Genomic DNA, 60,948 nt, shown 5'->3' with positions numbered 1-60,948 from the left:
TATGAAATGTGAGCTCCAACAATAATTAAATTGAGTGAATGAACTATATTTATAATTTGAGCATTGATACATGAGAAATAGTCCCACGATGGTACAAAATTAGTATACATTAAAACATTTGGTATCAGTAACGATTATTTCCCCTGATCATGCATCACTCAATGCCCCCACACTGGCATTTATCCGTCAACAATAAAGGAATCCTTTGATGACAAAGTTAATGCACGGTTACCCCCACACCAAAGGGATATAACAACTCTCTCTTTTCACTTTCACCTCTGGCCATTCGAGTCATAACGCACTTTGATCAGTTTTATTCGTACACCCATTATGCAATATACATCCGAACTATTCGAAACATAAATTTTTTAAGAATAAAGTACAGAAAGTTTCGAGAGAGAACAAATGAGAACTATGCCCCTCGTGGGGAAAAGACGCAGTATTGACTCGGTCACATCCATAATCGCTCTATTGTTATCCTTGCACATGGTAGGGTATGTTGTACACTCATGTTATGTCATCCGACAAATATCGCTCATTTCTTTCTTGTTTTGTTCTCAAAACAATTGTTTGAGTTTTTTTCCTCAAACGGTGAGCGTTACACAACTTTTGTTATGAAACACACATGTACTTGATTCTTTACGACAAACTGAAATGTATGTACCAATAAGATTTTGTAAACTACAAATTTGATATTGCATTGAAGCTCATAAACAAAATTGTTCTTCAGAATAATATTATTTAACTTTACGAGACTGGACGAGCAGCAAGACATACTGCAAGCCACCGTAATATGCACAGCTCCTTCTGGAGCCTGTACATGTATGTGTTGTGCGGAGTTGCGCCAACGGCCAAACTTATTAAAAAGTTGCTCGAGCGAATATTTTTACATGCACATGGCTGCTGTTAGGATCTGGACTCGCTATCCAAGCATTCCAAGAATTTTTGGTACTTAGGCTCGGTTCTGTTGCAGTTGGTTTTTTGCTGTCGTTAAAGTTTTCGAGACATGAGAGATCAGAGGAAGAGAAGGAAAGACAAAGTTGGAATACTTGCTTTTATGGAGTGTGGACATGGCAGCAGTAAGTACAAGAATATCTGACAAAATTCTCTTGAACTTATCGAGCATGGCAATTAAATTGTTTAATTTTTAGTTTGGTAACGGTCATTGAATGATTTCTAAAACAAAACAATAATCAACTGTTGATTTGAAAGTGCTAACAGTGCTTGGAGACAAGGTGACGGATTCTTAAAAATTATTTTTAAACGTCATAACCTTACAGCAGACAACGTTTTAAATATGTTGAAAAACTATTTTTTTTACAATCTGACAACATTGCTGTTTGAAATATTGTGATAATTTTTGAAAAACGCAGTTCTTATATAGCATCTACATGATAGTGTTGAAAGTGGGATACTTTATTGTACTTTCGCTATTGTTTTATTATAAATTATTACTGTAAGAAATAATCGTACAATAGCTTAGTGAATAACTCCAGATGTTATTATGCAGATGATAACGTGTCGTGTACCGCTAATCATAAACAAATGAATTAATGCAAAAAGAATATACATTGTGATTATTAGTTACAAAAAACCGCGTGAATTTTCAGTGCTTTTGTGATGTCATAAAAATTTTTTTTAACAATGCTATGAAGTTCGAGATAAAGTTGCAAAAACAACGTTTTTCAAAATTTGTTTAACATCAGGTTTTATTAAGGTAATCAGGAAACGTCTTATGTATGTTACTTACTTTTACGTACCTACTTCAAGACATTCACTTATTAAAATAAAACCTCGTTTCTTGTTAAAAACATTGAGAAAAAAAAAAAAAAAAAAAAAAAAAAAAAAAAAAAAAACTGTCCAATCATAAATTACAACACAGTAAATACATTATTGCTAACCAAATCTACGCTTGTATTATAATATCATCTATCGAGCCATATTAGTCACGTAACTATGGGCATTGCTGGTTGTAGGTGACACAACACTGCAAGATCCTAGGTGCGAACATAATATATGTTGGGGTAGGGTTTGGTATAGACCGACACTCGACCAGCTGAGCTACATCAGACACCATTGGAGGTGTTGGCTTTTCTCATAGATGTAGGAACAATTAATTCAAGTGAACGACATTACTCAGTGATTATGCAAATCTGATAAATTATTAAATTAAATACATGTTGTCATTTTCATGTACGCTGAAAAGCTCTAATCAATTCCCTTAAAAGTCCAAATCAGTAGAGTAAGAGCAAAAAAACCCTCCAATTTCATTCTCCAAACAGCAGGAGCAAGTCCAGTCACGCGTAAAAGTAAATCACTCCGACATCGACAACTATTCCCGTAACTGTCCCCTAATGCGATTGGCGTGCTTGTAACGAGAGCAGAGAAGCCATCAGAACGGAGTAAGAGCTGCAGGAGCAGAGCCCTCCACCATCGATCGCCCGGCTTCAATTAACGAAACCGAAATAAAACAAAAGCACTGGCCGAAATCGGAAAAGCCCGCACTTTGACGGGACGGACCGACGGGGAAATCATTAGGCAACGGATTATTCGCATAATGCCGGCAGTGGTGCGAATTAACGTCCAGGGGGGAGAGGGAAGCTTTCACGAACCTCGACGCCAGGAGCGCCGGACCATCAAGTGATTCACGATGCACGACTGCCTATATACCCGTGAGCATCGACCAATTGTGTACCACACTGACCTGTACTCTGCACCCCCTCTACTACACTTCACTGCAGTGTTCATCCATTCCATGCTAGTCTTATCATCACTTGCGTGGTCTCTTATACTCTTTTTGACCTCAGTATTTATAATGCTACCTATGTGAACAGATGGCATTCTTTGCCTACCCCAACTCCTTGCTGAGGTGTGAGGGAGCTTAGCAGCGAGCTTGCGCCAACAATTGGAGGGATAACTAATCGAGGAGGCAAATACCAGCTGCCAAATGCATACATTCGAGCGCGCAATTGTTGCGAAACGGTGTACACGGGGGTCCGGGTGAAATGTGCGGGGCATTCATACACGCTTAGGGGGTGCTGGGCACGTATTTGGAGGTGCGAAAGTGCCGAGTCTGGTGAACAATATCCCCCAAATTCCTCGCGAGGAGAGAGACTCTTCCTCGAATTGCGGGGGAAGACGATCTTTGGCCGAACGCGGGTGAGTCATTATCTTGGCTCTCCCTAACGGGTGGGAGGCTGGTTGCTGCGTCGACGGCTTCTTTTTGGCTGTGAATGGCCCCGGCGAACGAGCCATTCGCTAACTTGGTGAATTGCTGGGTAAGGAGCTGCGCCGTACGTAGTTTTGCATCATGGAATGTTTTGCTCTCTGTAATCAAGGCTGTAACTGCATCTGATTTAATTCCAGGTTACTCCGGACTTGCCGCGAGTCTGAGCATTGTCTCTTGCGACAGCTGGATAATAGCACGTCACATTGGTTTTTGATTTTGAATTTGAATGGGTGCAAAACCATTGCTCTTTCAAACATTCATACGAGAGTTATTTATACGTTGTATCAAAGGTACATAGTACTCTCCTTCTCTCGAACAAAGTGACATTCTCCGGTATATCATGATAGTTTTACCCGTCACTGTAAATCCGGTCTCCTCGATACCTCGTTGTTGAAGTACTCAAAAATTCATACCGTACGTATGCAACGCAAGCTCGCGAAATCCATGTTTTATCGTGGAGTCCAAAAGCAGACAATGTGGAACTGTAGCTCAACCACTGGATATTTCTTTCTTCGGAATAATGTCAATTATTGCACGTCAGAGTGTGAATTGAATTAAAAAACTTTATAAATAAATTCCCTCGCGAAGCAGCTTCGTGGCACAAATAGGTGATGCCCCAATCGCAATAAATCACGTGGAATGGAATATTTAATCGGCGAGATCAATAGTCATTACTGTATATTTTTCTCCATGAATAAAGCAAACACGTAGCCGGCATACAAATAGCCGGGACGACGGGTGCAACGCTCCGGCGAACCGACCGCGTTCGTATCGATCTCTCGGCGCCCCGAAAATTGCTACGTTTGAAAATAGCGCGCGATATACACACCAACGGCAAATAAATGATGAGGCCGCAAAATTCACGAGAGTCCGTCGGCTTTTTCGCTCTTTTCCCCCCTTTCTCTTTTACACCGTATACGCGTCCCACGCTGCGTTGGTTGTATTGTACGACGGGCAGCTTTAAAAAATTACGCACCGAACTTTTCCGAGTCAATTATGCCGGTCCTCGTGAAATATTGAAAGAGCGAACGGGCTCGTGCTCGAGAGAGGAAGAGCTAGACAGTTATATTTTTCATCGGGTCGCCTGAAAATTTTATTTGCCTTTGTAAAATCTACCGTCCAAATCACACGCGACTTTGTCCGTGAATTATCGCGCGATGATGACGAAAAAATATCCTTGCAAAAAAAGCTCATTACAAAAATTGTCGATCAAATCTCTCGTACACCGGCAGCACTGTAATTTCCAATCGCTCTAAAAAGTAGCGCAAATTGCTGTGCCCTATCGAGGCTGCAATTATTCCATAAATAGCTGATAAAAGCTCCGCGCTGGAGGAAAAAAAAAGACTACCACAGCAAAGCTCGAGCCCCGGTTTATTCACGTTACCTCGCGTTATTACTCGCTGTCCATCTTCCGTGCGCTTGTAACGCATAGGTACACATACACCCATGAAGGGCGCGATAAGAGACACGCCCCGATACTTACCCCCACTCCCTCCACGTATTTTTTGATGGAACGGCGTAGATAAATATTCACGCGAGCGCACGCATAAACGAAGCTCTGGTGTGCTGTCGTTGTTGCACGGAAGAAGGAAATAACCTGTATTTCCAGGGTGTATACGTGGCGGTTCCAAAGTGTCCTGGCCCAGCGCCAGTTTGTCCGTGCAAGGGATACACGTGCCCCTGCAGCTTTTAAGTTTTTCGTATGTATATTCGTCTTGGGTGCGGCGTATCGAAGAGGCATTGTCCACGAGTGAGGCAGTTAGCAGTTGGGCTGGCCAGTGGTGCTGCTGGGTTTTACCGTTAAATTCGAAGCTGTGGAAATAATGGCTTCCTCTTTGCGGTGCGCCGAGCCGCGAATCCCTGGCTGAGCCGTATAAGGATCTGGCTGGATGCGGACAAAGAAGCCTTCGGAGGGTAGGTTTTGGTTCTTGTTTTTTTTTTCTTTTTCATTTTTTTTTCACGGTGGTATTTGTGCTCATATTGGGGCTGGGGTACTTTGGTTTTTACTGTTACGGGGCTGTTGTGATGTAGGGAAAGTTTGCATTTGTAAAAGCTCAGTGAATCGGGTGTCTGACCTATTCGGGACTTGTTCTACTTGTTTTTTTTTCTTCGTCATTCGTTCGGTTGGTGAAATGCAGGTGCGTTGGAATCAATTTAGTAAATTGTGCAGGATTAAATTTTCAATTGAAACCTTACAACAGCTTACTTTAGGCTCAATGAAAGAGGAAGTCAGTTTAGAAATTGGGAAAAAAAATTTTTTTTTTCGAACCACAGCTTATGTGATAAAAAAAAAGCTTACATGATGCTTGCTGAAAGAAACTTTTTTTTACGGCTACAGAGCTTTTCTCCTATGAAATAAAAGTACGAAAAATAAAAACTGTAGTATAAAAAGATACAACGAGAATACAAATTTCTCAACTGCAACTTGGCTCTTTCACTAGCCATGTCCGACTCGTTTTGCTTTTTCTACTTCTTACGCTTCTTTGTCTTCTTTCTTTTCTTTGGGGACTTTCACCACTCATTTTTTTTACCTTGTAGTTACGATATATAGTTGAATACTTTAGATGAAAGTTGTGAAGTTACGAAACATGAAACGGTGACTACATTGTCAAGCCCATTTTTTTTAATACTCATGAGTTTTCTATCAAGAAATATTTTTGTAAATATAGTTCCTTAAAAAAACACCTTCATTTTCTCTCTCCTAGGCGTTGATTATCTTGATTACGGGTTTTCTTTGTAAAAACGAAGAGAAAAAACGATTGAAAAATAATAACAAAATTTATTCAAGACACACTGTACCACACTAGGCTTTCGATCAAAATTCTCGACACACCGAGTCAACATCACACCGAGCCATCAAAAAGACTGGAGGAACGAAAAAGACGGAAGCAAAGGTGCAAAGTGATCACACGAAATTGAGCAGTCGCTTCTTGACACTTTTATCTGTCCCATTTTCTCCTCTTCCCAGCCACGCAAGGAAAAAAAGTTTTATTTGCCACGGAAGCGTTAACCCACATATTGACTACTGTCCCACACATTAGGAACATCAATCCATCACTCACTTCCTTCATTCTCTTCTTTATCCACCAGCAGCGAACACATCAGGGACCAAAATAGACTAGATGGCTTAGAACACTATTGCGATCCTTCTAACTGGATTTTCTTTATCGTTCAGCATACGACACCTTTGTTATATCGTTCCTTCCATATGTTTCCATTGGCTCAGTGATTTTTCCAGATTAGACAGAACTCCGAGAACAGGTTTAATGAAACTCCTGTCCAAAACAACGAATACAGGTAAGTTCTTCAACGAACTTGGCTCCTCTTTATTTCAACCTCCTAAGAATCATCAACAATTCCTACACCTCAGACTTTCCAAAAACTCATTTTCAAGTTCAACCATATCCCAACAACACATATCACATTTCCCCCGATCCCGTGACCAAGAATACGTTTCAAAAACGCGTATTGTAAAAAGCCCCACACGTCCAGCTACCTGTCCACCCTTGCCGCAACCGCTAAACCCTACCCTAGTCTGTCACCAAGCCTCGTTCTCGACTCTCATCTTTCCCGTCCCAGCGCGTCCTCTATAAGCCCATACCTTTTCCCGGGCTTCCACCAGCCGCAGATATAGGGTAGTAAAAGGAGGACGAGGAAGCGAGCGACCCACGGGAACTGCCACCGCGGCTTTGGCAAGCATAATCCAATTTGTGTGTCCCCGGCACCGAGGAGGGGCGTCACTTTCGCGCGACGTGCCGGGACTCGGCGATGAAACAACAATATTGTTTTTCTATCTCAAGGCAGGGACGCGAGCGCGCAGAGACCGATGTGGTTCCCCAGCCTCCTTCGCCACGTTCTCGCTCCATTTTTTGCCCCCACCCCCCTCTTTCATCCTTGTCTTGGGGTTTTGTCTGCTCGTGTATATATACGGCACGTCTCGGGGCAGACAAATAAAAGCTCACGTATCACGATGTGTTTTCGCGACGGCCCTTATTAAATTGTATCAGTCGTGTGTGGCGGATGTAATGAGCGAGAAAACTTTGCTACTCCGGTGGTCTCATGAACAGCTTACCCTTCGATGTCACAATTTTTTACTCTACTATTGAAATATTAGGCAAGAATTGATTTGGCATTTGGGCATATAGTTGGGCCGCATAAATTAGCACGGGTAACATAATGTTTATGCAGTCGATCCGATATTAATGACAACGAGGGTCGAATCAAATATCAATTAACAATAGAAGTCGCAAAATCAGCATGCGACAAACGCGATTGATTGGTATTTGAATTAATGGCGCCCTGTTAACCGAGTTCCTCGTAATATTGCCATCGCATCGAGACAAAGCGGTGGGGTTGTTACGTATTCATAGCCATATGCGCCCGTGTTGAGCTTTATTTATTCATGAAAGCTACCCTATGATTCGCTAAGCTGTTTTTGCTACGGTTACGGCTGCGGACTGAAATTAATTCATATGGATTATTATGGCTCACGTCAATGTGAAAATTAATTCCCGCTTCACTAGCCAACGTATACGTATTCTCTTCCGTACGTTTGCATACATTTGTTTTTTTTTTTTTTTTTTCAACCGTCAACCCTGAAAACATCTTTGAATCATCATAAGAAATAGTATCTTTCTCTGCTAATAACTTTGTGATAATATTTTAAGATCAAAGTTGAGCATGTAAAACTTTTCGCGTTTTATTCGAGCCATAAAACCAAGGAAGTAGGCCGAGAGAATCTTACTAATTTAGCTGTGCTTCACTCGCCCCGAAATGACGGGGCAGGAGATACACCGCGTCCAGCAAAATGACCCAGTAAAGCTTATCACGGAACAGAAACGACGATTCTACGAAGCTCGACGCACGAGACGCGCCGTCGTCGTTGTTCGTGGCAATAAATGAAATCGTAAGGGATATGTTCCGTGTCGTACGGAGCCGACGTCGAGTCCCTGTATACCCTCCCTTTCCATACACCAACCGGGACGTCTCTCACTTTCTCCCCCAACTTCTCAATCCGACGTCTTCCTTTGTTCTCCCTCTTCTTTTTCCTCCCCTCCCCTTTGAAAGGCTTGTTTCTCTTCTTTGATTTCTCTTTAATATCACTGCCAAGCTTATGCCGACTTTTTTTCTTTTATTTCTTGCGCATTGGACCTGCCATGTCGGACTTCTTATTTGTTTCCTCTCTTACGCGCTGTGTATATGAAAATGTGTATTATCCAGATGGGTAGAACAATAATAACAACCATTCTTTCAATGAAGTATTGACACTTTTTTTTATTTATTTGAGATTACAAAACGAAGTATTATCCATGAAGCAACTAGAGTGGTAAGACTTCTCCACCTTATCCATACTCAGGTGAAAACACTATAAAAGTGATAACTTCTTTTGAGGTGATATATAATGAAGCATTTCACCCTCCAAGTACAAATAATTCAAGTAAATATACCAGTTGGTGGATATTGTATTCAAGAAAATCTTATAAACAATATAACAGAGCTATCATGCGCATTTACGGCGCAAAAATCCACAATTCAAGGCGGGGAGCCAACCCTCCCAGGAAACCCAGAGAATTAGCCGGTCGTTGGCCCTTAATTGAAGATTTATTCGGAGCCTCGTAAAAGCATGGTACATCCCCATCGATCGATCTCCTTGCGAGAGAGAGAGAGAGATAATTTGTACCTCGCCGCAGTTGAGAGGACTCGGCCTGCCACTAAGACTGCATGTCGCCCTGTCCTCCCCTTTTCCCCCCTTAGAAAAGACATTCTCGTTACGTGCCAGTGGCTAACCCTCTTGTACGGTGTCTCGTGTGTATCTAGTACACGCGTCTACTCGAGATTCCGATACGAGATTGGGGGTAAGAAAACGCAGGCTACGGGGGTTGGAAAAAACGGAAGGAGATCGGAAGAGAAAGAAGAATATTCCGTGGGACGTGCGTATTGCTGGGGATTATCCGGCGTATCGAGCAAGACACGCTGTTAAAATAAAGCCCGACCGAGGGTAGGTATACGAGCACGTGTAACAAAGGCTTCCACTGTAACGCCTCCACCATCTTCGATGTACGTCTATACATCTACTGGTAATAGCCCATCCGGGGGGGGGGTGGCACGTGGAGTAGGCTTACGCCGGGGCTGGAGCTGAAGTTTTTGGTAAACTGCTGCGCCGAGCTCCTCGTGAAGGAGGAAGAATCATGGATCCGGAGTGGCCCGGGGATTTTTGCTGAATCGAGGGCTTCCCTTGAGTGGAATTAGAAAATTTATCGAGTGGTTGGAACTGGTATGATAATTCAGCCTCACGGACGGAGGAGTGGCTCGTTTATCACAAACAGCAGTGTGAGCGCTCTCCTTTAAATTTTTGTTGAAAAATAAGGTTTTCAATCGAGTCAAAAGGAAGAAAAAAAAACATCAATCGAGTTCCATACTGAAAGGTCCTCGATGCCAATGGGGGAGCGGTAGAGGGAACATGGTCATTCAAACGCTGCAAAGAGGGTACACGTCGAGGGTGGGGCGAGAGGGTAGTGGAAACAAAATACTTTTCTTTTGCATTAACCCTCGTGCAGACGTACTTTTAGCGTTGGAACGCGCGAAAAGAAAAAAAAAAAAAAAAAAAAAAAAAAAATTCTTGGCTAAAAAGAAACGAGCGAGCAAGAAACGACCGGTCTATTAGCAGTTTCTTACGGAAGCGAGCGAGCCTTCAAACGGCATTCCTATTGATACCCGAGAGAGAGAGAGGAGGGTGCAAGTAACTCCCGCGTCTTCTTGACTAGTGTGGGGGAGACGCAGAGCGAAGGAAGGAGCGTTGCTAAAAGAAAAAGTGATTCGAACGGCTAGCGCTGGAGTGGCTGCGGAAGGGCGAGAACGAGAGTGAACTTTATGGACCAGGAGAGCGCAACGGCGACTCTCTTAAGGGTGTATATGGACCAACCCTTCGTCGAGGGGCCCTTGAAGTTCTCGGGGGCAAATGTAAAGCTCCACGGGAGAAAGAAAGAAGTGAAGGCTACAAAATCGCGTGAAATGCTTGTTTTTTCTACTTTACCCTCGTGAATTTTGGGTGAAAACGAAATTTTGAAGCTCAGACACAACCTCAGTGGATTTGGTTACAGAAAAAGTTAAAGAAAACGATTCGCTGAGCTATTTTTTCGTAGGTACGGGAGCTCCGAGTTGAAAGCTCGCAAGGGGTAAGGACACCACCCTGTAAGCTTGGTGGCGCCATCTATTCGAGCTTGCACCAACGATCCCACCCCATTCGTGTACCTGTTATCGGCTACACGGAAGCTCTCGCGCTTCCACCCTTCAGTTTCCTTTCGCGAATACTTTGACCAAAAATAAAAAGATGTACGTCATTTCAGCTCAAATCGCACATGGATGATGGGGTTGCAATTACGCGTGTACGGGGCTCTTGTGTGAGTGAGAAGTCTTTTGCGTTGTGCAGGGGTGACAACGACGATTCACGGGGGACTCGTGTCTTTGATGGGAACTGAAGTGCCCGAGTGGCTCATCGATCCGTCGGGGGGCTACTGCTGTAGGGGCTTTAATGTTTCAAAACGCTGTGGCTGATGGTCTGGGCTTTTTGCATTTTATCAACGTCATAAGCTTGCTTGTATCTCGTATTTTCAAGTTTTATTAAAATAACAAATCAGTATACAAAATAGTCTTATGTTTAGTGAAATGATCTAGTTCTTGGATGCTTACGGTTTATTTTTTTTTCTCTATTTGTATGAACTTTACGTAAACAGGCTCAGCCGGCCGAAGTATCAAGTCGGCTGTCAGTTGCATGTCTGCCAATTTGGTGACTGGTTCCAAGCGAAAATTGTACAAGATTCTTCCTATCAAGGATTTCAGCTCGTTCATGGCGAATCGTTGGCCTGCAATATTTTCATAATTTACTTGGATGTTTAATCTGAGAAAATGGCCAAGAATGGTACCTATGCAGTTGCGAGGTCCCGCGCTGAATGGTACGTAGCTGAAAGCGTGGCGGTTCTGCATGTTTTCGACAAGAAATCTGTCGGGATCGAATTTGTTTGGATCTTTCCAGAAATTTGAATCCATGTGGGCACCGTATATGAGAATCATAGCGTGCGAGTCTTCGGGCACGAGAGCGTGTTCTAGAATTTTTTTGTAGGAATTCAAAAGTAAATTTATTAAAATTTTTTATTTATTTAGTTTTTGTTAATATTATAAGACGTCGTATTACATAAAATAAAATTAAAATTTCTGGACGAAATTCAGTCAAAGTGAGACAACTTACTCAGTTGCAAGTCTTCAGAAAAATAACGAAATATTATCGCTACTGGCGGGTACAATCGCAAGGATTCCTTGATGCAGCGTTCAAGGTAGTGTAGGTCTTGAATTTGATTGAAACCTAGTCGTCCACCGTTTCTATCCGCGACTTCGAATACCTCCATTCTAGCTTTATCCTGTAAATAAATGATCTTTTTATTAACATGTACTTGTATAACAATATGTATCATCACCATATTTTTTACCTGACATTCTTGATTTTCAGCCATCAACATTAAAATAAACATCATTGCCATTGCTGTGGTGTCATGACCCTAATTTTTTAATTTGACGTTTCCAGTTGGTCGATTGTTGATGTATATGAAAAAAAGGTTGAATCATTATCATGTGATTCATAATGTACAATCTGCATGTATGATTCAAATGTTACTTCAAATGTAAAAGTGTCAACTTCTTCTTTGATTCCTGCATCATCAATTAAACCATTTCGCTCTGATAGTAATAAAAGATCAAGCATTGCTAACCTTTTTTTGCCACCTGCAATAAAGTTTCGATGATGGTTGTAAAAATGAAGCTAATTACTCAATCTTAGAAATTTGAAAATTAATTACGCATGTATATGTCACTAACTGCTTCGTCATCTTCGTCATTGAGTTCTTCTAAATATTTGCCACCAGTACGGTTGTGGTACTCTCGTCGCTCTTGAACAATCTATCAATTTTCATGAATTACATTTTATGAAATCATTAATTTCACAGACTTTAAATGCAAATGCCTTTGATGTGCTTTAAGATAAGAGGTAATCTCTAAGTAAACATTCTAGCATGAGTAATTTTAGTTCTATGAAAAAAAAAAATAATAATAATTTAGAAAAACACACAGCAGCATCTTTTGCAGTTGAAAGCTGTCTGCAAAATTTATCTTCGTAGAAAAAAAAATCAAAAGTGAAGTTCGTAGCTATAGTATTATAGAAAATGGAAAAATATCAGAGAAACAACTCTTTTACAATCCAACCTTATCTGTAAAATTGTGAAGAACACCAAGTGCTTGTTTTTGTTCACGGCTGATTTTCAAAAAAGGAAATAATTTTAACATCCAGTCATGTATGTAGGGTCGTGGTATTCTTTGAGTAGAAATACATTTTGTTAAAACGGTATTACGAATAAAGCCAACAGATACTTTTTAAATTTTTTATTTACCTGTACACTGCTATGCTGCCCAGCTTATAAATAGCCTTTTTATAATCTTCCATAATTTTAGGATCCAACTTATCTAAAGCAACACCCAGTGCGGCCTCTATAGATATTCAGAAATTATTTAAGTGACAAGGTTTTGAATGAATTTATTTTTTTGATAAATATCAATGACTCACCGCAAATAATATTCAATGTAAATCTTGAACAAAATGGCACAAGAGATTGCACTGATTCTTTTCCGTCTGTTTGTAGATACTTAATGAGACTTTCACCTTGTTCTTCGGTGATATCCATGTACTTTTTCAAAATATGAAAATGAAATGCCGGTGTTAAAATTTTCCGTCGTTGTCGCCATTTTTCACCTAAGCTTCCAATTTTAAAAAATGCAGTAATTATGAATCATACGTTCGTTACACTTAGTAGTTTTACCTCCACTTGTTAACAGCCCTGTTTTTAACCAAGGATGAAGATATTTGTATATCCAACCTTTCTCGATAACCTTGTGACTCGGAAATAAAATCTAAAATAAAATAATACTGTATGCAGTGGTATTTTAGTACAATAATACAGCTTCTTGATTAAGTCAAACCTCTAAATCATCGGGATGTCGAATACTAATAACAGCCTGAGTGGTTGTCCATATTCTAGTAATAGGGTAGTAAGTATCGGACACTTTTTGTACTATATACCACAGCTTTTCTAAAACAATTTTAATCGAAAATACTAAGTTCTGTAAAATAAGGTTATTAAAATGCTTGCACCTACAAATGCTTTTTGAATAATTTGTAATAAATTTTAAGCCCCTTGATTTTTATAATCGTACAATTTTTGGACACAGTCAATAATATGTAGTCATTTTTTATAATTATCTATTTGATTAGAGTATAAATTTTGCTTTCACATAAAAAGAATTCACCGATAACGATAAGAAACGTAAAATCAGTCGTCTTGACCATTTGGAAAGAATAATTATTTTACTGATATAAGTTTTATCTTAAGCCGTTCGCGTATGCAAAATAAATAACACATAGATTTAGATTTAACTTTATCAAAACAGTTTTAAATTCTGAATTGTAAAAAAAAAATCTTCAAATTGAGGTCAAAGCACTGATTACCGGCAACTTACAAATACTATTGTTATGAAAAAAAATGATTTTTAATCGTAAGTTAATGTATGGCTTATTAAATAACAACTCGTTAATGTACAATACATTCAACTAAAACAAATATAAAAAATTTTAAATGACCAAGTATGACTATCATAAGTACTTATGACTTATTGAGTAACAAATAAACTACTTCAGTTAACAATACTTTATTTTTTTTATAAACTTACAGCCCTAAACAAGCAATTTTTAAGTATAGTAAAAGTTAGATTAGGTGAATATATAAAAAGACTAAATACTAAACTTCACACAGTTTAGTCGTTATGTCATAGTTTTTTCGCCATATTGCGCCAAAAGAAGGATTTTTTCTCTCGCATCACGGGATGAAAATTCCGTCTCTCAGCTTAGGATTAGTAAAAAATGCTATTAAAACCACAGGAGGAAACAAAGAAGACCTCAGTTCATAATTTAATTTTTTTCTCCTTAGGTGAGTAATTGACGATTATTTCTTGAATGTTCGAATGTTTTTAGTGTTGTCAAAGGATGTGTGATAATCACAAAATTATAAACTTAATGTTTTAGTTTGAAAACTCACTTGGTGAGGAAATATCAAAGGATAGCATATTTCCAATTATTGGAAAAGAAAAAGGTCCATGAATTTTCTTGGCTATCCTTCCTCTTCTACCAAATCGAACAAAGCAATGGAATAGAAGCACTCCAAACAGGATCAGTAACAAGATATTAGTCATCTTTGTAACTTTACACTTTGATACGCTTAAACTTCTGTCTAAAAATTGACGAAGATCAAACTCTAGAATTTTCGATTCACATTGAATACACACGCCTGCGAAGTTTGGAACATGACTGGTGTTTCTCAACTCCCAGCACAATCTTCGTCATTTTCATCTACTGTTTTTGGAGTAAAAATATCTTTAAAAGCTATCTCATAACCAGTGACTTATACTCGCTCAACGATTTTTTTAGCAAAAAACTAAAAACTTGATACTCCTGGTCCATAAACATTCTTTCGAATAAGGAGATCTGAAAGTTACTAGTTATGCAAATAAAGATCCGACTTTTTTATTACAAAGCCGTACAAGTAAAATAAAATAATAATAAAGCTGCAGGAGACAGGTTTCTAATGATTGTATGCTTATTGTTATATAACAGTTATTTATATTTCAATTAAATCTCAGCTTCTACGCAAACTTATATGATTAATAAGGATTTATTTTTACAAATTTCAAATTGACTGGATGTGCTGGTCTTAATATAAGGTCGGCAGTAAATCGAACGTCACGTAATCTATCAATCGGTTCCAAATAGTAATGATACAAAACGCGTGCAACTACAGATTTCAGCAATAGCATGGCAAATTTTTGACCTGAAAATCAAAGAAAATAAAAAATTTATTATCTTTTTTCATATGAAAGATTTGTTGAATAAAAAAAAAATATCTATGCAACAACAATATAATGCGTGTAAATAATAACATAAGGGTAAAATGAATAGAAATTATCTGACGACTTGAGTATTCTTTAGAAGTAAAAAAATTTAATTACCAATGCAGTTTCGAGGTCCAGCACTGAAAGGCAGATATGCGAATGGATGACGTTTTACGCTACGTTCCGGCAGGAATCTATCAGGGTCAAATTTTTCCGGTTCTGGCCATAATTTTGGATCTCTGTGTAAATCGTAAAAAAAGCATATAACATCAGCACCCGCGGGAACAATATAGTTTTCTACAAGCAAAAAGTTTATAATATTTTAGTATATTAAAATGATATTTTTATTGATAATCATATGTAAAATACATACTTAGCTGAATATCTTCTGCCAGATACCTTATTATATTTGGACCTGACGGATACAGGCGAAGTGACTCTTTTATGCAACGCTCCACGTACGAGAGTTCTTGGTTGTCGAAAACGTTAAAATCTCCGCTATTTTTGTTTACTGACTCAAGCACTTCAGCTCTAGCCTTATCCTAAAAATAAAAATATTGTGTTCACTTCATTGTGTACCTATTGTCAAATTTAAGACAACTTGGCGATTACTTTAAAAAAAATTACCTGCGCATCTTTGTTCTCAGCAAGTAACATCAGAGTAAAAAGCAAACCCATACTTGTTGTATCGTGACCCTACAAAATGTTTAAATAATTTATACACATATAAGTTTTATTACAATTTTTATGTCCCAAGATGGTAAACTTAAATTTGCCAACTTCAAAAGTTAATGTATCAACTTCCTCTCTGATGCCTTTTTCATCTATTAAACCTTTTTTTTCTGATAGCAGTAAATGGTCAAGCATCGCTAACCTTTTCTTAGCTCCTGAAATGGCCATATATTTTAGGACTGTAGATCGAAATCTTTATTTTGAATAAAAAGTAAAAGTTTATTTTCACTAAATTTTATATCTAGGTTTTTTTTTTTAATACCTATGCTAGTATTGTCTGTATCTTTGGCATTGTTGTCATCATCATGATCAACTTCTTGTAAATACTTATTTTTTGTTATCATGTGATATTCTCTTCGTTCTTTTAATACCTGGAAGAACAAAAGTTGGTGATGAATGAAACACGCTATTATCCTGACATAATTCATATTCCGTACCTTATCTGTAAATTTATGGAGAATTTTCAGAGCATTGATTTGTAACCGTCCAACCTTTATCAAGGAACACATCATGAAATCGAGTACGTAAGGCATCACCGCTCTTGAAAAAAAATTTTTTTAATTATAACACGGAAACTGAACTATTTTCATCTATCTACAACGGTTTTACATATTTTTGAGTACCTTTGGACGACTACCCCTCCAAAGTCGTGAATAGCTCTGGTATACTCTTGTACTTTTTCAGTTTCTAATTCATCTAGAGAAACTCCCATAGCTGACTCTACAAAACACATTTAAATAATTATTTTGATAATACATTTCCACCATTTAATGATAGTTTTTTTTACCACAAATAATATTCAAGGTAAGAGTGGACGTCATGTGTGAGAGTTCCTGTACGGTTTCAGCACCTTCGTTTTGAAGTTTTTTAATATATTTATTAGTTTGTTCACCGGCAATGTCTAAATATTTTCTAAGAATTTGGAAATGAAATGCAGGTGTCAAAATTTTCCGTCGTGTTCGCCATTTGTCACCTATACATCGCAGTATGATTTTTGGTAAAATATTGTATCTGTATAATTTTGATGAGGTAAACTTAAGCTCTAACCTGTACTCGTTAAAAGACCAGTCTTTAGCCAAGGCTCGATGTAACCATAAATATGGCTTTTTTGAATTGCCTTTTGACTCGTAAGTAATATTTCCAAATCATCTGGGTCTCTGATGCCCACCATAGCATTTGAAAAAAACCATATTTTCACAATTGGCTGTTTTGCCAAATCTCTCAATACGTAAAATAAATCTCCTGAAAAATAATAGTAAGTTTCATCTAGATTGAGTTTACTGATCAAAACATTACACACTCACTTACCCGGTGACACGTTCATGTACATCAAATTCCCAAGGACTGGAAGTGGCCTGGGACCCGGAATTTTATTAATTAACCTCCCAGCCCTACTGTATCTTATTGAAATATGAAAAGTTAACAAACACAAGAATAATATCATCAGTATCGTTAGATACATGGTGGACGTATTTTTGCACTGAACAACAAACGTACAATTCGAATTCAACTACACAGTAACAACTGACTTGACTCGACAGATACTACTTTTAATTTCGAAGTTTAAGAAGTACTTTTTATCGCCCGATATTTGCGATGTAAAACCAATTATCTTCTGTGAAGGCTCTGACCTTTGTTGAGAATGAGTGTGATTAAATGTGCATGTGAGTGAACGTTTTCTGTCAGCCACAGAGTACAAAAGTGAGGCAGAACGATTTCTACGGCTTATAACATGCAAGAGAAAAGAAAGTGTCTGTGTCCTTTCGAAGCATTACTTGGATCAAATGTCAAGTTGTAAATCTAACACAGTAATTTTACTCTAACAGATCATGGATTGCAGAAGCAATAACACGTGACACATTTACGTATTTTTCAAAAGTGATCTTAATACTTCTACTTATCGACTACATATAAAAAGAACTAAAAAAGAAATAATAAGTGATTTTCATTTTCATGACATTGATTTTTGCAAATTATCAGTGGACTGAGATTGGTTCTACAGATCATGGTATTTTACAGATTACTAAAATTCTTATTAGGAAAAGAACAGTTTTTTTAGTTAAAAGTTTTTCACACTAAACACTAACATTTTTTTCTCAGTTTGCTTTGAAAATTTTTACCTTTTAATATAGCTTATGATTGTGTTAGATACACGATTAAACATATGATATTTTCAAAGTTTTGAGGGACTTATTAAAATTACTAATAGTTCATTACAACGTGTTTCTAATTTTTTTTACAGATTTGGGCATTTTTCTTCGAGATGCCAATAATTTTTTTTGTTTCTAAAGACAGATATTTTTTGACAAAAGTTTTTTTTGTCAATTACCCTATATGTTTGGTTCAAATGAGTTATTATAATTTCGCTATTTTTAAAAATAAACAATATTGAACTACAGTATTAAATTAAACCTTATACGTATGTATATATATATATATATAATATAAAATCGTATAAAATGACAATATATATATATATATTGTCATTTTATTGTAATCCAAAAAGTAGAATGAAAACAATTACTTTGAATAGGCTGTATAAGTTTTCAAAGACAAAGAAACATCAGTTAAACTTTAGTTTTATCGTATCTCAAGTAAACAGTAAGGCAAACATTTCGATGAGTGACAATTATTCGACTTACTGCGTGACCCAGCTATCTGTCGTACAAAAATGAAACTGCTATCTTACTAACAAATAAATAAAGAAGCTATCTCTCGAATGAAAGAAACAAACAGCCATTGTAATATTGAAACTAAGAATTCAAGGAAAACATCTACTGTCATGGTTTGAGGCAACAAACGATTGTTGTAATAATAAGCAAGGGTGGTTCATCTTATTTTTGGAGGCTATAACCAACTAACTTATTTATGGAAGACCAGCTATTACATTTTTTGATGCAGCAACAGACTATCTCGCAGTGAATAAGTGTCTGATAAAATAAGCCTGATAAAATTTTTTTTTCTGTCTTGGTGTCTCATGAATTTCGTCATATTCTAAAGTCACATTATTTCACACAATAAGGAGAAAAAAGCATCACTAAAGTGAGAGATGAAAAGATACGATATCTTCTTTGAACCAATCAGCCTTGTAGTGTGTCATACAAAGTTTTATCAATTTTGTCATTTCAACATTTACCATGGAGGTCTTGGAAACAGATGAAGAAGCTTATTTGGAGCAACTGCTATATCTACTCGCTTACGACTTGGTGTACCTATGACTTCATCTTGACCAAGGTGAATAATGCAAAAAGGTTACTGTTTAAATTTTTTAAAGATAAAACTCCTATTCTCTTTATTGTGAAAGACCAGCTCTCTCAAAAGGAATAGAGTGATTGTTCTTATAATGTTGGAGCACCAATTTAGTGAATTTGTTTACCAACATTACTGCATAAGAGCTTGAATATTCTACGACTTTGTTTTTTTTCTTGGTTCAACAATCTGTTGTCATATTGTTTTTTATCTAGAAACAATGTTTGAAATTTTTACGAACAATGAATACTCAATTTTTTTCTACAACAGTGACAACATTTAAAGTATAAAAATACTTAATGTTTGATCAAAGTTTGTGTTGACGGTCTGGCTTTATTGTTGTCTAGCTAATAAGAATTACTTCACCACGAAATTCTCTAGTTGTTCACCATCCACTAGGTTGACAAGCAGTAAAGACATAAGAAAACGCGATACCTGGACCAGACTAAACTAGACAATTCTTAAATTTAGTATGCAATAATAAATTTTAAATCGATTAATAGTCAGATTTTTATGTATTCTAGTTAATGCGAAGCTAGAAATACATTGTTATATTAGGTGTATGTAGACTTGATAAGGCTTTCAAAAAAAGAAAAGAAAAAATGTTAATTTTACAAAAATATTAATTATTTAGTGCCATTGAATGACGTCTTTCATTAATCGCATGCTATTGAACTTTTATGAGAGAGAACTGTTATTTCTAGTCAATACAAGGTCAAAAGTGCATCGTAAAGTCGTATGTGAACATGACGAGGCTTTATACAAAATGAAGTAAAACGGTGGGTTTAAAAAAAATGACATAATTAACAAGTGATCTTAAATTATGAATTAAATTATGTATTTATCTTGCTGCCATCGTTTTTTTTTTCAGTTGCACCAAGAATCTTTACAAGACTTTCTTTCATGTTTATTGGTTAATAGAACTTGGAATGTTGGTGTTTTCACTATCCCATTTATAAGAATTTATTTATCGTCACGTAATATAAGTTATTTTACAAATCTTGGACAAAATATTTGTTTATAGACGATATATTTTGTTTGCTACAGTATCTTTGCTAAAAATAAGAGCAAGGAAAATAAGAACCCATTTAATGATGTTGGCTAGTGATTTATTTTTACAAATTTCAAATTGACTGGATGTGCCGGCCTTAATATAAGATCCGTGGTAAATCGAACGTCACTCAATCTATCAATCGGTTCTAAATAGTAATTATACAAAATTCGGGCAACTATGGATTTCAACAGTAGCATAGCAAATTTTTGACCTGAAAATTATAAGATTCATAATTTATTCTCAACATGCATCTATGTATTGGAAGAATTTTTCAAAACTGCAAACTGCTTACATGACAATTTTATGATACATGTGACTAAGTGTGTCATGACACGATTAACTAAAATTTTTATCAACATTGACGTACTTAAATATTTTTTTTTAGTAACAAATTGAATTACCAATGCAGTTTCGAGGTCCCGCACTAAAAGGCAGATATGCGAATGGATGACGTTTTACACTACGTTCCGGCAGGAATCTATCAGGGTCAAATTTTTCCGGTTCTGGCCATAATTTTGGATCTCTGTGTAAATCGTAGAAAAAGCACATAACATCAGCACCCGCAGGAATAATATAGTTTTCTGTAAAATAAACAGATTAGAATTTACTTGCTTGATTTTAAATGTTTGAAATAAATACTATTATAGAGCAGAGTAGTGGTTTCAGGGTTTTAGTCTGTTTTAACCGATTTTGACTGAAATATTGTACATAAAATAATTGAAGAATCAGTTGCAAAGAAATACTAGTTAGAAAAAAGTATAATTTTCTCTTAAGCTTTATTTATACAAAATTTTTTGAAATTATGATTTCAAATTTACAAAAGAGCTTTTTAAGTAAAATTGTTTTTTAATTGTTTTTTTTAACCACTAAAATTCGAAACAAAAAAGTCAGTGATATCAAAATTTTCTCTTTTTAGCAGTGATATGAAATGAAAAACAAAATAACAAATCTAGAATTCGGAATCAACAATTATTTTCGTATTAAAAACGAAAAATTTCAGTCTTAAACAGTGTACAGAGTAGCTGATGTAGTGGGATATTTTGTTAACTTAAGTTTAAATTCAGGTATATCATACCAATGCTAGTTTTGTTGCTTACGATTGAAAACACAGTTAATTATGTAAGTGTTAATATACTTGGTACGAAGTAATGGTGTACTCGATCGACAATAATCAAGTTGATGATGACACTATTTTTAGAGTACACTCCAAACTAAATCGATATTTGATCGATTAAGTTATAAAGTCTAGAGTGTTTTCACACCTAGATAAAATTTCTGACAAAGACTCTAGAAACAGCGTGATTATCAACATTGTGCACCTCGCCGTCTAATTAAGTGGATTCAACATCGGATAACAACATCTGATGACATGATCTCCTATCAAGAATCTTTCAACATTTAGATAAGGAACTTTGTAGAACAGTCATAAGGAACATGGCTATTGTTGAGCTTATGCAACTGTAAATGTATTCAAGTTTACACAACTTAAATCATTTTTATGCAGTTTTATCACAGCTGATAGGAGTGACACAGCCTTCGATTTTCTGCTTTTATTAAGTACGAGGCTATTAAGAGGTTTATTGGTAATAATCTGTGCCCTATATTCTTTATCTCTCCAAACTCTAGATAAAATAAATTTTCAAGTTTACACGTCTTACAATCCAAATTATCACACGTAACGAGTCACTTATCAAATTCTCGAGGTAAACATTATTTATTTGATCAAACATTTAAATAACGCAATTTTTTTTTCACCAAAAATAAGGTCTCTTTTTACGACTCAATTGTTTTTCGTATACTTTAAACTTGGCTACCTTTTACTCGTAGATTATCGAAGTGTTCCAAATTAATGAACTCACTGTGTATACTTATGTAATTTAAATATTATTTTAGCCTGCAACCATTACTTTGCTCTCTTTTCATGTAAAAAAAAATTACTTAGATGGATATCTTCTGTCAGATGTCGTATCACACTGGGAACTGACGGATACAGGCGAAGTGACTCTTTTATGCAACGCTCCACGTACGAGAAATCTTGTTTATCAAAAACATTAAAATCTCCACTATTTTTATTTACTGACTCGTACACTTCAGCTCTAGCCTTATCCTATATGATAAAAAAATATTTTATTAACATGGTTTGTTACTGTAAAAACTACAAAATCAGTTATTACTCCAAGATACGTTTACCTGTGCATCTTTGTTTTCGGCGAGCAACATCAGTGTAAAGAACAAACCCATACCTGTTGTATCATGACCCTAAAAAATATTGGTTCAAAGTAAATATTCTCTTGAAATCAAAGAATACTTAAAAATCAAACTGTAATTTACTAACTTCAAATGTGAACGTATCAACTTCTTCTTTTATGCCTTTCTCATCTATCAAACCTTTTTTCTCTGACAGAAGTAAGTGGTCGAGCATCGCTAACCTTTTTTTAGTTCCTAAAATATTGCGAAGGATTGTTAAGGACCATACATTTAAGGAAAACTCTTCATATAAAATTTTAATGATTAACTAAACTAAATAATTATACATTAAATCAATAATTTTTTTTTATTACCTACGCTGATATTGTCAAAATCATTAGCATTATCACCATAATCATGATCAACTTCCTTTAAGTACTTGTTTTCTGTTATTTTGTGATATTCTCTTCGCTCCTTTACTACCTAAGAAATTTGATAGTTAGTTAATGATAACACAAACTAAATAGTACTACTACAATTAATGTTATATACCTTATCTGTAAATGTATGAAGAATTTTGAGAGCACTAATTTGTAACCTTCCAATCTTTAACAAGGAACACATCATGAAATTGAATAAGTAAGGCATTACCGATCTTCACATGAAATTGTATTTATACTATTTAAAATGCTTGGTTTTGTAACATTTATACATGTTTTTTAATACCTTTGAACAACGACCGATCCAAAGTCGTGAATAGCAGTGGTATACTCGTTTACTTTTTCAGTTTCTAGATTATCTAGAGCAACACCCATTGCTGACTCTATAAAAAAAATTAAAAGTACCTGCATCATGAGTCACTTTTGCCCAAAAAATAATTATCTTTACCGCAAATAATATTCAAGGTGACGGTGGAGGTCATGTATGAAAGTTCTTGTACCGTTTCATCACCTTCGCTGTTAAGTTTGTTGATATATTTATTAGTTTGTTCACCGGCAATGTCCAAATATTTTCTAAGAATTTGGAAATGAAATGCGGGTGTCAAAATTTTTCGTCGCATTCGCCATTTGTCACCTAAGATCCGATATATACAATTTATTTTAAAAAGTATTCTCTCCACCTCATTTGAGAGTAGTAGAAGTAAAAACTCACCTGTGCTCGTTAACAGGCCGGTCTTCAGCCAAGGCTCAATGTAAGCGTAAACATAACTTTTTTGAATTGCCTTTTGACTCGTAAGTAATATTTCCAAATCATCTGGGTCTCTAATGCCCACCATAGCATACGAAAACATCCACGCTTTTACGATTGGCAGTTTTGCCAAATCTCTCAATACGTAAAATAAATCTCCTGATAAATAAATAATGATTTTATCAAAATCGAATTCACCGATTAAAAAGTAACACCCACTCACCCGGTGACACGTTCATGTCCAGCAAATTCCCAAGTACTGGAAGTGGCGTGGGTCCCGGAATTTTGTCAATTAATCTGCCAGCCCTGCTATACCTCATCTTAACGTGAAAAGTAAACAAACCCAGAAATAATATCGTTAGTATGATGAGATACATGGTGGACGAATTTCCGCACTAAACAACAATTGCAAACGTCCAACTCAACTATGCAGCCACGACTGACTTGACTCAACAGCTACTGCCCTCAATTTCGGAGCTTACGAAATAGTTTTTATCGTCCGACACTCGTGTCGCACTACCAATTATCTTCTGCAATAAATATGACTCCTACTACCTACTCGTAAGCGTGATTATAATTGTGCGTAGAAGTGGACGCTTTTTTTTGCGTGCCTAGTGGTAAAAAAAAAGTAGCTGAGTGATTCGTTTAGTAGGCGAGCGAGAAAAATGCTGTTCCGACTCCTCGAAACGTCTCTCTTGGTGTGAATATCAAGTTTCGATCTCCGACGCTGTATGTAAACAGTGCGTGCAATCAGAAATAATAGCACGCGTGCGGTTATTCATTTTCCGTAAGCGGTGCTTGGACCAATAATCATTTGTCATGATTGCACGTAAAAAAGACACGCGCGATATCCCTTCCGCAAAACGCATGAGCTGGAAGGAAAAAAAAAAACGCGGCAAGTTGACGTCTCATACTTTTTAAAACCCAGTGATTCCGCGAGTTGGAGAGGGTTTCCGGAAGGCGAAACACGCAACTCTTGAGTGTAAAAATTTGTGCCCAGCAGCCGGAAGAGGGAGCATCCGCTCAGTCAACACCGTCATCCCTCCGTTCATCATCATCTTTACGTGCGAATTAACCCTCTTCCCAGCTAAACGTCTGGCTCCGGCAAAAGTTTCCAAGTTTCGAGATCGAGTGGGTAGGCTGAGCCTCTCGAGGGACAGGCATCCCTCCTAAATACCAATTAGTGACAGAACTTCCCTCTCCTGGGCCCCGACGCCGTACACTTGGCATTGTTCGCATCCATCTAGCGTTTGAAGGCCAACTGACAAGTTGGCGCGAGGGCCAACGTGATTCCGAGCCGGGACTTTGCAAATATTGTGCCAAAGGAGGCTCCTCCCCTACACCGCCTACACTCGCAGTTTAGCTCTGGGGTGGTGACTGATGCGGGGATGACGGGAGGGAGGAAGGAAGAATGGAGGAGCAGGCTTATTTAACCCGGATTCCTCGAGGGGGATTAAAAATTATACTCTGCGGCCAATTATTTCGTGCTCCTGCTTGTACGCGTATACCCAGTTGTCGTGGGGCGCATCGGTATGCTAGAGAGGGGTGGCTTGTTAAGGGTTTGGCGGGGACGACGTGGTATGGGCCAAAGGGATTTTACGCGCAAGCTTGCCCGGACGAATCTTGGGATTCTATTGACGAAAATTTTCTTTCTTTTGTTTGGTGTGGCTTGGCTTCTTGGCTTCTTTTGTTCCTCTCGAGTGACATCTGTAGTTTTTGTCTTCGCTTTTGTCGATTGATTTGATGAATAATTCGGCCCCATATCTCATTCATAATTCATGGATTTTTTTTTCATCGCCTTTGTCACGTACATCAAGGAGCTTCGCGTTGTGACTTTTGTTTACAAACAGATACCGCAAAATTGTTTGAATAATTTTTAGAAATGAGATATTGGTAAACTCTTCTTGAGTTAGGAAAAATTGTCCTGCCCTTACTTACTAACCAGAGACGAAGTGAGAAAATTTTCACGGAATGGGTCCTTTCTTTTATTTCTTTTAAAATATACTTTTGGCTCATCATTCATGCGTCCATTACCAGCATAGGAAGATTCTATGTGCATATACTTATGCCCAAAGAGAGGACTACTGTCTAAGAGTATACTAATAATGATAGTGCTGTGTCGAATTGCCATTTTTTTGTTTCGACTTCTCACAGCCAGTAGAATGAAAAAAAAAGTTAAAATATTTAACGAGCTACGAATCCGTTGATATTGAATCTTTTGAATCCACCTTGTTGTGTACTTACGTAAAATAAGGTAAAACGATTGCGTGACAATATACGCGTGGAACAAAACAAATGAATACTAATTTAAATAAAGTATTTGATTTTTTTTGCAAAGTAATTAATCGTTTATTCAGATGATTCAAAAAATTACCATTCGATCATCATGGTTTTTTAAAACACAAATAAAGGACATGAGACGAGTTCCTCGTACCGACTGCCGTGTACAATTCGTTTAATTACCAGCGCACGCATGATCATGACATTGCTGCGCGTTCAAAGTCACAGGCTTATTAGCCACATGCGTGACAAGAAAACGTATAAATTAGTTTTTTTTTACGATTACAGAAAATCGTTGGTACATGGTTGTGTACTGGAAACGTATTGCGTAAACAAAATGCAATCGGTTTTTTTCCACTCTAGTGCGTAATGGTAAAAAATGTGCAAGTCAGCTGTGATCATCGTCACCACCGATCCGATATCTTTTCACTTTTATGATATACGCGCCAAGCTGGTAATAAAATTCAAGGGAAAATCAATAGTAGCGTACATTTTGTAGTGGCTCCGCGTTTCATGTATACCATGTCACCCGAGGAGTGATAGGTTTCTTTTATGGCTGTAATCATTTTTGCGGGATCATCGATGAAAAAAAAAAAAAAAAAAAAAAAAACGTTGTCACCATGAAAATGGCACCGAAGACCAGAGATACGGCATTTTTCGGAAATGGATTTTACTTTTACTTCCCACAAAAATACGTCATAGACGTTGCGCGTATTACGCACTTACATAATGGAGATTGTGTGAATAACGAGATTGTGTGTGCGAGCTACGCGTTTATTTTTTTTTTGTTTCTCTTTTTATGAGTCTCGCAATCGTAAATACAAACAGGTTTTTTGGCGCATAAAAATCTAAGCCAAGCCCTGTTTTGCTTCGTTGAATATTATTTTTGTTTGTTATTTTATTCATTACAAAGCGCCTTATTTTTGTTTGACTTTAAATATAAACTTATTTTTCTTTATATTGACATTTTTGCCCAATCACAGTCTTACATTCATCAAGAAAAACTTTTGGTTTACCAGCTCATAAATTATAAACATTTAAAAAAATAATTTTAATTATACTTCAACGCTAAATCCAAGAAATTGTCACCACTTCTGCCCCAGAAGAGCCACCACGCTCCCGCTCAGTTGAAAAAAAAAAAAAAAAAAAAAAAAAAAACGAGAGATAAAGAGCTTCCTTCGAGCGTTAATTTACGCGCTCAGCTTCCTTTTTTTCGCTTCACGTATCCTCCCTACGCGTTAAATTCACTCTCCGCCTGCTCCCACGTGTCTATCTCTCTTTCCTTTTTTTTTTCCCTTCGGTAGCTCTTCTGGGGATCCTGCGTGTAGGTATCTACCACATGATTTCGAATCTCCCCCTCGTTATGATATTCCTTTTTCTCTGCGTGGGTGGCTTCTATGTAATCTTTGCGGAAGAGTTCCCGATGCCATCAAGGAGCATGCTTTCGCATGAATGTCTTTTCCGTCGACTGAGTTTCAACGTTATCAAAATCACTGCGTGTACACCAAACGACACTGTATCAAACATCACACGCGCTGTTTGTAGTCTTTGAAATAACATTTTCAACCGCATACTACAAGGGGTGTAAGAACCCTATCTCATCTTGAAAGGCTGATGATTGTGACATTGTAGTATTTTTATTTATTGTGTTATTAGTTGAGATAAATTATGTGGTTTTTTGCAATGATTATCAAAAAAAACAAGTTCAAGACGTTAAATAATGTAGGGTAATGAAATGAGTCTTTTCTCTGGAGAAAAACAACAAAACAAAAATCTGTATTAATTATTAAAAACTAATTTTTTAATGTCAAGCCTACGTTTTATTAAAGCTGTTTCATTTGTTGTGATTTACTAGCTTTTTTCATTAAATCATAGCGCTTTGGTTGAGATTTGTAGAGAAAAAATATTGAAAGACGTTTAAAATGCAATATGCACTTTCTCCTTCCTCGGCAACAAAATGAACAAATACTGTCGAGGTCACACGTTACCCCGATTCATGACTATTTAACTTCATAAAGCGACGAAGCTTCGCAACCGTCCTTCAACTCGAAATTGTTTCTCCCGAGCGATTTTACCTATAGTCTTTCCCCCGTATGTATTACACCGAGCCGTTGCTTCATGGGCTTCAGGAAAAACGTATCCACCCCAAACCACATGTCTTATTCAGCGTGCAATTATACATCAATCTCGCTTACGTGCGTCATGCGGGGCGTTATTGAATTTCCCTGTGACAGGGCCCGAAAATATGCATTTTTCGGTCCGAGGAATAAAGGGCCGCGTCTCTTTTCGAGGTGAAAAAGGGTACGGGCGCACGTATGTTTCTTCCGTCGTCACTTTTTTTTTCCCACTCCATCGATCGGTGGCTGGAATCTGGCTGTGTTGCGGCCTTTTTTACCGCACGCTCATCGTGACGTTTGCTGTTTTTCTCGCTGATGGGTTTTTACCAGTGCTGACGGGGCGGTATTGGATGTATTTTTTTTTTTTTTTTTTTTTTTTTTCTTTCTACACCCACCTCCAGCTGCCTGTGGGGCTGAGGTGAGGCTGGGGAAATTAATAAAGAGTAGCTGGGGTTCCCTGTCTGCCTCGAAATTCATGCGAAAGATGGGGGCTGTTTGTAAGACAGAAATCTGTTATATTTATTAGGGTATTTATTTTATTTTCTCTCGAGCAGACAATAAATAAGTTTGCTGATTAAATGAGCTTACTAATACTTAAAAAGAGACCCCAACACCTCTGATTCACGGAAAATCGAGATGAGAACAAATATTGTAGATTCATGGGCTTCTTTTTTAAAATTTTTTTATTTTTCGGTACTAGCAAGCGATACGGACGTGTAATTTTAGCAAAACTACATTCACTCGGGCAAACTAGTAGTTTTTTTGTTACTTTAACCTGTAGAGCGATACTATAATAAAAAGAATCATAAATTCACGGTAGGTGAAATGAAAAGCCGAGCGTGAAAATCAACATCCCCTCAGCACCTCACGCTATACATCAACCGAAAGCTCCACGGAAAAAACTCACGTGCTAGAGGGGTACTTTTTTCCTAAATAGTCCTGGGGGTGAGATGAAAAGAGCACCGTGCACGTATCGCGTAGCCGAACAAAGGGAACAGCGAGTCTCGTCGAGAATGAATTACGAAGATTAGGGACCATTAAACATACGAGGGATGTATTGATTTCTCCCTTATGTAAGCTTGCTCCAACGATTCGTACAGACGTTTTTTCTCGGCTCCTTTGTTTAGAGCGTATCGCATGGTACGCCTAGTAGGGTATGTAAGATGCGATTTATGGGATGCGATTAGTCGAGTATATTGCGCATATCTGGCTCAAGAGAACGTGGCAAATATTTAATTCGTGTTGCGGTGAGATAGCGAGGGAAAATATTAACGATTGAAAAATTGCTTTTCTCGAGTATCGTGTCGAGGATGCGAAAGAAAGGCAAACTGTATTGCTTGGTGATAAGTCGAGTTTGTCGCCGATCGTTTGTAATGTGGTAGAAAAGACGGATATTACTTAGTGTAGATTTTTTTTTTTTTTCGGTTTAAACTATACTTTTTTCACAATCCCATTTGAGTTTTCATCTTTTTGGAAGAGTTTGGTTACAGTCTCTTTTTCTATGAACCCTCAAATACATTTCTCATGCAAGAATTAGATCAAAATATGAACAAGTGAATTTATTATCTTAGTATCGGAAGTGAATGTTTTATTTTTTTTAATCTTACGAAAATCAGAAGACTGACACCGAATAACTTGAAAAAAAAAAAAAAATAAATAAATAAATAAATAAATGGATGAGAAAAAATTTACATAAAAATGAAATTTAAAAGCACAAAAGTTAAATGGACGAGCCGAAGAAAAGTCTCAAGTCATTAACAGCGTCACTGCTCTAAATTTCCAAATGCAACGAGAATGAGATACCAACGAAACAATAACTTCTACCCTCGTGGAGCTTGGGATAATCCGATGAAAACACTTTATGTTAGCAGGGCTGTGGATTTGAGGATCAAACTTTTCGACATCACCCTCGCGGAACAAAAAGACACCGCGTGCGCAGCCAATAAGCCTACACCCTCGCATTGCCATTCCAAACGCTCGAATATTAAATTACTGCGTCCCCCCCCTCCCACTCTTGCAACTCATATTCCTCGAGTATGGGGAGGCGGAGGAGTTTATTCTAGGCTGGGAGTAAATTCTTCTGCCGAGAAATTTATGCCACTGTCTGTGGCGCACGTAAGGGATGCTCGTGGAAAAAGTCACCGCAAAACGAAGATCGGAGCGAGTGCGTGAATGGAGGATGGCAAAACAACGGCAAATTGGACGCTGGCCAGACCGACTGTTCTCGGAGTCTCTCTGGACAGTTTAGACGTTGGTAATAGACGCAAAGCTCGCGCGTCCGAAATGGAGCAATTTGATATCCGGGGGTGTACGCAAAACAACTGTGTTACGGCTTGTGATCTTGAACTTTCTCCGGGACCGCGGTCGTAAATCATTCTTTTGAGTCAGCGTCCGCTCGTTATTCGTGTTTACGTTTCAGCTGAGAATAATTACCCGCGCGCGGGGGTTTTACGGCGATTGATGTGTTTATTATCGCGAAAAATGACGTGATAATCATGCACACGCAGTATACACACCAACAGATTTATTCGCTGATTACTCTCGTTTGCGCGGATGATTCGAAGGTTGGTGTATACATATGCCAAAGAGTTGTCAGGTAGGCTGCGTTGTGTAATATGTCCATCAGAGTCGAATACATCAGCTGCGTTGCTACAAAAATACCAGACGATGACTCAGGTTGTATTTCTTGTAATCTTTCAACTGGTCAATCGACAGTTGATTGCAGCCTATCAAAAAAGTTAAGAATCTCTGACTAAATTTTTAATGCATCTCTGTTAATAGATGTGGAATCGTTGACAGGTTGTAAAAAATCATCAAGTAGGTTCACTTTATTTCGAGGAAAAAGTAGTATGATCATATTTTTACACTTTACGCTATGTGATCCTACAAACGCATAAAGGAAAATGCTTGAAAATCATGCAAATAAAACTTGTTGACCTCACTCATTCGGTCTATTGCTGTTACTGTTTTTCATTACTATAAATTTGGTTGTAGAGAAAAAAATGGTCACATAAAATTTCATACTTTTTTTCAAAGGCACTTGGCGCTGGAAGAGATTGACCATGTATCGAATACAAATCCTGATGGATTTTGTTTATAGTAAGTCTTCGATATAAAACGTAATGGGGCGATGAGTTTGGTAAATTTTTCTCTCAAGTGCTTATAAGATTAGAAAAATATCGTTGAGCTGTGGAGCTGGTACTTAGAAAAAAATAGGCGATAAAAATAATGCTGTATTTCAAGTTATGTATGAATCAGCTTTAAATTGCGATAGCACTATCAACCCGATAGCCGGGCATTTTTAGAAACAACATCAAGTTGAATCATAAAAATAACGTAACTGTTCGACTAACATAGTTTGTACCATTTTTTTCTTTTAATTTTATTTCTCTGTCACGAAAAAATGATAGCAACGTAAGCAACTCTCATTCTCTGGAATGCTATTTTTAAAGTTCATGATACAACTATTTGGTTACCCGTTGCCACTGTTCCCTACTGCAATACTATTTGTTAACTTCTAAAACACTTTCAAAATACAATGATACTAATATCACATTTTTTTTTGTTATTTGTGTTTATTATTATCATCATTTTTAAGAAATAAATTTAAAAAAAATATTTGATTACAATTTTAACACAATGACATATCAGCACTTCTACTGTTGAATAAATACTTTTAGCTAACGAAAACAATTAGCTAGTACCTGGCAATTATATAATGTACTGTTTGAGCATAAAATTTCGCGTTGTCTGTGAGTCAAGTGGGATCCCGGAGTAGGAGCTCGCGCTACTGGAGTTAAATATAGATTGAGATCTCGTCGCTACAAAAACAGCTGGAGAATTCCGTGATGGTGAATTTCTCGAAGTGACTTCAATTGATTGGGTTTGTGATAGAGACTTTAAATTTCAGTTTTTGGACGAAAAATCGCCAAAATTTCAGCCAAATAGTATTAATTGAGTAAAACGAATAATTTTACGTACTTGTATTGGGTAAAGCTGCTGAATATTTGTAGCATAAATTTCAAAGACTTCCTACAATCACTGGTGCACTTTGACAAAAAAAGTTAATACCACCGGTATTAACCGACATTACGTTTTTTCATGCTTATTAACTCATCTAATATTACCTGACCTATGTAATAGTGAAAAAATCTATTTTAGGACTATAAAAAATAACTTACTGAATTGAACAATATAAATAATTGAACAATTGAACGAACTTGTAAAGTGTATGAGTGTCTTCTCCAAAGAGATCAAGATGGCACTGGTACTAAAAGGAAGAACTACTTACACCTTGATCTCGAAGGAGGTGGCCCTGAAATATATAACTTGACGCGAAGGAAGAAAAATATTGTTTATTTAAAACTTAGAAACCTAAACTAAACACGAAAATTTTGGTGGTTATTTTTATGATTCCTTGGTTTTTTCTATATGCCGCAAACTGTCAAATTACTAGAAATATTAAGGATGTTGCACAAAACATCTGGTTTGAGATGTCAAACCACAGTTTTGTGGGTTGTCTTCTTGGCATTTAATCGTAGCATTTTACCTAACAAGGAAATAGTTAAAATATAGCACCTGTTCCTCATTTCTTACAATAATCATGAAAATTGCCTTGTATTTAGAAACACAAACAATGATGTTTGAGAAATATTGTTATCTCGCATTCACATAAAAGTAGTGAGGTACTTTGTTTATTAAGCTTATTTATAAGCAGAAACTTCAACCCTCGATTCATCTCGAAGCCATAACCAGCATAGCACAACTAAGCTACAGACACGACTACACGAGATAGAAGAGGGAGAGAGAATCTCGCTCATCCCTTCCTGCACGGATTTCCCTTTGTTGTTGATTATCTTTCGCGAGATTCGATACAGTACCTACCTGCCTCTCCTTAACCCCCCATCTCTATCCCCATCCTTACAAGCAGCCTGTATAAAGTCTCTCTCTCTCTCTCTCTCTGTGCTTTCTAACTCTCTTTCCGCCCAAACTGCTGATGTCGGTGGATTGTGCGTGCATAATATTCTCCTGCTGGCTCAGCTTTATCAGTTTAGCAAACTTCAGCAGCCCATATGCATTGTCCGATATTTCCTGGGTATACCTACGATCGTACAATACGTAGTCCGAGTCGCTTCATAGTAGCAATACTTACAAGTCATCAGTCCAGAAAAACTGTTCCATCATTTTTGTTTCATTGGATGACAGTTTTCGTTGCTGTTATTTTGATAGTGGTATTATATTGGAAGAATGTACTCGATAATACAACACATTGGCTCAATTTAAAATAATCTGACTGGAAAATTAGCATGATAATTCTTTAATCTATGACACGTATTGTTACGATATTTAGTGGCGATAATTTTCGAGCACATGTGTTTCAGTCGTCACAAACTTTATTAATAAACGTCAACTCATAAAATACAAAGCTTAAGAGATTTTCTTTATGCTCATTTAATTACTCCATGACAACGTGTAACGGTGGAATCATCGTATAATTTTGTTCGCATAATTAAACATCAAAAAATGAGAAATTTAATCGAATGATAATATGCGTTTGAGCATCGATTTATCACCATGCAACAGGACTTATTATTTTTCATGCGAAATTTTAACCAACCATTGAATAATTTTTCAATTTGCATGCGCATATTTATGCCCTACAAATATTTTTCCAAAATTCACAAAGACATTTTTTTTTATCGTTCGCTGCGAGTTTTAATTAAAATTACCACTATCATTGGCTGTGGACAAATTTTATCAAACCAACTTATATGCACCCGATCTTGTGCTAAAAAGCATCATCAATTATATCAGAAAAGAATATTGAAATAGAACGAAAAGACACAGCGAAGAGTCTATTTCTGTATGTTCATGAATCGTATTTGCCAACTAAGACACTCGACCTTTGACAATTTTATTAACATCACATACAACCGAATAGGTTTATAATATGAGAGAAATAGAGGGGTCCTCACGGAATTTACGGCATATGAAGGCTGCATGAAATTAACATGCTAATTCGAACAATAAATTGCCGTCAGGGGCCTCATGTACATAGTAAACGCAAACAGGGGGGGGGGTCAATGGGACATCTTGGCTATGTTAATGTCACGTGTCCACGTTAAAGCAACGTGGCGACTTAACGGGGGTTATTAAGATCCCAGTCAAGATAAGGTAAATGGGAAGATATCTCGCTGTTTTCTCGCGCTCGTTCTTATTTTGCAAGGAGTATGAGGGAGAAATGAAGAGACGCCTTAAAAAAACTGAGAACTACACACTTTACTCGGAACTAAAGAGAGAGAGAGAGAGAGAGAAAGAGAGTTGATAGAGGGTGAGGAATGCAGTAGAGGGGGAGTAGTGGAACTTGGAGTAAGAAAAGGCCAGAATAAAAAAAATGTTTGTTGTTTTGTTGACAGTGAAAGTGACACGCAAGATCCAAACTGATTAAAGTAGTTTTGAAAAAAATCGATTAAGCGTTTACACAAAACTCTCGTCTCTTCAAAGAAGTATAGTACTTTTTGTTATCTAGGCAAGAAATATAAGTAGGATAATTTGGCATTCCAAAGAAATCACTACACAAACAATTTGATGTTTCGGTACATATTTCTGGTGACGTTTTTTTTTTTTTTTCTTTTAATTTTAGCACTTCTTCATAAAGCAGATTCCTGTATAGCAGCAACAATGCACTTAAGCTAAATTCACCTCTCCAAATAGCTCCTCCATTTCTGTCCTTAGTTTACGGAGCCAGAGCATTTGTACGAGAATTGGGTCAACTGGAGACGTCACTATCGATCGGAAGCCGTGGCTAAGACCACAAGTGACCTTCCTTAAGGTCAATAGCTCGGCACTCGCGAGGGAATTGGCACCAACTGGATACATTGGATATCGACACCGTCAATATTTTAAAGTCTCATGGGTAAGAAATATTGGATGATAGCTATTACGATACCCGACAGCTCTGCTCAACTGCATATACCATTTTTGACAAGAGCAGCAGACAGGTACCGACAGGTAACAATCCAAAACTACGGGCCCCAGATGGATTGTTGACTGGTTCAGAAATTTCTACGGAATCCACAAACATGTATTTATGACTGGAACTGTTGACGTAGAAAACACATTATTTTTCATTATTTTTCAAACCAAGCACCAAGATTATACGCTTTCTAAAATCTTTGCTGAAACAACAACCCTGTCGAAGAAATATTTGAGAAACTCGATGCAAACTTGTTAAGCACAGAAATACTTGTCTCTTGCATATGCACACCTGTACAAATGAAAAGCACGATTGATCTGCGGGCTTGCGAACGTGTATCAGTGCTGCCGCTAGTCGATAGCCAACGTGTGTATAAAGTATGAAGAGATAACGCACCACCGTTGCGTCTGGCCCTAAATATTTCTCTATCTGGTGGAATACGAGTAGTACACGCGTAAATCATTGTGAAAAAAAGAAGGAAAAACGAGTGAGCTTTTTTACATAACATTGTAAGGTAATAGGATCGTTGAAAGACGCGACTCTAGTTAAAGTTTATCAAGTACACTAGTATCTCATCTTCATTGTTGTAAAATAAAATTACATGCAAAATTCCTTGTTAAAACTCACCAAGCAGATTGTACGGTAAAAAATTTAGCAATGGGTGCAGCTTGCAAAACGCAACCGGTACGATGGTTTTACCTTGCAATGTCGGTAATGCAATGGTAATTCCTCCCTCTGGCGCTCAAAGGTGTGCAAGCGCGGGGGTGACTGCAGCAGCAGTGCAGGGGTTTCCCGAGTCGCACGCCTGGTGGCAGCACGCGGTGAATTCCGCACGACCATCTCGCGGTAAGAGCTTGCCGTCGATAAGGCCAAACGGCTGTTGTTACGAGCCAATAACATTGTTTTAACTAAGCAGAGGAACAATGTAGCTCTGGGAAATGAATTTTTATACATTTTCCAAGTGATTTCACTTGAATATAGAAATCATTGTAATTGCGTAATGTTCGGTTGGATCTAAGAATATTGATTCGGTCAAAAATTATTTAAAAGACAGAATCATAGTTTTAATAAATGGACAAACAATCCTATTGGAAATATTTACTTCAATTTAATGTTACTGAGAAAAAAAATGTATTATTTAAATAATTTCATAATCATAATCAATAGCACAAAGGAAATAATTACGATGTCACTGTTACTGTATCATTTTATTTAGGAGAAAGAAAGATTGCCATAAATATTCGTTTTTACTTTTGTATTTACATGTACATGCATTTGGATTTGTGTAAATTTTTGTCTCGACTAGTGGTCATGGCTTCATTTTTTTGGGAAATGTGCCATGTGCGAAGAAAATGGAGGTGTCACCCGTTACTTTATAGATTTCGGTAGCGAGCCGTCGGTACTAATTATTTTCCAGTTACTGCAAAACTTTAAACCAAGCAAACACCAAGTACTTGCAGCATTCTGTAAAGAGCTCGAAAATATTTGGACGATTGCTGAAAAAAGAAGGCTTGCAGACAAACTCATGAACGCTCATACACGAAATACCTAGTCCTTTTCTTTAGCTGATTAATGTTGAATGCACATAAAAACTAATATCAAGTCTCGCATTCACAAACAAGTTTTAAGACTATTCGGCAGAGACGAACGGAACGGGGTACGTGAGAAAGGTCTGTACGTGGAAGTACTTAAAATTTTATAAAAGGCTGCAGATAAAAATCTCGAGAAAGGCTTTGTAGCGTATGTAATGGCAAATTCGCGATATTAAAAATATTGAACATAATCATTGAAATATTTTTAGTACAAAATCGGAGGGACATACTCATTGCGGCACATCCAGTAATCGTGATGTTCGTAGTGGTCATAACTTACTCAAGTTAGGTGCAACTCACTGTGGTCTGCACTTTACTAACTTTATTCCGAAATATTCCAAGTTTCACCGGAATTAACAAATAATTGATAACTCGTAGATCACAATGCGTAATATAATAACTCGTAGATTGTAATACGTCTTGCTGTGGGTATACGGGCTGCAAGGCTTAGATTTGTACTTGAATTATTTTACAATAGGAAGTTAAGCGAACTTTCTGTCATAAAATAATTTAACATTTCATTTCGTAGAGGACATTAACACCTTGTCAGCGTCCTCTTTTGTCCTGCTGGTAAAATACGATAAAACATCGTGTATTACAAGGATAATAAAGAAGCTGTTCCTCGAGCATACTCTTTTTTATGGAGCAAGAGGGGTAGGTTGTTGGAGCTCGAGTTGCGTAAGCGCAAAGCTCCCGGGGATTGCGATATCCACTTGATCGATCTCTCCAAAGAAGCTTCTCTTTGTATACATGGTCTTTTCGATTGTTTATTTCATTGGTATGCCATATTTTACAAATACAATACGGCTTTCCGTTGTCGAAGTGAAAAGTTGTCCCGTGTTTGTAAAATAGAGTACTGAACTTCGTCTCTTGGAGTGTTTTTCATAGTGTGAATATCCACAAATTAGAGTAATAGAGTCACCCTCGACGATGAAACATGAGATGATCAAGGCACACCCGCTTATACGTGAACACGTCCTTTCATCAAGCTCCAGCCTTTTTGCAATTTAAAACAGAGCGAGCAGCGAGCGGAAATCACGATTCGACAGTGAGCAAGAGACAGAGGAAAAGGGGGAGGTGGACATACCGCTGAGTGCAATTAAGTTAATAAAATAAAGACCAGAGAGAGGGTGCACGGGACGCCGAGCCACTACCAGTAGCAAAAGCCGCAGGTTGACGACGACGATGCGAGGGGTTATTGGTACTGGTGTACCTCTGAAAGGAGTGGCTGTATTAGGAAGTCGAGGGACGCATCAAAGTCCTCTCCAAAGACTATTTTTTCCCTGTTTTTTTTTTTTTTTTTCACCGGGATCATGGTAGGATTTCTCTTCTGAAAATGCACTCTGCCAGCTAGATTTTGTATTTTTGTTTTTATGATAAATAGAGTTTGGATTTAAACAAAACAAACGTATTTTTCAGAAGATACAATGATTTGTTAAATTGAGACAAAATGGTTTTCGATAATATAAGCTTCCCTTGTCCACTTATAATAAAAACTCGTGGTTACTACTCACTTGTTTTATACCATTTTCTTCAACGCATCTCACAATGGAGCTCTTGAAAAAACGACATAAGCATGAATAGAGTATCAGTAGTCAGTCTTGCGCGTTGGTTGGAAAAAATTTATCGATGACATTACTCAAAGTTCATTCAACGTAGAACATTTGTTTGTTGCTTAGTACCTACAGCTTTCTGAACAAGAGTTATTTTTGCAAAAAAAATTTAAAATACGGCAACAGACGTTCGATTACACAAAAAATTTAAAGTTTTTCTTATATTGTACAAAAAGCAAACATAAATGCTTAAATAAATAAGTTTGGAGATTCACATTCACTCGTACTGTCTTTAACTGCAATGATCATTAAATAAATGTAACTTAAATTATTTTGTCTCGTCTGACATGCTCGATTATTACATTAGCTGACCTCTTAAAATTATTCCTTGAGTCAAGATTTTTTTATACATAAATACTGAGTTAGAAAGTAGAAGTTGATTGTATCTAAATAGTTGCTGATATAGTTTCTTCTAGATAACTCTCCTTCGTAGAGGTAACCTAATAATTAGTTAGAATTTTATTTTATAATTCTACTGCGTACTATAATAAATTATTCGTATTAATATGGTACGTGTGTAAGTAAAATAAGTTGTTCAATATTCAGGACACAGGTAACGAGAAATGTAATAGTATTTTTTCATGTCATGCAAGCATTATGATTTTAATGAATAAATTATAAAATTTTTCAGATCCTTTGTATATGTTCAACCCTCGTATTCGTTAATTTTATTCCTTCCGCGTATAATAATGTTCCCAGGGTTTTATTAATATAAAAAGAAAATTAATTTATTTTCACCGAAGCGAAAAATTCAGAAGCGCTTACAATAATATTTTCCATAAAAGTGAATTCCATACCAGTACAAAACCATCACAAATGGATTTTCCAGTTAAAAAAAAAAGGTTGGACCACGTTTTACTGAAAACAAAGCTACCTGCGGTATGAATAAATTTCATCAACGATGAAAACCAACCACACCGACACTGTACCTCTGGAAGCGCATTGTATTAATTGTCAGAACTCCATTGTATGAAATTCAGTACGTAACATCCCAAGCTTATCCCAGCGTATCAAATGCACTTCGGAGAGCAACAGGAAGAGAGAGAAAGACGGATGGTGTATCGAATGAAGTTTGGGCAGGGCATCGACGCCATCAAGGCATCTCAGTAGAATAGCAACGTTCGCCCGTCCTCGTCAAGCAAAAAGAGACTTGGACAAGCTTTCTTCGCATCACGACGGCGGGTACATGTATTTTTTGGATACACAATGAACAATGCGCTCGTCGAGGCTGCGGATGATGAGCTGCACTACCTGCCAATGCTGTCGGTATCGAGCGAGCACAACAAGCAACGAGTTATTGGGGAGACGTATAGAGCTTGATTGGCAATATAATGCCCTGCTTCAAATTAATTAGGCATAACCCCTGAGCGAGCTGCTATTACCACTGTTGTTGCTGACTTATATCGTATTACCCTCCATCTCGACCCTATGCAAAACAATGTGGCGTCTGTATAGAGGGAAGAAGCGAATTGGCGGGCTCCCGTTAAGGATAACGTGTTTGCGAGAGATGGCACAATGACGAGTTGGATGACGAGGGTATGGTGGGTCTAATAACGGGAGACGAAGAATCAATACAAATTTTGAGATGGACCTACCAAGTCAACGAGAACGGAGGAATCGATATTTTTGTCGTATAAGGCTATACAGATCGAATAAGCTTTCATGCGATGTATTTTCGAGGTTTTACTACAATCCTTCCTTGGACGTCATCGAAGTAAATCATCCGCCAGACGTATAAATCAGAAGCACTGGGCTACGCGTATTAACTTATTAACCAAAAACAAAGCCTGTTGACTTATGCAAGAAAATCCCTAAACTGACCACCAGCGGACATTGAGCCACGGCGCGGTCAGAGATTCTCTCTCTTTCTCTGATATAATCCCTTACGTGGACGACCAGCGTATACGTGTATACATAAGCCCCTGTGGCCTCTGCTCGCACACCACACATGCAGTACATAATGGAAGGTAGTACACTGCCTACGGCTGGAAAATTAAATATTAATTCGGAAACGTAAGCGAAGCTTCGGGCATCCTTCATCCTGAAGGCTCTCAGCTTACACGCTCTCACTCTTCCTCCCTTGCCACATGACGTATGTTTTTTTTCTACCTACCAAGTTCACCCGTACAGCGGGTGTATGGGGATTGTTTTAAGGGTTGGAGGTGGAGAGAGTGTGGGTATCAAAAATTTTAGGAGAGCCACGAACAAGACTACGTACGAGCTGATACTGTTGTGGTAAAATTCAGAGCTTACGGATTTCTGCCTTACTCGTACTGTGTTCCATCCCCTTTGGGGATTTCTCTCTCCCACTCTCTCTTGCTGTTCTCTTTATGAATCTCGGGTTTAATTAACCTTCCCTTTGCCCGTCACGCGTGTGTATACGTGGATGAATTACGCCGCTGACTTTAATGGATCCGAGGAAGACTTCAGCTTAAACATTAAAGATCCCACATTGCTTCTTCTATTATCTGTATTGAGCAATACTAAATGAGCAGTACACTTTTTGACGATTAAAAGGTTTAGAGGCTACCTATTTGATAACATATATACCGTGTATATGTTAATCGATAGCATTTTCATCAGCAGTAGTGGCGCAGAGGTTTAGCAAGCTCACATGTAGTTTTTTTTTTTTTTTTTTTTCTTTTTCCCTTTTTCTCAAGGAAAACATGTGAGAGGTGTGGTAGCTGAACGTGAATAAAAAACGTCAAAAGCTCTAGCGATGGAAATAGACAACTTATGTTAGCAACTGCAACGGCAGTGTGGTAATATACCGGAGCGAACGAGTGAGTGGCGTTGAGTAGTAGCGCGCAAAGCGTCGATTGTGCACCGACCATATTGAAAACTTCAACGGCCCTGTGCCCGATGCGGTGACAGAGGCGCAAGAAAAAAAAAAAAAAAAATCACGCTGCTCTACTTTCCTCGTCTCCCGCGCTACACTGTACCATCCTCCTCTTCCTCGCTGTGTGTCGGATAACGTCGACGACGGAAATACAAAAGTTCGATTTATGTCCTCGCGTGCGCGCATTAAGCTTTTTTTTTTCTCTTCTTCTCCATCCCATGCTCTTTCGCTCTTTCGATTTTTCGCATTACTCCACACTTTTTTCGCTCTCAATGCTTTTTATCGTTGCAGCGAGTTGGGACTCCCTCTCACTCTTTGTTCAAGTATTCTTTCTCTTTCGAGTCAGTGATATTTCAGTGGTCTGCAGTATCCGATTGATCGAAAAGACATTTGATAATTAAAAATATGGAGCTTACCTGATGTATATAATTGGTGTTTTTGCGCTTCTTTTTTGCAGATATCGGATCGATTATTCGAGAATTCGCGGATCCAAAAGAGGGGGTACGGATACATTATTTATTATCACTTATTGATTTTTGTCGGGCACAGTGCGGCAGACAGAGATAAAGGCAGTAATTTACAAATTGAATGCTCTCGTTTTCCTTTTCGCTATCTCACGAGTGCCAATTTTTTTCGCTCTTTTTTTTCCACGAAACTGCGCTATCTCCGGTTCAACATATCAATGTCCATATTCCGGGGTCGGTTGCACAAGTTAAAATGGAGGAAATGTATACGTGTATGATGTATTGCGTGAGGTTTTGGTTCCAAGAATTTTTTTTTTTTTTTCATCAGTAGACACTCTATTGGTTTTTTTTTTTTTTTTTTTTTTTTTCTTTCGTTTTGTCAGTATTAAATGTTAATTGATTAAGACTTTTGCTAGAGTACTAGGATGTGTGTTAATTAAAGTTGTTGAATAAAAGTAAAATATGTACACTTGTTACTACCATGTAATTGCCACAGCCTACCAGATTTTAACTTTAAGGTAAATAAAAGTTTGTTTGCCACTTGAACCCTAATTTATTTTCATAACAAGAGTAATCAATTTTATGATAAGTATTTTAATTTATATGTTTTCAAAACACTTTAGCGTATATAAGACTTTCACCCGTTTTTTTTCTTTTCTAAGATTTAAAAAAAAATCTGAAAAGATCCGGCTGCTTTTACAAATGAAAAAGTTGATATGGTTATAACAAATATCTAATATGAAGGTGAAATAGTCATCGAGAAAAAATCGGTAGCATCATAATCGGTTCAAAAAAGGCTCTGATGTTCAACCAATTGAACACGCACACGCACGCACTGAAAAGAAAAATTCAAAACATCAATTCATTACAAAGACGACAAAATATCTAAGAGAATAGCTTCAATTCAGCTTGAAAGCAGAGGAAACATCGATAGAAAAGTACGCTCCAAAAGATTTGTATGCAAAGTATCACGCACGCAGAAGTAATACATTTCGGCACGTGTACCGCGTAACGCGATTTAATAACACGGTGATGTTAAAGCTCCACCAACGGAATTTCGAAACAACGCCCAGTCAGCGGATCATATTATCGAAGCGCGGACGTATACATGTATAGGCGGCCAAAGGCAAAATACCAGCTCACTCTGTGATCCCTACAATTAAATTCCCCACGGGGCTGTGTACGCGTTTAGGCGCAATAGCTCGTTGAAACTCTTCTCCGATATATAGGATACACGGCACAACAAAACTGTGCAAAAAAAAAGAAGGGACGTAACTAGCGAGTAAAGTAGGAAAAAAAAGGCCATCCTCGTACAGTACGCAGCGACAGATGAATCGAGAGTACGTGTGTCGAGGGTGGATGGGGGAAGTAGTGGTGCGCCCGACGCACAATGCACTCGTCAATGAAACTGCACTGTTCCCGTTGACGTGCGCAATTGAGGAAGCACGACAGTGGATGGCGGTACAGATAGGGAGGGGGAAGGGGTTGCTGTCGCTTGCAGTCTTTTTTGCTCGAGAATGAACTGTCAGACGTGACGGTGCGCTTTAAATAGTCCATTCGAGCTCTGTGTCATCGAATGTCACGCGAGAGTTTGTGCGTGGGGGTAAGAGAGACAGATGAGATAAAAAGAAGAGGGATAACACTCTTACTTCGATGCGCTTGGCTCCGAGATTTTTATTGAATGGCATAACGAGATTACGGCCAGGAGGCGGATGTAGCGGTGACTGGATCTCATTTTGTCGAGCTGCCTGTGTATTCGGGAGGACGATGGACGGTTCGAATGGCTACGGGACGCACTAATCGTTCATTTAATGGAGTGACTTTATTTTTAGTGTGTATACCTACGTGGATAATGTAAGAGCATATAGGTGGGACAATTTTGGCAACAAATACATTTGTAGTGAAATCTTGGAAATGATTGAAATTTTTTCAGATAATACGTGCAAGCACATGTATGTAATGGTATATATTGTTATTAATAACGGCTCTATCAGATAAAGAGAAATAAGCCCAAAGATCTTAGTATTACTTTGGATTAAGCTGTATAGTAACGTCTCTTCAATTTTTCGAAAAAATAATACTTCCTCTTGACGTAAAAACATAGCGTACCTAGAACAGAAAACACGTTCACTTGACCTTTAGCTTCACCGTAAGAAAATTATTTTCTCATAATCATGTACGTGTAAATACGTGTACGATGTCACGTAGTACATGAGTAGAATTTAGCTACAGCAACATTGACTTTCCATGAGGTGAATGCCCCGAAAGCAGTCATAACGATGAAGATTTGCTTAGAAAATAAACATCCAGAGTAAGTTGTTTTCTCTTAAATTTTTTTTATTTTTGAAAGTACAAACTCTTACTTTTCCTGTCTTTTTTATGTGATTCTTTACGTTACGTTGCATCAGAAAGTAAATAAAACTTTTCTTCAAGTTCCCTATTCGTTCTATAGTTTTATTAACATCTTGACACCTAAAGTGGTTTGCTTGACACAAAATAAATCCTTCTCTGTAAAGAAAATTGCACGCGTGTGTGACTACGGGACATCATCCACGGCACGTCTAGTTCAAGAACTAGTTGACGAAGTCCGCATAATTGAGCCATTAACTTTAATTACCCGAACAACCAAATTTGTCACTTTCACCGCTACGCCCGCGCTGGACCGCTGCTTTGTACCTAATAATTAAAACTATGATGTCGAACTTTGCAACGAGTACGAACTTTGTTTACAAGTAAGTTTAGAACTGAGGTAATTTTGTCCATCCCCGTCTACAACTGAACATGTTTCGTACACAAAAGGCCCTTTAAAGCTCAATATTGCGAGCAAAATAATATTAATATAACGCGTACACACAACAATCCAACGCGTAATGCACAGCTTTAATTTGATGAAAGAAGCCCCGCATCGAATACGCCTTTTGTCACGGGCCATGACCTCGTAGAGGGAGAAAGTGTCGATTATCGCCCGTGTTTATCGCAGTGGCGAATTCAATGAAAGCCGCTGGCATCCAAATGGCCTCTGCTCACGTACGCACATGATCCCCCCCCCGCCTCCTATTTGCCGGCTCATCAATCCTCCACGACGACTACTCGCTTCAATCGTTACAGTGTACGGTCAGGACCTCCCTTGCATTGTATGTAAAATTTCAATTACGAGAGTCCTTTCATTTGTTTAAGTATGTATAAGAAATTTCATCGTTGCTGGACCGCTCGGGGACAATTGCTGCCTACACCCTTGAGATACGAGGGTGCCATTTGTCAAAATTATTCACGCTAGATGTAGGTACACGTCCATGTGCTCATCGATCTTACGAGCGAAGCGTTGGGTGAGAGTCTCGTGTTTTATGTTATTGCGTTAATAAAATATCATTGGGGTACCCCAAATTATTACTGCTTCGAAGGGCTTACTGATGGCAGAGTGGTTAAAAAATGGTAAAAAAAACCTAGTGCGTTGGTAAGAGTTTTTTTTTCAGTTCCTAAACCATTACATCCCTTCCCTCGCTACTTCCCAACTTTGTTTTAGACAATTTCCATCCGTGTTTTACGTTTACTTGTGTGATGCCGTTTAACGAACATCGGAGCTTTGCGTTCCCTCCCCATTTTGATGGCACAGTAATTGCCGAAAAGAGCATCAGGGGCTGCACTTGGCTCATTCCAGCTGCTTTTTACACCCACGCTTCCCTGGACTTGGGGTGGTTGAATTTCCCCCTTCTGTGGTGCAACAACTGCAATCATCAGTTAAAGGGTGGTCGGTTGTTATTGTTACCTTTCCTGCTGTCACATGCATTTTCGGGGTGTTACAGCGGCCGCAGTAATGGCGCAGGTACAGAGGGTCGGAGGCTGTTTGTGCAGTTAACCAATGCGCATTAGGCTAGGAAAAACAGTGCAGAGACCTCCGCTCCTTTTAATTTCATCCCCTAATCTTATGGATTCTTAGATGCTAGTAGAATCAACAGTTCTTTATTTAACGCAAACTTGAGGTGTCAACTTGTTTTATAGGCAAGTACGGAATTTTTGAAGAATAATCTCAATAAAACAACTCATCACCTCCAGTCATGAATGTACTACTTATGCTGGTTACATGAGTTGATTATCAGATAACTTGGATGTTTTACTGATGTGACGTTAAACTGATCTTCTAAAAGCTTATTAAGTACCATTGCATTATAATAAAATTAAAAATTATTCCGTGAACCTGATTTTGGGAAGGCAGACATTAAGAGAAAAAATGGGGAGATAATGTCTAACGTTATCTTAGAATTAAAAAATGGATACAGCGTACCTCTTAATGTACGTGATCGTCCTTAATAGTTTATTACGACACAAATATATATATTCAGATAGTAACAATTGTATTGTGGAATATGAGTGTTTCTGACAATATCATACAAGTTTCGTGTATTCCTCAATTGGACTTTTGCTATTTATAATAATTGTAATCTTAAACCAATTACTAAAACTATTTGTTATTAGTAGGTAATACTTGTTAATCTACATGAAAATTTGTCAACATTATTAAATGTTTAACCTACGTTTACTCAGTACTGTGTAAATAAAAATTCTCAATTAGTACGACAAACTTATTTATCCCACTCGAATTTTGCACCTAATCCAACCTTGCCTTTTGTCTCCTCGTTGGGCGTTTTAACAACTGAACCCGTGACTTCAACTTTTCCATCAAAACTTCCGTATTTGCCTTCCAATAGTATTTGCTTACCCTCGATGACTATCGACGATTGTTGTCCAACCTCTTTTTCTATTTGAATCACAAGCTCACCATGTTTTGGTGAACGTTTCAACCGCTAAAAAGCCGGAAAATTTTTTTTTCAGTTTATACACAACTTAATAATTAAAACGTCCACGTATTCAAAAAATTTCTACTTACATCACTTAAATGAAAATCAGATACGTAAGCACTTTTGATCGAATTTGACTCAACTGTGCGTGGCGCGCTGGCACTCAAGACGCAAAAAACCATTGTAAGCAAGAATAGCAAGCTTACAAGAAATTTCATGATGGTGACTCTCTGTTTGAAAATCATGGAATAAGTGCTGTTTATGTAAGTAAGAATATTTAAAAAAAGTTACAAAATGTCGTGTAAAAAATTGTACTTACTTGTATCATGAATTTCATAAAATGTGTAGTTGAAACAGTGTAATCTCTGGTGTTGGTCAGGACAGAGTCGTAAAGCTTCTAATTTATCAAGTAATACTTTCAGACTGTACGTTTATTTTTAAAACTAAAGCTTTTATAGGTAACAGTTAACCAAACAATAAAGATATATACATACGGTTTGACGTAAAATATTTATCTGAAATTAATAAGTTGTAACAGGTACGTCTTACTAATTGTTGTGAACGTGAAACCATTAAAGTGCTTAATTATGCTATCGATCCCAATATGTTTGATGTTATTATAATTCAACTAAAGTACCTTTTCCGTCGAACTTTATGTAAAACTGTGAAAGAGTGAAATTCTCTCGGTCATTACTGAAACTATAACGCCCACTTGTTATTCTTGCATGATCCGCTCGTTCTGTCATACGATGCTTGAACTGCGTCAGCGAGATATAAGTTTTATCAGAGTTTCGTATGTGTCAAGCTCTAATTTACATTAAATTTCGAATCAAAGTTATTTTTGACTTGTTATTGTGTCTTTTTCTACACTGCCAAATTAGTTTTTCTTTAAATTTTTTTAAAAATCGTATACGTAAAAAACCTTTCAGTTCCCCACCTCTGACTATAAAAGTATAATTTTTTACTCTTTTTTTTCAGGTTGAAAGTGACACGTTTCTGACCAGGGAAACGTATCCTAAGATTCTACACATGGGTGTCCTTGTCCAAGTGCAACTTTGTTCCGAAGAGAAAATGTGGTACATGCATAAGAACAAGTGTCACCCAATTTTAAAGAAAATTGTTTTTTATTTCTCATATTCATTTAAAAAAAATCCCCTTCTCATCACTAAAAACTTTTAATCGATTCCATGCAAGTATCGTACAACAATTTGGTAATTATATAACAATAGTCAGACACAAAAAAAAACATTTACAGTCATCGATGTATCACTTTAATCACTTTTTATATCCGCAATATTCCCAAGATTACACCCACACCGAAAAGTGCACACGCACGAGACGCATAAATAATCCATAAAACTCAACAAAGCCCGCTCCTCGGCAACGCAGACGTACATGATACATATCATCAATCATATTAGCTAATCTCCAAAGAGTCGGCCGTTTTTTTTTGTGCAAACACAAGCCGTATATATGCAAAGTGTAAATGTCGAGGGAGCATATGCTCGCGCACCTCCCTGCTGTTTTTCATCCTGCGATCCCCTCCGCCGATTAAATTTAAACACGGCGTCGTCCACCTAAATTGCTTCGCGAAATAAATTAACGCCCGCTCATCGGTCATACGCTGCCGTAGCTCCTCGTGTGACTGTTTGATTGGAGAAACAAAAAAAGCGCCACGTTCCGACAAGCTTTTTATGTACAATCGCGTGCTACTGTAGTCAACTTTTTTTTTATCGTAGATGTGGCGTCGTTTTTTAGTTTGATCAGCTTTTTGTCTACCTGCAGCTGTTGGATCAATCACCACTGAGCAAACAACGAAACTACAGCTTCATTTGTGAAGATTTCATGATTTTTTTTTAATTAAATGAAAAATTGATAAAACTACGAATCACGGAAAATCACAGAAATCCTTTAACCATAATAAGCTAAAACCAACGCAATTATCTTCTCCTTTCGATATTCACAGTCCTTCGTTACGTGACACATTCACTTAATAATGTCATTCGAGCTCCTTGTAATTAGACACTTGAAGATTTTGAATTATTCGAGAGACTCATCTGTCTACTCCGTACACCCATGCATAAATCCACTCGATATCGAAGCTTTTATCCGAGGGGAACAACCCTTCGTTTCTCCAATACACACGTAGATGGTGTCTACATTTTTTTTTTTTTTTTTTGAGGCAATAACCTACACGCAGAATTTATCGAGTTTTTTCGCATACGGCGTTTAGTTAAAAAATAGGATTCCGCTGTCGAGCATGTATAGCCGAAAATTAATTACAATTGAGTAGTGGGTAGGGGAAGGGGGATCTACTTTATGAAACGCACTGAAAAGAACTTCTACATAACACGAGAGTTTGTTTTTTGGTGTACACAATTTTTTTTTTTTTTTTTTTTTTTGTTACGACAAATTTTTACACAGGTATGTGTACTATGTGCCTTAAGCGCTAGTGATATTTTTTAATTATCGCAAAAATTTATAGATGAATGGCCTTTGCTCTCTTGTCCCCAATTTTTTTACCTATAAAATCAGACATGTAAGGGGAGATGGAGAGATGGCTTATTTGCATAGGCACTGCTCTATATATTTTTTTTTTTGACAAATATTCATGTAGATGTACTTTTTCAAACGAGTATCGGACAAAAAAAAATATAAGAAAACACCAGTTGCCAATACATTTTCCTTTGAAAACTAAAAATGTTTCTAGACTGTCCACTTCATTTTTCATTTCACCTGTTGACCTAAAATGAGATGTAGCCATACACATACATCCACTTACGAGTAGTGTAGTACACATGGTCCGACATACTGAAACTATCGCGGCGAAAGAAACTTTTCCACTCCGCTCAAGTGCTTTCATTGGTACTTTCACGGCTGATGACTAATTTACAAAAGATGCACTCCCTATTATTAACTACGGAGGTAAAGGATGTTTTTTAGAATAATGCCACCTCAAAAAAGCAATTTTATAATTAAAATTCAAGTCTTTCGGTGACATATGTAAGAGAAAAAAAAAAAAAAAAACAGCATGGAATTTTATGAGCCACAGCCCAGAGTCATAACGCCCGTACGAGCGATAAAACAGCATCCCCGGCAAAAGGGTCCACAAAACAAAAATCGAAGTAGCAACGGCAGCAATGGGTATGGACCTCCGCCGGGCATAAAACTCACCTATACACGGACAAACCGAGGCAGATACATACACCAACCTAATATTAGCCGATTCGCCGACGCGTATCTAAAGCCCAGACCGTGTGCCTTACGTACGCGAGCATATACATATATATATACGTACGAGACGCTCTGTCCTTCCTCCCGAGTTAAAGTGAATAAAAGTGATTTGTGAGCGAAAACACTTGCGGCAGCGAGAGCTTTTCTACCACCGCGTGTCCATTCGGGGCATAAATTACACGCGAACCACGCGTCCAGTGCCGAGACTACGGAAGAAAAGCGAAAGAGGATGTAATGCGATGGATCGCCCTGAGCGAGGTATTATCGAGGGCGTATTCAAAAACCTGACTCGGGACGTGACGGGCGCGTCGATTGATTTGTTTGGTGCAGTGCCATAACACATACTGCTGGTGGTTCGTCGTAAATTACGCATCCCCGATGTTAAGAGGTCCATTTTTTTTCATCCCTCGACGTACATATATGCAGGTAAGAATCTCTGATCTGTGCCCAAATAGCTCACTCGAGATAAGTTGCATCTTTTCAACGTTGAGTTATTTATGACGATCCTTAACGGCTCGATCGACTTGATTGATTTAAGGTTAAACTCACTGATGGCAACGTTCGAAGTTACGAGGTTTATTGAAAAAGTCGTTCACGTAGAAGGCCAATTACCCTCGCCGCGGGTCAGCACCACGTGGAATCTAATTCACGGCATCGTCCACCAAACACCTATATATACATCTTCCCGGTGTTCCAAACAGGAGTGGAAAAAGGGGGGGGGGAATAAAAAAGAGAGAGAGAGGGAGACAAAAAACGCAGAATCCCCGGTAATAATGGGCAATAGGTAATGCGAACGAGGTCTTGGATACTCGCAGGCTTGGAGCTAGAGAGATAACATCAGCCCAGCACGAGCGTGGCGATGGAACGTGACCTGGTTTCCGCAGTGGCAACCTGCAGCCTTTGCTCCTTCCATTTTCCTTTATTATCTACCCTTTTCTGAAGGATCGTAGTGTAAGGAGACTCGCGTCGTGATTTCGTGCTTACACACGTAGTACATGCGCCGTACATGTGCTGAGTGTACGAGAAACAGCAGCAGCTGAGGTTATTAATTGAGATTTCGATAGAAGATTGTTGTTTGCAAGAGGTGCAGTGTACGTAATACATACCTACGTGTTCAACTGTAGAGTTAATACAAGTAATAGAATTTCGTGAAAGTACTCTCTACACTGGGAATCCGATGTCTATAACTCAAAATATTACATTAAAAATATCTTACATGATGGTAAGATTGATAATGAGTATTTGGCGAATAACCAACCCAATCTATTACCAAACATTTAATCAACGCTACCGATTCGACCAACCTGTAGCATGAAAAGTCAATGCACGAAGATTACGGTACGTATACAAATAAGTAAGCTGAATTTGTGACGGAAATGCTTTTTCGTGATGATTGTTATGTAATTACGAATAGGACAATGTAGTCATCAATCCAGAACTTGCAAACGTTATTGTAATGTTTTCCACTAGAACTAACGTTATGCTCACACTTTAGAGTTTAAAATTAATGAGTATGATTATTATCATTTTCTTTTGTTATTCAGAGCAAAAGTTAATAATGATGCTTTTATAGGAAAATGTTTTATGTTTTCAATTTTCGCTTCGAATTTCATACAAACTTCCGTGTCATTTATTTTCATCCAAACAGGAAGTTTGATTAAAATTCACTGTATATTACCAGTTGAATGGAGGTTACAACATTACGTGGGGTTTAAAACTTTAATTACAACAGTTGAATAACGATCGATATCAAATTACAACGGAAATGGGAATCGTCTATGGTAACGATGGAATTACATTTTGTTTCAATTATTTCAATTTCAAATCCATATAAAGCTGCATTTTATTAGCTAACAACGTTAGTCAAAATTGTTATTTCCAACTAAATTAATTTCACCATATCGAAACGTCAGTAAATTAAAATACAAATACACAGTTACATTATCGAATTCAATCACAGTTTCAATCCAATCGAAAGAACAGCCCCTCAATGTATCCTGCTTTTTCTAACGAAAATTGTAAAACCACGCGTGATTACCTTATTCCCCAATCCAACAAAGTAGCCGATCCCCACGTCAGATAACGATTTCCCGACGCGCAGCTGCCGATAATCGCTACCTCGCCCCCATCGAGTCTAAAAGTCACCGAGTGCTCTCGACCGCATGATTTTCTGCGTGCACTTGCACCCGATCTTGAGCAATCGATCCATAAAGTCTCCCCCCAAACTGTACATGGAAGATTCGCACCATATGGTCCTCCTACCGAGGATGGAAAGGGAGAACACGTCCTTATGATGGACCAAGCAACGCCCTGTTAAGTGAATTAGGTGACTCACGAGATACTGCCAAGTACTGTTATCTCTAGAGCTGCTTCTTCCAAGTTAGCTTGTACCACCGCTCTACAACCTACTACGAGTAATAACTAATCGTACTCATTGTAAGGAAGACCTACGGGTGGAGTAACGCACAATGACAAATTTACCACCCCCAAAACCCATACCCGTACTTTCGTCAAAAACACTCCATACGTACAAAAATAACCCATCCCAATCGCGTGGGCTCCAACTCGCCAAACACCATCGACCTACTTTTCCGCTTTTTGAGCCACGTGTGTGTGTGTTTTTTGCCTGGACGCAACGCTCGGAATTGTTTTCAGGCACCCTCTCTTCCTCTCGCGGAGGGCAATTTTTGGGAATAACCACCACCACCACGCCCAGCGAATCGAACTGTGTGTTGTGCTGACAAACGGGAGCTGGAGCTAGTGCGGCTACCCGCGCTTTGCTCCGTTCGGTGTGTTTGCACGAACAGTATTGAATCAACTGCTGCACAGGGTGTATGTGTATGTGTATGAGTGTTTTTTTTTTTTTTTTTTTTTTTTTTTTTTTTTTTTTTTTTTTACTGCAGGATGTAAATATACCTGTGTGCATTGATATAACATCAGGTCGCAGAGACAAATAGCCGCACCGGCGATGAAAGAGACGTAACAGTTGGCTGGGTCCGGGAGAAATATTTGCCGATGGCTTGATTGATGGCTTTTTAAAGTATTGCGGCTGGAAGTTTTTTTTTTCTTTTTTTTTTTTCGACCCCCCACGTGTATTGGGGTTGAATGCGAGTGGTGAATTTTTGATTATTAGAAGAAAGGGTGGTCGATGGATTTGCATAGTCATCCAGAGTGCCAATTTTTTATTTTTGCACTGTTTGCCATGTCGACGGTAATTGATTAATCCCATATACTTGTACGCTCTGAGTAAACAGTGGCGCAGTGCAACGCGAGGGAGATCTCGATGCAAAAGCCCGAGACGCGCCCGAATCCCAAAGTCCACTACAAACGATTAGTCGAGCCCCTTGCGCGCACAAGTGCACCACTCGGGGGGGGGGGGTGGAAAAAATGTGGAGTGTTGCCAATTTCCAAACCCTTTGGCTCTCACTAATCAAAACAGCATCGCCCACCCTGCATCAGCCAATCAGATTAAGCCAATCGAAGAACCCCTAGCAGCCATGCTCCAAACAAAACGCAAAAGAAACAAAAGTCCTACAGACCAAAGAGTCAATTCGCCGCGTAGAGGACGAATGGCTCGCAATGCGTATATAGATTGTGAGCTATGCACACGAGTGCCTAGCTGCTCGCGTGTATTTTATATGTTTGCTCATGTGGCACGTGAGCGAGCTCAAGTGTGTTTTCGTGCGCGCGTGCTCTCCCTTGGAGGGATGCATAGGTATACGAAGAGCCACTTGGTGTGTGTGTGTGTGTGTGTGTGTGTGTGTGTGTGCAATTGCAGTGGAGCGACTCTGTTTTCCGTTCGAGGGATTCCGTGTGCCGTGTAAGGACGCGGTGGTATCTTATGCGATGCGCTCGATGTAACTTCAGGAGCGATTTTACGACGATTACTCCGTAAGTGGTCTATTATGCGTATCCGTATGCGGGAGGGGATGCTTTTTGGTTAAAGTTTTCTGTGATCTTTTTTTCATGGGTGAAGTTGAATGATTTAATTACCCCCGGTTTCGTCTCTTTGAAGCAAATAATATGTCTGTGTACCAGATGTACTTGAGTTCATATTTATAAAGCTGTTCTGGCGTTGGTGATTACAAAAAATTTGAGTTGCGTTAGGTACTTAATTTTGTTTAGAAGAAGCTTGCTGTGTCTCGACAATGAAAGGATGACCTCAATTTCTGAAAAGGATTTCTTGGGATTTCCTGAACCTTAAATGCCTAGAGATTATACGAGTGTTACAAAAGTGGGAGATTAATGTTACCTTATTAATCATTGAATGTGGAAATTTTTTGGGACAACAAAAGTCATACTGAAAAGTCCTAGATCATCTCCAAAATTTATTCAGCGAGAATTCCTCGAAGTAAGACAGGAGTTGTGACCCATTTTTCGCTACAAATCAGATACTTTCCAATGTATTCTTGAATGTTGATTCATTTTTCAAAACAAAAGTGTTTATATTTCATCGAGAACTCAATCGATTTTGATAAACATGACCTAATTATGTACTGTTTGCACTTTATTTTCTCCACATGTTCTTACATCATTGAACGATAACAGCAAATTAAAAAATCCTTATCAGTTGGCAGAGCGCAAATACTTAATTCCAACGATTTGTCACCCAAAAAGGCACCCCAAGTCACGTCGTTGAGATTCACACACTCCTAACGCAATTTTAAGACCGCACAAGTCAAGGAGGAAAAAGAGAAGTATACACCGAGAGCAGGAAATAGGATAAAGACGGTGGCAGAGAGCACCCGGGACAATGTAACTCCATTTGCGTCTCTTAATCACGGCCAAGGGGTATATGCGCTCGCGGACGGCGACCGCACTCTTTGCCAGCGTACATCCGACGCCAAAACATTTTATTCAAGCCCAGTGCACTAGCACACGACAAAGCAGAGAGGCGTACACGACGCAAAGAAGCTGGAGATGCAGAAAGGGAGGGATGTCACCTTTTAGTATGAAGTAATGTAAGAGCATTAAAACGAGTCCCCAGAGAGAGAGAGAGAGTGACGAAGGACGGGGAAGGGGGAGATACATTTTTCTTTCTTTCCCTTCCTAGGCTCTTTCTTTGTTTCTAACCCCCCCTCCTTCTGGCCCTGAATTATCGTCGTAATTATACGCCGTACATCATAAACATTACTTCTTTTGCGAGCCAGACCCGGGAATTAGAGGACTTTCCGACGGATTTGCGCGATGAGGTTATTCATTGGAGGTACCAAGGAGATTCTTTCGAGGGACATTTTTCGCAGCCACCTGCGCTTTGAACTGAATCATGTTTTACTAATATACTACATAATAACTACAATTGATTAGCACTCAGCATTAATTGAATTTAAATTTAAATTTAATCTACGGAATTTAAAATTTAATCACACCGTCCATATTGAAAAAACTTTCGTGAGAAAAATCCTTTGATAAGGTGTCGCCCGTGTGATGAGTACATGATGGTGGGAGGGGGACGGGTGTTGGATTACGTAATCAAATAGACACGAGCGCACGCACCCTTGACGCGTTACATGGTAATCCAACACCTTCCGACAGCTTGAAGGACACCAAGGAATACTGGCCCCACGTAATCTCCCATGAAAGAAAGCAAACACGGCCCAACAGTGACCCAACATTGGCACCCATTATTGACAGTACTGCTCGCCAATACTGATCCGTAGTTGCACGGTTATTGAAATGATCATATTGGTCCAAAACTTACCATGCAGTACTGGTAAAGTGTTACCAGCTGATATAACTAAATAGTTTATTACTAGATTAATCTTTGGCCATAAATGGTATTCATAACAGAGATAGCACTATTTTTTCTAATTTTTGTCATATTTTCTTCATCGCTTTTGTGCTGACGTTTTTGTAAATAAGTGTTGAATACGAAAGCATTTTTCCGGCTTTACTTAAACAAACTTAGGTTATTTTTTTTACTTTTCTTTCTTCTCGTTGTAAGACGAAGATTACAATGCACAATCGTATTGAAGACTCACTATAATAAATTCAATCGAATTATTTATTTAAATCACTGGAATATCTTTAAAAATATTTGCTACATACTGAATGTTTATGTCCCGCACGGAGCGTGTGTTTAGACTACAGATAGTTGAAAACAAATGACATGTAGAACCTCTTGAGGTTGGAATCATTATTTTTTCTTTCAGTATTGACTGAGTATCGGCAACGTATACGGCTAATACTTGGCAGCTACTATTATTTGACAGACCCGACTAACAGTCCTGGACCAATACAGTTTTGGAGAATTTGGTCCAACATGATCATTTCGACATTGGCAGGAGTATTGACCAACGCCTGGCATACAATTATCAGTTTGTCAGTACTTCACCGTAATTCGGCCGTATCGTCAGTCTTGGCAATTCTTTCATGGGCTATGTGCCCAGATAAATGGGAAACAAGTGCTCAGAGGTATAGTTCAGAAAAAGTAGTGTAAACTATAATTGATATATTTTGTATGGATAAAAGTGAAGTGAAATTTGTACCTTCGGTATAATTCAAATTTTTAGTCAAAAGTATCAGTCTTTTTCCGAGTCTGTTTCGTTGTCTTGTGTGTATATATTTACTCTGAACCATCGATTCACGCCCGAGTACCGAGGACAAATACCCGTTCGATGAATAATTGATCAAGCACATTTAACTAACATTTTCAGGAGAATGAGGAAAAAAACCCTTCGTCCAGAGTCACCTGTTAGACAGCAAAAACGGCAGGCAGAAGCTCTTTGCGTATATACCTATATGTGCTTTTTTTATGCGCACGAGTGCAACCACATGGACAAAGGATAAAGCTCACAAATGCAAGCACGCACAACACACGCAAGTTGAGAGAAAACGAGAAACAGAAAAAAAAAGAAGGTGGTATCGGTAAAGAATAGGAGAGAGAGAAAGGCTCTCACCCTGCTGGTTTTAAGGCCACGGTGGTCACAGGCCGGGAGAGCAAAAGTACATACAGGAGCGCGACTTCAAACGGCCGTTGCATAATGCACATCACTCTCCTCCTTCTTCCATATCCCAAAGTCGCACTGCACGCCGACCCTTCAGATCTACATGCCACGTAAAAAGCTCAGCCACCCCCCCCTTCTCCCGACCGCCACTCTCTTCCCCAACCCCCTGTATCCACGCTACTACAAGAGCAGGGGGGGGGACTAACTTTTATGCCTTCTCTCCCCTCGCGTGTGTACCATCGCTCCTGTTCTCGAGGATGCCGCCTTCTTATGCGCACTTACGCGATGTCCATTGTGTGCTTGCGCTCCACTACGTGTATTAGAGAGCCTGAACTCCGCGCTCCACTCCCCTGAGTATCAGAGACGATACTCTCTGTTTCTTCTGTTTGTCCCCACCCCTCTCATGATTCTTTTCTCGCATGTTTGTTTTTTACGATTTCACGTTGTCTCTTTTCTTTGCCACCTGGGCCTTTTTTTCTCTCTCTCTCTCTTTCCTTTTGGTCGCGAGACTGTTCAAGTGGTATCGAGCGAAAAATGGCAAGAGCAAGAGGTACATACGCTTAACGAGCACAGTGCACTTGCCGGCTGATACGTATACTGCGAGCGAAGGAAAAAAGGATGCCGAGCATCGAACGTCGCCCGTCTCGGTAATTGACAGTTGGCCATCAGGATCAATACAGCTTTTCTCGCTCGGATCGATAACTGTAATACCAACAGCAATTTTCTAAACAACCATAAGCATATCGTCGATTTTCACGCCAATGTTTGATTGCTCTCATTGTTGCCATGTGAACAACTGTTGTGGTGTAATGCTACACAACTGCAGGTATACAGCAAGACGAGGCTGGTGCCCTGCAATTTCACTGTCTGGAAGTTACGAACGGAAACGCGTGCTGGTGCTTGTGTACTATACTTTTTTCGTCAGTACTGTCTGTTGGATCCGTAATAGACTAGCATCACGTGTTTTTTTTTTTTTTTTTTTTTTCCTTGATTGTACACTTTGCGTTGCAGTTGTACTCGATGGAGGAATACTTGAGTACGAGTACACGTTCAAGAAAAATTACACAGCCTATACTAATTGAATGTCTTTCTGTACCATCATCTGCCTTCTGGTATCGACGAGAAGCATTTCTCTGCACAACAAAAGAGGACTTGCTTATAATGCTTAAGGATATTAAAATGAATTGAAGGTAAGTTACTTTCATACACCTCGTAAACTGATTACAGAGCAAGAGTAATCTATGGAATGGTGACCCTGCTCTCGCATGCGCGTATCGAAACCTAAAATCAATGTTCACGTGCTTGCAAGTGGGAGCAGAGAGAATCTCCGAAAGACACGCTGTTTGCCTTGCGAGTGGGGGGCGACAACCGCACCTGAATCGAATAAACTTACACGTGGACGTGTGGGAAGAAGGGGGTGATGGTCGTGGAAAGACCAGAGGCGGTGAGGGTTAATCTAATTTTTCGACGGGGTTCGAGGGTGTCGGTGTACATCTGGGGTCATCTGTCGTCGCTTCGGTCGTGTACGCGTGCGCGTGTACTTATGTAGTCCTTGTGGTCGTGTGCTGCTTTTAGCTGCTTTGATCCGTTATGTCACCCCTTTTCCTTTGCGAGTTGTATTTTTAGGGGATGGCGGGGGTCTGGGGGTGTTGAATTTCCGACGCCCCACCTAGTATGCATATTTTCTCTAATTTAATTCGGCCCTCTCTCGCCGAACCAAATTTGACGCAGCTAGTACGTCCTCGTACAAGTAATGTAGTGACATCAAATTATTGACAACCAAAATAACTTCTGGTAAAGTTAAATTACCGTCATACCCAACAACATGTTAATAAATTTAATACCAATTTTGAAATACCTCTTCGCGGCGTTTACAAGTCACAATGAATTTAATTATCAAACAGAAAAATCAAAACTCATACAAAGCATCTCTCGTAAGGCCCACCACTAGCTTCCAATAACCCTATTGATGTAGTTATTTTCAAACTCGGAAGGTAAGGATATGATTGAAATACGAAGTTAAATCAGGTTGATTTTGGGATGGGACAAAGTGTGATACTCTTGAAAACGTTTTAATACAACTGTAATAAAAATACTTGAGTTCTTTTCCTTGTCAATTACAGTTAGAAGGATAGGTATTTAATTGTTACGGGAAGCGATAACGATCCACAGCTTGTAATTGTGGTACTCAACGTTAGAAAAAAACCCTAAGATTAGAATAACTTGTTATTTGCAGTATTTTAATAGGAATATATGTTGTACCGTAAAATAAACGGATTATCTAAAATTATTTTTACTGCCAAGGTTTGTGCCATTTTATCGGCCAGAAAGTAGTCACTTCGATCTACGTAACGGACATAAAATAACTGATTTCTATATGTAGGCGTGTTAAACAGCTGCAATATTTATGAGAGAGAAAATAATGCTATGAAAAATAACTCAGGCATATATTGTGTTAACAAAAGTAAATTAAATTAAATTACTCAGGAACCAAATAAGCTTACAGGACTAAGAGACAAAAGCAATGACACGAGGAAAGAAGTATAAACTAACACAGAGATATTCAGTTGTAATAGCTTAAACACAAATACGACAACGTGGTCATCATTTAACTAAAAATTCGATAAATTTGTTTAATTTATTAATAAAAACAGAAAAAAAAGATGTGTCTGTTGCGAATACTATAAATTCTAGCAGTTTTGATAAATAAGGTACTCTTGCGTCCTTGCGAACTAATAGAAATGAGAATAAAGCCTTCGATTTTTGTTTCGGACGAACCGCACAATAGCCGCAAACAAACAGATACGAGAGCCATCGACAGACTCCATTACTCTCGGTATGGGCAGTCACTCCAGTATAGGCACTTGTCTCAGGCACGGATGCGTACTTACACCCGACCGATACTCTTCAAATACATTTATTCCCCGCAGCCCCTCCATCCCAACCCCCCATCGCCAGCTACTTGCGCGTACTCCTCTCCGGTTACTTGGAATTCCTTCCGGTAGCTCTCGCTCGCTAACCTGCGTCCAATGTGCGGCTTGCGAACGTGCGTATGCACTTTAAAGGGAAAAGAGAGCCACGGCCTTGGCGGACGTTGATAGGGGAGACCAGGGCACGCAGAGCACTCTAACTTTATTGAGCTGTATTTCTTAAAGGAATGAGGATTAAAGTAGCTAAAAAATTGTGTTGTGAAAGTATGATACTTGTGGACCTAGCCTACAAGTTAAAAAATTATTGTGCAACATTTAAAATTTAAAATAAAAAAAATTGCTCGTTCCCAAAAAGCTCTACTATGCCCCAGGGGTGGGGTACGGTGTGGTACGGGCTGGGGCATTCGTAGCGTGAAGGATACATAATAGTTAAAAGGTGTGTGCTAAAGAAAAAAAAGTTAGGTAATTCATTTATTTATTTTCGAATCTTTCTTTACATTGTAAGTGAACTCATAACACTAAATCATGAACACATTAAATTTCTGTAATAAAATTCTTTGGCTTTTGAATATGTTATTCACTGCATTAAATCAAAGTAAATTATTAAATAAATTCTGTTCCTCTGGAAAATCAGTAGCAAAAAGGATTGGGCAGTCTAGAATCGATATATTATTCCGATTGCAAATAGTAGAATTCGCACTCTGATGTTCATTTAATTGTACTATTTTGTTAATATTTAAAGCTTTCAGTGAATTTCTTCGCGTGTTTTTTGTAGTCTTAACAGGTAAACTACCTAATGTTTACATTGTTCTACAAAAAACTTAACCTAAAAATCAGCTGTGTAACGCTCGCGCCAGCGCTCGCACTGCCGAGGCCAGGCTACGCTCTGCCCCAGCCAGATGCTACGCTGTGCCCCATATGACATGCTTGCTTGTTTTTGTTATAATTTTGTTGTTACTTATTTTCTAAAAAAATTAAAAAAAGGAAATTGTAGCTAACGAGTCCAGCTTTCAATTAAGCCCAATTGTAAAAATGTTGCTGTAATAGGCTATATTTAAACAGCCGTTGAAAATGATCATCCGATCAATGTAAATACTACAAATATAAAACTTTTTTTTAAATGAATAAATACTTATTATAATGCCTAAAAATATTTAAGGGAATTCAAGGGACATCAGTATAGGTGTTCAAAAAAAAAAAAACCTGAAAATTATCATTAGTTTTCTTTTTATTTAAATGCCACGCAGACCCAGACTGCCACGATTACCCTGGTCTCCCCTACGAGCGAAAAGGAGCCAACATCGTACGATCGAATTGGCACCGGAGGCCCATATGTGTAGGTAGACAAATGGAGAACGAGAAGGAGAAAATAATAATGAAAAAAAGGGTATACCCTCGCGAGCCTCGCTCCGTTTGTGTATATTTGTCGAACTGGCCAAGCGTGCGCATACGTGGTCGAGAGCACCATGGACCTTGAGCCTTATGGGTATTAACGATATGCTCTATGTGCGGGGTATACCTACGGCAACGAGTGAA

The 60,948-nt window shown here is 38.3% G+C and overlaps 4 protein-coding genes across 4 annotated transcripts; all 4 read right to left on the bottom strand.

Moving 5' to 3' along the window:
- Positions 1–10,921: 10,921 nt before the first annotated feature.
- On the bottom strand, positions 10,922–14,669 carry LOC106635913 (cytochrome P450 4C1-like). The gene is made up of 13 exons (XM_089592135.1): positions 14,612–14,669; positions 14,365–14,556; positions 13,253–13,362; positions 13,093–13,183; positions 12,840–13,025; positions 12,667–12,763; positions 12,482–12,590; positions 12,079–12,178; positions 11,898–12,004; positions 11,713–11,781; positions 11,475–11,643; positions 11,152–11,331; positions 10,922–11,091 (listed from the first exon to the last, which is right to left on the bottom strand). The coding sequence occupies exons 1-13, from the start codon at positions 14,667–14,669 to the stop codon at positions 10,922–10,924; spliced, it is 1,638 nt and encodes a 545-aa protein (XP_089448261.1).
- A 317-nt stretch (positions 14,670–14,986) lies between these two features.
- LOC149374773 (cytochrome P450 4C1-like) lies at positions 14,987–17,396 on the bottom strand. The gene is made up of 11 exons (XM_089592134.1): positions 17,255–17,396; positions 16,994–17,188; positions 16,734–16,919; positions 16,570–16,666; positions 16,384–16,486; positions 16,209–16,317; positions 15,995–16,101; positions 15,842–15,910; positions 15,588–15,756; positions 15,332–15,511; positions 14,987–15,153 (listed from the first exon to the last, which is right to left on the bottom strand). The coding sequence occupies exons 1-11, from the start codon at positions 17,388–17,390 to the stop codon at positions 14,987–14,989; spliced, it is 1,518 nt and encodes a 505-aa protein (XP_089448260.1). The 5' UTR covers positions 17,391–17,396.
- A 2,900-nt stretch (positions 17,397–20,296) lies between these two features.
- LOC106635925 (cytochrome P450 4C1-like) lies at positions 20,297–24,032 on the bottom strand. The gene is made up of 11 exons (XM_089591804.1): positions 23,848–24,032; positions 23,589–23,783; positions 23,325–23,510; positions 23,163–23,259; positions 22,989–23,091; positions 22,811–22,919; positions 22,585–22,691; positions 22,440–22,508; positions 22,188–22,356; positions 20,651–20,830; positions 20,297–20,460 (listed from the first exon to the last, which is right to left on the bottom strand). Exons 1-11 carry the CDS (start codon positions 23,999–24,001, stop codon positions 20,297–20,299), a joined length of 1,533 nt encoding a protein of 510 aa, XP_089447930.1. The 5' UTR covers positions 24,002–24,032.
- A 22,026-nt stretch (positions 24,033–46,058) lies between these two features.
- On the bottom strand, positions 46,059–46,529 carry LOC106638942 (uncharacterized). Its single transcript, XM_014352341.2, has 2 exons — positions 46,391–46,529; positions 46,059–46,307 (listed from the first exon to the last, which is right to left on the bottom strand). The coding sequence occupies exons 1-2, from the start codon at positions 46,517–46,519 to the stop codon at positions 46,086–46,088; spliced, it is 351 nt and encodes a 116-aa protein (XP_014207827.2). The 5' UTR covers positions 46,520–46,529; the 3' UTR covers positions 46,059–46,085.
- Positions 46,530–60,948: the final 14,419 nt, after the last annotated feature.

This window comes from Copidosoma floridanum, unplaced genomic scaffold (assembly GCF_036245765.1).
Source record: "Copidosoma floridanum isolate Cflo_tuat_1 unplaced genomic scaffold, Cflo_Japanese_pri ptg000014l, whole genome shotgun sequence".
NCBI lineage: Eukaryota > Metazoa > Arthropoda > Insecta > Hymenoptera > Encyrtidae > Copidosoma > Copidosoma floridanum.
The sequence above is the reverse complement of the archived record's forward strand: the minus strand, read 5'-3'. Positions and strand labels throughout refer to the sequence as shown.

Coding starts and splice junctions, on each gene's coding strand:
- LOC106638942 (XM_014352341.2), bottom strand. CDS start 46,519: ATGAAATTTCTTGTAAGCTTGCTATTCTTGCTTACAATGGTTTTTTGC. Junction 46,308..46,390: donor CTGATTTTCATTTAAGTGAT/GTAAGTAGAAAT, acceptor CCGGCTTTTTAG/CGGTTGAAACGTTCACCAAA.
- LOC106635913 (XM_089592135.1), bottom strand. CDS start 14,669: ATGACGAAGATTGTGCTGGGAGTTGAGAAACACCAGTCATGTTCCAAA. Junction 14,557..14,611: donor ATGTTCCAAACTTCGCAGGC/GTGTGTATTCAA, acceptor GTCAATTTTTAG/ACAGAAGTTTAAGCGTATCA. Junction 13,026..13,092: donor AGGGCTGTTAACAAGTGGAG/GTAAAACTACTA, acceptor TTGGAAGCTTAG/GTGAAAAATGGCGACAACGA.
- LOC106635925 (XM_089591804.1), bottom strand. CDS start 24,001: ATGTATCTCATCATACTAACGATATTATTTCTGGGTTTGTTTACTTTT. Junction 20,831..22,187: donor GACAGAAGATATCCATCTAA/GTAATTTTTTTT, acceptor TTTATTTTACAG/AAAACTATATTATTCCTGCG. Junction 20,461..20,650: donor GGGACCTCGAAACTGCATTG/GTAATTCAATTT, acceptor TATAATTTTCAG/GTCAAAAATTTGCTATGCTA.
- LOC149374773 (XM_089592134.1), bottom strand. CDS start 17,390: ATGATATTATTCTTGTGTTTGTTAACTTTTCATATTTCAATAAGATAC. Junction 16,920..16,993: donor TGGTCTTTTAACGAGTACAG/GTTAGAGCTTAA, acceptor TGCGATGTATAG/GTGACAAATGGCGAACACGA. Junction 16,487..16,569: donor GGAGGGGTAGTCGTCCAAAG/GTACTCAAAAAT, acceptor TTTTTTTTCAAG/AGCGGTGATGCCTTACGTAC.